This window comes from Saccostrea echinata, unplaced genomic scaffold (genome assembly GCF_033153115.1).
Source record: "Saccostrea echinata isolate AGI-Se365-2 ecotype Australia unplaced genomic scaffold, CSIRO_AGI_Sech_v1 ptg000028l, whole genome shotgun sequence".
NCBI lineage: Eukaryota > Metazoa > Mollusca > Bivalvia > Ostreida > Ostreidae > Saccostrea > Saccostrea echinata.
Window position 1 is genome coordinate 5,862,501 of NW_026889777.1, and position 57,067 is coordinate 5,919,567.

At 33.6% G+C, this 57,067-nt stretch overlaps 2 protein-coding genes, 1 long non-coding RNA gene and 1 pseudogene across 3 annotated transcripts; all 4 read right to left on the minus strand.

Moving 5' to 3' along the window:
* Nucleotides 1–16,739: 16,739 nt before the first annotated feature.
* LOC133193670 (uncharacterized) lies at nt 16,740–18,602 on the minus strand. Its single transcript, XR_009721969.1, has 4 exons — nt 18,125–18,602; nt 17,403–17,478; nt 17,006–17,076; nt 16,740–16,811 (listed from the first exon to the last, which is right to left on the minus strand). It is a non-coding gene; the product is annotated as an uncharacterized LOC133193670 (long non-coding RNA).
* Nucleotides 18,603–20,903: 2,301 nt separating this feature from the next.
* LOC133193671 (cytochrome P450 2J3-like) lies at nt 20,904–23,127 on the minus strand (annotated as a pseudogene).
* Nucleotides 23,128–28,948: 5,821 nt separating this feature from the next.
* Nucleotides 28,949–30,884, minus strand: LOC133193672 (cytochrome P450 2B4-like). The gene is made up of 4 exons (XM_061329624.1): nt 30,542–30,884; nt 29,867–30,382; nt 29,302–29,742; nt 28,949–29,130 (listed from the first exon to the last, which is right to left on the minus strand). The coding sequence occupies exons 1-4, from the start codon at nt 30,882–30,884 to the stop codon at nt 28,949–28,951; spliced, it is 1,482 nt and encodes a 493-aa protein (XP_061185608.1).
* A 5,428-nt stretch (nt 30,885–36,312) lies between these two features.
* On the minus strand, nt 36,313–51,535 carry LOC133194067 (vitamin D3 hydroxylase-associated protein-like). The gene is made up of 15 exons (XM_061330012.1): nt 51,324–51,535; nt 49,655–49,825; nt 47,874–47,963; nt 47,308–47,379; nt 46,621–46,889; nt 44,985–45,025; nt 43,011–43,135; nt 41,857–41,982; nt 40,711–40,805; nt 39,925–40,030; nt 38,916–38,959; nt 38,651–38,690; nt 38,115–38,226; nt 37,460–37,599; nt 36,313–36,663 (listed from the first exon to the last, which is right to left on the minus strand). Exons 1-15 carry the CDS (start codon nt 51,522–51,524, stop codon nt 36,541–36,543), a joined length of 1,755 nt encoding a protein of 584 aa, XP_061185996.1. The 5' UTR covers nt 51,525–51,535; the 3' UTR covers nt 36,313–36,540.
* Nucleotides 51,536–57,067: the final 5,532 nt, after the last annotated feature.

The following is a 57,067-nucleotide window of genomic DNA, read 5'->3' on the forward strand; positions in this document are numbered from 1 at the left end:
ATTTCATGTACAGTAAAACCAGTCTGATCCGACATGAAAACAGTACATTGAAATATTTATGTAAATTTGGTTTATGAAGGAAGAAGTGAATGTATAACATGTATTTTACAATAAAATTAAAGTTTATGGGTGTTATTATGCTGAAGTTGATATACAGGATTGAAGTATACAGAGATCGAAAGGAAAAAAAATCAATTATCCGTGTGATGGGATGTACATGTAAAACGTATTGACATTAATATGAGTATGCTGCTCAGAAAAAAGGGATGTTTCTCTAAATATATCTGTCGAAAAGGACACACATCAACACAATGTTTTAATTAATTTGGCATAAATAATTATCAAGGCGTTGGAAATGCGCTGGAAAGTTTTTGCCAGTTTATAACAGGCATTAAGTGAGTGCATTGACTGGTAGTTTTGTTCAAATCTTTCGATGATACTCCATGAGCGACTTATAAAAATCCAACAATATGAGAAATATATGACTAAAATTTGTTCAGACTATATACAAAAAGCGACATATCAACACATTCAAACACGCAAAGGATTCTTAAAGGAAGAATAATATTCCGTTCACAACTTTTGCATAAACAGCAGCAAAATCATTGTCAAATAACACAAAGATGCAGGGGCGGATCCAATATTACACAAATCACGATCATTGCAGCAACTGCGCAAAGAACATCCCTGAAACATATATTTGCGCATGTTACCAAGGCATTGTTCATAATCGTCCTCTGTTACATACGGGCACTTGTAAGGCGAACACGTTCGAATCACCGAATCAAAATGCGTATTGGAGTCGTTGTGAAACATCTGATAACGCACTTTCTGTAAAATAAAGATAAATAAAGTTTCAATTGAAAAAATGACCTTAACCACTCTCTTTTCTCATTCTGCTTGATAAAAATAAAAGTGACCTAGATCTCTAACAATGGCCCCGTATGAAATCACACACCAGTAATAATACCAATGTTTTGGTACTTCCGTTCATTTGCCTAAGTGGTTGTAATTATACATTGTAAAACTCACATATAGCTTTCCGGTGTCGAGACTTCTCGTGATTTTCTGCGCTGAACAATTTGAGGCGACATGATCGATTTCGTTCAATTGATATTTTTACAACACTTTTAGATATTGCAACAGTACTCAAGTTATGTTTGGTCAAAATGTGGTGATTATTTTATCCATACTAGAAATCTGTGTATGATAGAAGCGACAAAAAGTCTATACCGAGGGGTTTTAAAATGGGCAAGTTACAGTGATATATATGGTCCATAGCATTGCATATTTTGGTAAGCCAAAAAAAAAAAAAAAAAAAAAAAAATGAGAAACATACTTTTTTCTTCCAAGAGTACAATGAATATGAAAATTGCATACTTTAATACCTGCAATCGAAATTAATTTCACTTTAACAACAGAATGAATTGCAAATTTATATAACATAGCTCAAGTTAAGGATAACTTTACTTACTTGTATCAATATTGACTGAAGAAAGCGTATCAGAGAACAATTTTGATTAAGGTTTCACAAAGTATGACATAAAGAGAAAAAGATACAGGTGAAAAGTGATAATATTTGAACTTTTGATGATGATGTGCATTCAAGAAACAAGCGAATTTTTCTTTTATGTAAACAAAATCATTAAACACACATTGAAGGCACAATTAATATTTGCACAAATTCAAACACCAACCACGACTGGGAAACAATAAGCGAAAAAATATCATTTGCGAATTAATAATTAAGCCCTGATACAATATAAGAATAATAACACTTTCTATGTCACAATATTTTTAAACTGAAAGAGGGATTTAAAAGTTTCTTTTTTTCGTTGGCACTTAAATGTACTATCAAGTATAAATGAGGTAATTCGAAAGAAACTACGATATTTTCACTTACCAAACAATGTTCACCAGTTTGACAAGTGATTTTTTCGGCTCTTTGATTATAGTTTGGATCCATGTGACAATCCTTCTGGATACATTTCCAACATTCTAGACCATGAACTACCTCTAAACCTATGAAATATACAAAATAATATATATCTCGTCCCAGTGTTATATTTTAAATTATCTAAAAATTAAACGTTTGTTTGTCTGTTGTTTAACGTCCCTCTCGAGATTTTTTCACTCATATGGAGACGCCACCACTTGCCGGTTGAGGCCTATACTCGGCACTTAATTAGGGCCTTTGAGTAGTGAAGGATCTTTTTCATGCCAGCACCTACTGCGACAAGGGACCTCGGTTTATACGATCTCATCCGAAGGACAGCTAGCAATAATACGAAAAGGCTGTGCTAAAGAATTAGAATTATTTTCTCAGCCATTTAAAAATTATTCACGATTTTTACCATAAAGCATTATCTGTGCTTTTAAAGGTATACACCCTCTATGTGTTTCTATGTAAATGTACTTAACAAATCTCGGTGGAGTGGGGTGGGGAGCCTAGGGTTCAGTGACTGAAAAGACGTATTCAACTTTGATTTATGTACATCCCAACAGTAGACTATGCTGATATCCATTTTTTTCGGGGTTGGATGGTTGGGGGTTGGAGGATTTTAAAGAACATATGGACCATGGGTCAAATGTGACTCTTGACTAATATAAAAGCTTTTTATAAATTAGATTCAAATTTATTATCTAAAATAATAGATCGAGGTTTAAAATGTACCTAAATTTTTCATGCAAACACATGGTTTATTATTTTTTTAAAGAATAGCTTAAGAATATAATTATGTCATACATGTGGATCCTGGAATCAATATGGCCCCACTACAAGTGTGTTCACAGTTTTAATTCATATAGACCAATCAATAACAATGTTACAATTTGTAGTTAAATTACATGCGTTATTGTCTTTTGTATGTTAAATATTTGAAAGCCGGTGCTTAAGGTTAAGGGTCAGACTGAGAGGTTTTATTTAACCATTTATTCATTTGGTGTACAGAGAAAGGAGACTCAGGTGAGCGTTTTGGCCCCGGGGCCTCTTGTTGATGTTGGATTTAATAACAAATTAAAGTCTATATAATTATATTGTCTTACTCTTTTGTCTTAATTACTAATATGTATTTCAGATATTTACAATGCAAAGATTCGTATGCCCGACGAATAAATGAAAGTAAAATTTTAGAACGATAATTAGAAAACATGTTAAATGCATTAACACTTCAGCTTTTTAAAAAGATCTTTATGAATATATTTATGAAATTTTTACTCTTTATTGGTTATCAATAAAGAAGATTAATATTTGTCGTGTCCAATATATTATACTTGTATAAAGATAATTCAGTTTTTTGGAGGGGTTAGTCTACAAAGATATCAATAATAATGTTGTGCATATACAATGCTATGGTGCCTTTCAAGCCTGCAAAAATCTTAAAGAGTGCTAAAATGAAACCTTTAAATTAATAATTAAACAACGACCCACCTTCAACAATGAGGCACAAGACAACTATCCGTAAACGTCCACTCCTCCAATTCATGGATAACAATCGTCCAGTCAATACATGGCACTCTGACCAAGTAATTATTTTACTTCGCTAATGAAGAAGCGCTTTTACGTTCAATTTCCTGTTTTCAGGTCGTTATTGACAAGTTTGGGAAGATTTATTAAAAGACAAAAATAAAAATTCCGAGAGGTTTGCAGCGGGTTTGATTTATGTTCCACTTCCTTAATTAGGTCACACATAAAATGGAGCTATCCATTCTTAAAAGCAGCTTTTTACACCACTAAGGTCTTAGATGTTTTTCTTGAGAATTAATATCGATACTTTCTCAAGACGTAGAAATGATTCGAAAATATCTCATTCCCGTCGAGGGCCTCTTCATGCAATTCCTTTTATAGCCCTGAATATGTCCCTTGTATATTCAGGTGTCACTTGGACAGAAAAGATTCCAGTAGCCTTTGTTTTAATTAAATCCCACACGGCTACATACCCCGTTGGTCGAACGCTATAAAACAGATAATACGGCCTGAAAATGTCCTCAAAAGAAACACATATTGGCATATTTCTTTAAAAAACATTGGCTGTTCTTTTTGTTAGCGGTGTCAGATATTTCTCAATTCTGTAACTTTAAAAACAAGTTCAATGACATTTTTCTTTGATCGTTATAATTACTTTTATAGCTGCGGAAAATTGTTCCCATTGATGGAGTATCTCACAGTAAATATTTCTTAAGACAAGGGGAATCTTGATCGATAATTAAATTTATATTCCCTTTTTATTTTGTAATAACTGAAAATTAATGATCGAAATGTAATTTTTTTAATGAATAATATTTTATGCGACAAAAGTGTTTAATCACGACAATTCTAAAAATAACTTTAAAATCCACTAAAACAGACCGAAATGATCGTGTAAGAGCATCCATATATATATACCTTTAAAAAATGTCTAAAAAGTACACTGTCATTTGGAAACCGATATTAGATCTATACATTGTAAATTCCTGTAATTCTATATGCAGACTCAGTGAAGTGAATCTCTTTACAACCGTGTAGTTTTAATTTTATATGTCAGTTTTCTAATACAATTATGCATGTTGATGTAATATAATAAAAGTCCTTTACAAATATATATATATATATATATATATATATATATATATATATATATATATATATATATATATATATATATATATATATATATATATATATATATATATATATATATACACTGTAAAAAATGTGTTTAGATGATAGACACATTTCTAAACACATTCTTGTCACACTTTTTTTAATGCGTTTAAATTTTAAACATGTTGAATTTCAATACGCGTAATGGAAAGTGTTTTAAACCTAAATACATACATGTTTAGAGTTTAAACACAATTCTAAACACTTAGATTCGCGTTTAGAAGCTAAACACTTCAATGTTTTAAACAGGGATCTGCAAGAAAAACCAAAAATATAACAGGCGTGTCCGTTTCAAGTTTTATTTACTTCTAAATATCATATTAAAATGATAAAAAAGGCCTAACACACAGTAAAGTGTTTTCACGCAGTCACGGAATCATTGTTCGGTGGAATTCCTTTTACTTGTGAATGGTTTCCATTGTTTGTCACAAAGTCTTTTAGAAGTTTTGACATATAAAACTATCTGGCATCTAAAGAGTTAGTAACATCCAAGTTGTTGAATTGTCTGCATTTTGTACCAGTAGCACAATACAAAGTAAATATATATTTAAAATACTCCAGCTATGGTGTGCTTCTTGCTCTGTGATGCAATACGGATCACTATTTCAAATCCGTCGTGATGTAAACAAAGCAGCAGGTTATCTGGATAATCTTGAAGGTATTTTCTACGGCAGTATAATTCACATTCATTACCAGAAATGAATTTTGTTCTTTCTCTCGGCTATCCAATTAAGTTAACCTGTAAGAAAGGACGTACGTTGCATAAGTAACAGTATGTGCTGCTCACTGAACATGCTGAAGTTTTGCATTAATTACTAAGCATATAAAAAAAATGTTTAAATAAATATTATTGCAACTATAGATTCAGTATTTACTCTCATTAATGAATACATGATATGACACCGAAAGACATCCTTGATGTAAAGCGCAATGTTATTTACTTTGCTCATCATGTTTATTTTATATAAAAACAAAAGCATACATACCCTATAGCAATAACAATGAGCCTTTCTCATGTTTTTCACGATTTCTGCGGTGGTTGGCACTCAGATTATCATCAGCTTTCTTAAAAACATCGTTTACTGTTTTGTTGTGATTTTCTTTGTTTCGACAACCGCGCTTATTAACGTTCAAATATGTATCATTTCCGGGAAGATAACTCTGCACTTGACCGAATTTAAAACAAAAAACATGTTCAATATCTAAACGCGTATAGATTTTAAATACATTTAGACATAAGTGTTTTGTTTCTAAACACAATATCAAACACGTTTAGATCTAAACACGTAATGGAAGTGTTTATTTCCTAAGCATATTTTTTACAGTGTGTATATATATATATATATATATATATATATATATATATATATATATATATATATATATATATATATATATATATATACATAGTGTAGGACAGCGCCGCGATAATTCCATCGGCATCGAAAGCAAATTTTTCTTTGACTTGCCTAGATGGCCGAGCGGTCTAGCACGTTGTTTCTGTACTGATAGGAGACAGATTCCGTAGGTCGCGAGTTCAACCACGGGTTTGGGCGGAAGTGGGTATCCATATATAACACAATTTCATGTATAGCCCATGACTTCCATGAACAAGTCAAACAGTTTGCTTCTGTGCTTTTTTATATGTTATATTATTCTTAAAAGATAACCTAACACTTGTAATTTGTATATATGCGGTAACAATCCAATCGGATCGATAGTATGAAAGAGAGACTTGGTATTCTAGATGGGACCGTGGCCTGCTCAAGTTCAACTCAAACCTTATACAGTATTGCAAACGCCCAAAATATCATATTGTAATTTCTGTATTTACTAGCAGTTGTCATATCGAAATTTTTGTATTTAATTCACAAATAACAATATGACAGGAAATCTCATTCATTTGATGTCCCATTTTTTAAAGCTGACAGACACCACTATTTTTTACAAAGCTACGTAATGTTAAATTATAAATATAAAATCTCTCCATTCCCAAGACATCCAAATTCCAAAAGGTTTCTGGTAAAGGAAGGGACCAAATCCAGATGGTAATATTCCAACACGTGTGCAACTGAAGGAAGGTGGCTTTTTACCATGTGGCAATTTATGCAAATGTCCTTTAACATAAATTTTGATATTTTATATGCGCAATTTGTGACATATAAATTCCTGAAACATAATCATCAAATTCAACATTCATTAAGCATAAGAAAACACAAATTTTATTGATTAAATTCACACCAAAAACTTTTACTATTATATTATCTGCATAATCCATACATCATTCTTTTCGTAATCAACGAGTTTCAGAGGGATTAGAGATGATTACTATGATCTAACTTTATTCCTCAGTTTGAAATTAGAGTGAAATTATACATTATGTACATGTAATAACTCCCATATGTCGACGACTGTGCATGGATTTGATCTTATCATGCACTAGATTTTGTCAATAATTTTCGTTATGAGGTATATATCAGATCATTATTATGATTCTGTTAAAGTATAGGTATAGAATTGGGTAAATAATGTGAAATGCTAATGGTTAGGTTATAGTTTAAAAAGGGTCAAAGATCATCGGATGCCACGTCATGCAAGTTATACATTGATGCAAGTCCCTGGGGGTCAATCCCATTCCCTGGATATTGAAACAATCAAATAGCTTTAAATAAAATCGGAAACCCAATAGCCGTCTTTGTAGTATGACAGATTAAATGATATAAGAGGTCATCTCCCGGGTCTCCCTGGCCGCCCCTTGTCCCTGAAATGATAATTAAATGATCATGTAGCTCAAAAATGGTTGAGAACTTTTCCATTTGACCATACATAATTTTGTTTCTTGTGTTATTATGTATCTAATGGTATAAAGGTTATGAACCCCTGGAGGCCATCCCCACCCCCTTGAACTGGAAATGTTCATAATATGAACTGCATCAAATTCAGAAGTGCATCAATGATAAGATTGCTTGACATTCCATTCATGATTTTGGATCAATCCATCCTCCTAGAATTAGGCATGAAAATCATTCAGAGAGATACACCATTAAACTTTATGAACATATTTGTATATTTTTTTTTTTTGTCAAAACAAATTATTGGTTTGCACTTTGCATACATGAACAAACTGGGGTCTGGGAAGTGGGGAAAGGGGAAGGAGTTAACTCGATTTGCATGTCTTAATTGTTCAAAAGTCCTAAAAGTTTGGTGAAATCTTGACCCCGGGAGAGGGGGGGGGGGTAGGGTGAGGCTACATCTATAACAATCATGACACTCGGGGGTAGGGTTGGGTCCCAATAGGGCCATTTTTTAAGAAAAAAAATTGTTTGGATGCCCTCTCCCGACCGACTGGCTACAAATGGTCCGACTCAAAACTTTTTTAACCTCCATGAGACAATTATTTTTTTTATGCATTCCTGAAAACAGATTTCGAAAATTCAGCATTGATATGAATTTTTCTATGAAAAAAAAACAACATTTCATACCTACCTACCGACCCAAAATTTTCATCCTGAGTCGGGAGAGGGCAAAGAAACATTATTTTAAAGTTGGCCTAGGGATAAAAGTTTTACATAGGAATATATAATAGGAAAATTCTGCTGATGAGGAACACTTTAGCCATATTGACTCAGGTGAGCATTGTGGACCATGGGCTTCTTGTTAGTTTTGTATAAGGCTATAAACTTGCGGTATTTTTTCTCTCTCCTTTTCTTTCTCTCTTTCAGACGTCTACTTGGGCCAAAAATTTAAATGGAATAATATAAGAAAAGTTTTTTTTATTAAATTGATCAACTTTTTATGATTTTATATTGTGTAATTCTTACTGCAGCTATAATATTTCTCCCAGATATGTAGAAAAAAATAAGTTTATTCACAATCATGGCTTTGATCTACATCTAATTACAAAAGGACACAGCAAGAAATCTTATTTATCATTTGTTACAAATGTCACATGGAACTCCTTTTACTCAAGAATGCAATACACTCAAATCCCTTAGAAAACACACGCCTTTCTTCAGAGCATACAATGAATTAAATTACCGGTATGTTTAATAATTTGAAAGCAACTCACTGAACCGTCACCTGATTTGTTGAGACAGGTAAACATACCCCCCAGGCATGAGCCTCTACAAAAAGTTTTAACTTGTGTAAAACTTCAATACATAGTGTTAATTCAAGTTGTTCAAATCATGACCTCCATCGGTAGGGTGGGCCACAATATAGGGGATCAAAATTTTACATGGGAATGTATAAGGAAAATTCTTCAAAAACATTTAATTTATGAGAAAACTTTATAACATAACATAGAATTCAATTTGTTCTTTCTAAACTCTACTCCTCCTACAGCTTTGACTCTTGATTTCATTAATACATGGAGCACAAGTAGACTATGTTTAGATACACAATGCTCTTTATCAGTTTTTGATTTCTTTGAAAACTGTTGCCATGGTTAGTAAAATTGTAAAATTCATTCAAACCGCAACTCCTCCTAGAGTTTTGCTTCGATTTCAATACTTTTGTGCACAATCAGCCTTTAATAATGTAAATAATTCAGTGTTTATCAGTTTTTGATTTCAATGAATGATGTTGCCATGGTTACTAAAAGGTAGATTGAAAATGCAGGAAAAAACTTTTTTTGACCCCAATTTGCACTCCAAGGTGAAAATGAAAATTCTGAAAACTTACTGCACATCCATAGGACACCACCAATCATCCTCCAAAATATGATAAGCCTACTTCATAAAATGTAAGGAGAATTCTGGGAATCAGGGCTTTATTGATAAAAAAAAATTCCCCGTCATTTTTCGACCCTCATTTGACCCCCAGGGTGAAAGTGAAAATTCCGAAAATGCACATCTATAGGACACTACCAATTATTTTCCAAAAGATGATTAGGCTGTTGCATAAAATGTAAGGGGAGTTCTGGGAACCAGGGCTTTTTTATATTTAAAAAACGTCATTCTTCGACTCCCATTTGACTCCCTGTGTGAAAATAAAAATTCTGAAACCTTATTGCACATCTATAGGACACCATCAATTATCTTTCAAAAGATGATTAGACTACTGCTTAAAATGTAAGAGAAGTTCTGGGAACCAGGGTATTTTTGTAATTAAAAAAAACGTCATTTTTCGATCCCCATTTGACCCCCAGTGTGAAAATGAAAATTCCAGAACCTTAGTGCACATCTACACGACACCAGCAATCATCTTCCAAAAGATGATTAGGCTACTGCATAAAATGTAAGAGGAGTTTTGGGAACCAGGATGTTTTTGTATAAAAAAACGTCATTCTTCGACCCCCATTTGACCCTCAGGGTGAAAAGAAAATTCCAAAACCTTATTGCACATCCACAGGACACCATCAATCATCTTTCAAAAGATGATTAGGCTACTGCTTAATACGTAAGGGGAGTTCTGGGAACCAGGGTGTTTTTGTATTAAAAACGTCATTTTTTGACCTCCATTTGACCTCCAGGGAGAAAATGAAAATTCCAGAACCGTATTGCACATCCACAGGACACCACCAATCATCTTTCAAAAGATGATTAGGCTACTGCTTAAAATGTAAGGGAAGTTCTGGGAACCAGAATGTCTTTGTATAAAAAAAATGTCATTTTTCGATCCCCATTTGATCCCCAGGGTGAAAGTGAAAATTCCGAAACCTTAGTGCACATCTACACGACACCAGCAATCATCCTTCAAAAGATGATTAGGCTACTGCTTAATGGGTAAGGGGAGTTCTGGGAACCAGGATGTTTTTTTATAAAAAAAAACGTCATTCTTCGACCCCCATTTGACCCTCAGGGTGAAAAGAAAATTCCAAAACCTTATTGCACATCCACAGGACACCATCAATCATCTTTCAAAAGATGATTAGGCTACTGCTTAATACGTAAGGGGAGTTCTAAAAACCAGGGTGTTTTTGTATTAAAAAAACGTCATTTTTTGACCTCCGTTTGACCTCCAGGGACAAAATGAAAATTCCATAATCCTAAGTGCACATCTACACGACACCAGCAATCATCTTCCAAAAGATTATTAGGCTACGGCATAAAATGTAAGGGGAGTTCTGGGAACCAGGATGTTTTTGTATTAAAAAACGTCATTTTTCAATCCCCATTTGACCCCCAGGGTGAAAATGAAAATTCTGAAACCTTACTGCACATCCACAGGACACCATCAATCATCTTTCAAAAGATGATAAGCCTACTGCATAAAATGTAAGGAGAATTCTGGGAACCAGGGCTTTATTGATAAAAAAAAAATTCCCCGTCAATTTTCGACCCTCATTTGACCCCCAGGGTGAAAGTGAAAATTCCGAAAATGCACATCTATAGGACACTACCAATTATTTTCCAAAAGATGATTAGGCTGTTGCATACAATGTAAGGGGAGTTCTGGGAACCAGGGCTTTTTTATATTTAAAAAACGTCATTCTTCGACCCCCATTTGACTCCCTGTGTGAAAATGAAAATTCTGAAACCTTATTGCACATCTATAGGACACCATCAATTATCTTTCAAATGATGATTAGACTACTGCTTAGAATGTAAGAGAAGTTCTGGGAACAAGTGTGTTTTTGTAATAAAAAAACATCATTTTTCGATCCCCATTTGACCCCCAGTGTGAAAGTGAAAATTCCGAAACCTTAGTGCACATCTACACGACACCAGCAATCATCTTCCAAAAGATGATTAGGCTACTGCATAAAATGTAAGAGGAGTTCTGGGAACCAGGATGTTTTTGTATAAAAAACGTCATTCTTCGACCCCCATTTGACCCTCAGGGTGAAAAGAAAATTCCAAAACCTTATTGCACATCCACAGGACACCATCAATCATCTTTCAAAAGATGATTAGGCTACTGCTTAATACGTAAGGGGAGTTCTGGGAACCAGGGTGTTTTTGTATTAAAAACGTCATTTTTTGACCTCCATTTGACCTCCAGGGAGAAAATGAAAATTCCAGAACCGTATTGCACATCCACAGGACACCACCAATCATCCTTCAAAAGATGATTAGGCTACTGCTTAAAATGTAAGGGAAGTTCTGGGAACCAGAATGTCTTTGTATAAAAAAAAATGTCATTTTTCGATCCCCATTTGATCCCCAGGGTGAAAAAGAAAATTCCGAAACCTTATTGCACATCCACAGGACACCATCAATAATCTTTCAAAAGATGATTAGGCTACTGCTTAATAGGTAAGGGAAATCCTGGGAACCAGGGTTTTCTGTATAATAAACGTCATTTTTGACCCCCGTTTGATCCCCAGGGTGAAAAAGAAAATTCCGAAACCTCATTGCACATCTACAGGACACCACCAATCATCTTTCAAAAGATGATTAGGATACTGCTTAATAGGTAAGGGAAATCCTGGGAACCAGGGTTTTCTGTATAATAAACGTCATTTTTGACCCCCGTTTGATCCCCAGGGTGAAAATGAAAATTCCGAAACCTTATTGCACATCTACAGGACATCATCAATCATCTTTCAAAAGATGATATGGCTACTGCATAAAATGTAAAGGGGGTTCTGGGAACCAGGGGGGGGGTGTATAATAAACGTCATTTTTGACCCCCATTTGACCCCCAGGGTGAAAATAAAAATTCCGAAACCTCATTGCACATCTACAGGACACCACAAATCATCTTTCAAAAGATAATTAGGCTACTGCATAAAATGTAAGAGGAGTTCTGGGAACCAGGGTGTTTTTGTATAAAAAAAAACATCATTTTTCGACCCCCATTTGACCCCTAGGATGAAAATGAAAATTCCAGAACCGTAGTGCACATTTACAGGACACCAGCAATCATCTTCAAAAAGATGATTAGGCTGCTATGTAAAATGTAAGAGGAGTTCTGGGAACCAGTGGTTGGTAGAAAAACATAATTTTCGACCCCCATTTGACCACCAAGGTGAAAATGAAAATTCCGAAACCTTATTGCACATCTACAAGACACCACAAATCATCTTCCAAAAGATGATCACTAGGCTACTGCGTAAAATATAGGAGGAGTTCTGGGAACCAGACTTTTGTAGAAAAAACGTCATTTTTTGACTCCCGTTTTGCCCTCAGGGTTAAATTGAAAATTCCGAAACCTTATTGCACATCTACAGGACACCTCCTATCATATTCCAAAAGGTTGATTGAATTCTGCTTAAAATGTAGGTGTAATTAGTTTAAGAAGAAAGTGTGACAGACGGACCAGGGTAACAACAATACACCCGAACTATCTTTAGAAAGTGCGGGTATAATAATTTAATTTTAAAATGCGTCATTTGATTGGATAAAAAATTTAGACTATATCGTATAACCTGGGTTGCCTACGTCACAATTACTTACGTCAAAAACGTATCAATCCTCTTGACGTTACATTTAAAATACGTACAATTTGAATGCATTTTTGAAGGAGATATTGTATTTTCTACACTTAATGATGGAAAATTAAATTATAAGGAATGAATTTATTATAGCTTCCCAAGTTATAGTGGTATAACTTGGGTTGGAACAGTTTACGCTTTTTTTATAAGCCGCTTCGCGGTTTATAAAGAGTAAACTCCCCCAACCCAGGTTATACCAGTATGTCTTGGGAAGCTATTCATTCATCCCTTAAATAATGAAAAAAATATTATCTATTGTACAGTGTACTCATACCTTTGCGAAAGCCTGCTTGGTTTTCTAAAATGCGTTGTACATTATCAGCATATGAGTTAAGTCTTTCATTATTATTTTCCTAGACAACTCAGAGGTGTAATAGGCCTATACTTCTTTATTATTATTATTTATAATATTTATTTTAATGCCCCCTTTATTTTTGTATACTGAGATTATGTTTCCACAATCCCACTGAGTGGGCATCACACCAGAATCATTAATTTTGTTGAATAATTCAATGTATAAATTCAACTTGTAGTCACATGTATTTTTAATATATTCATTAAAGATTCTATCAATCTATATACTGAAACGCAAAAGAAACACAACATCCTAATTTTAGGGGGAAAATAAAATCGAGCTGCAATTGTTGTACATGGCGGACAAACACGCTGTAATTGAATGATCGGAAGGGGGGATGTTTTAAGAGTTACGTGTTATTCAAATTATTGTCATTCAAAAGTGAATACAGTAAGGTAAAAAGTAAATTTACAAACATCAGATATTTGATTTAAACGTTAAATGTTATCTTTAAATCTTAGCAAGTAACATATAACTCTTAATTAAAACATCCCCCCTTCCGACCATTCAATTACAGCGTGCTATTCCGCTATGTACAATTGCAGCTATATTTCTACGATGCATTAGGTTTATCAATCTCTTGGTCTGAGCGAAAGAAATATTCTAAGGCATTTTTAAGTGCCTGTTTTTCAGATACAGAGGTCGAATTTTCTCTAGCCTGGCGTAGTGTAGTAACCCTTGAACTTCCGGTCAAGGAACTGTCATTCATGCTTATGAAACGCATGAGCCTGATGAGTCGTTATGTAGTGCATATTTGCATCTGCAACTCTCCTTTACCTTTATTTTGAGAATTTCCAGCAAGAGCAATGAAAATGGGTGCTTTCAGTCATTTTGAGGAAATATTGGCATCACATCGGGAAAAGAAAGAAGGATCCCCCCCCCCCCCCCCGGAATATTAGTGCAATACTTATGATTAAAAGCTACAAACCCTTGAAAACCCAAATTATTGTCAAAAGTTTATTAAACATGCAATTTTTGATTTCTGTTCAGAGGGCTCAAAATCAACTTCCGGTAATGGAATGAAAATCATTCAACCGTTAAATTACTGAATTGGCAACGCAGTACAGTTAAGGCAACATTTTCTATAAAAAGGCACCAAAAACGAGACACTTAAAGTTCAACCGTCTTCTTTTTTAGCATGAAACTCTATCTGAAATATCTTAATGGCTTTATGAAGAGTTTGTCCATCGCTTTTCACATCGGTATTTTTTGTCATCATGTGACCCTTTAAAGTCACGTGAGCTCCGATTTTAGGTCAAAATATGAAATGTCAAATTTAACCAAAAAGTGCAAGGGCAAGGCAAACAATATTTGAACTGCACAAGGTTTCATCGTGTCCCTTGGTAACTATCCTATCGAAAAACTGATGCTCATTCAGTCAGATTTCTGAGATATTTAAGGTATTCATTGAAAACAAACACCAGTATTCAAAAATAGGGTATTTTTCATCATTTAATCGGAAATTTTAAATTGCCTAATGAATTACAAAGAAATGAGCATCACTTTTTAAAAACTATACAGTAAAATAAAGAATTTTAAATATAAACCTACCTCTTGGGTTGTCGCCTTGCCCTTGCACTTTTTGATTAAAAATTGAAATCTTAACACATTCATTCTAAACATAGTTTTCAAACGCATCATTGACCCAGCATGGGAGATAACTCTGTGGTACTTAGTAGAGTTTGTGTACCTCGCAAATTTTAAACAAATACCTACGGACTGCGCTGGGCTTTATTTCACTAAATCAAATCGGTATGCATAAAAAATCTTTGACTTTACTTTGTTTTGTATATCTTCGTTCTTTTATACGCTACACAAGACGTATTTGACACCTACCGCATTTCCTCCGTTCGCCTAAAATTTGCCGCAACCAGGGACCTATATACTATATAGGTCCCTGCCGCAACATCCATCATGTAAATAAATTGGAAAATGCCCATGGTTAAAAATATTGAAAGATTCAGTCATTTGTAATAAAAATAAAAAATAGACAGCCCCTATCGATGATTAAACATTTATTCTTCCTCAGTAGACACACAGAAAAAATATCTCCAACAGAACTTAGTAGTTTTTTTTTTTTAATATGTGATTATTTCAGTTATCAAACCTTCAACTGTTTATGGATTCTAGACTACGTTAAAAGTTTTAAGAACAGAAGGAAGGGATTGGGGTGCTTACTCCTGTATTTAATAACCTGTTTTCCTTTCTACAGATCTAACCCCCCCCCCCCCCCCCCACCAGTTTACCTCTGGCTCCTTTGATACCATATACTTACTGACATGTTAAAAATAAATTATTAAACAGTGTTTACATCAGGTTTTACTTATTTGGGTATTGTAGCACAAATCATATCGGCGTAGAGGGGGGGGGGGGGGGGGCTTTAGTCTCATGTTTTTGAGTATTTATCAATCAATGCGCAAACAAGATAATCATAGTAAAAACTTTGTAATACAGAAACAGATACTCTGTTAAAGAACAGGTGAACACAATAAACATGCTGAAATTTAGATCTTGTTGTACCCCAAAGCACAGACAGGCGCATACCAGAATGGAAGTGAAATGTACGCAGAGAACGGCTGGGGTCCGCTTTGAGACCCCCAGTGGGTCCAGATGAGGGCTAAGGGGCGAAGTCCCTGGAAGCTCATGGTTTTTACGAAATATTTCATTCAAAATCATGCCATTTCGATTTTCTTTAGAAAATACAAGACATAGTAATATTGTTTTTAACAAAAAGTTAAATACTTCCGTGCAAATTTATTGTACATGTAGAGGCTGAATATTTTTTTAAAAGATATATTGGTATCATCTTTTGGCAACAAATATAATTAAAATAATTTCAATTTTTAACAAAAAAAATATTTCAAATCATATTCTAGTGGATCACAGCATTCAACCGTTGATATTTTCTCAAAGATCTTAAAATAAATTATCAATGTGTTGTAGAAGAATTACAAATTAATGAATGTTTTATTTGGTTTTGGCAATGATTTAATAAAACATTACAATTTTTTTTTATTTTTTTTTTTATAAAGACATGGTAATATAGAATTTGAATTTGAATCGAAACAGTATGAGATAAAATAATTTGAAACACAAATATTTGCTGGATGGTGTTGATATTTTTTCTCTTCTCACAAATCCCCCCCCCCCCATTTTTTTAAATTTGTAAACGATGTGTACGCACCTGCGTATTTGCCTATAAGCAGCTACGCGCCTGTCAGAATACATGCAAGTAAAGATACTCAAATCTTAACAGCCTTCAAACTTTCACACCATTGTACTGTTAAAAATTCAAAGTATTAGTTATCTAAAAAATTTATTTAATTAAAAACAGCCTTTCAAATTCAAAGACAAGCTGTGAAGGGATTTCTGAGCAGGTTCAAAATATTTCAAACAGTCCACAGTTCAAACAGTTCTTCTGGATGAAAGCAATTCTGAAAACAAAATGAAATACCATTATGGAAGGTTCATTGGTGTTTTAAAAAAGTGATACTCAAAACAATGCATTGAGTAATATGGAATTCAAAGCATATACATGACTCTACTGTTTTCATTATCAAAACATTATCAAAACATTTCAATAATCTTGCTAGGAATATGTATGGTTTAGAACTTATATGGAGCATACCTTTTTATTTTATTGGTGGAAACACTTGCTGCCTGAATGAATTGTTCAAATTGTTTGGGAGTACAATGTAGCTACAACACAATATATATGTAATGAGTGAAAAACATAATGATTACTATTGTAGAATGAAATGACATTGCATTGTACAAAACAAACCATGCTGTACTATATTTTCTGAAATTCATAAAATAAATGGAAACAAACTTTTGATACAAAACTTTTCTGGGAAATTGAAACCTTGCAAAAGTAGAATTGGTAGCTATACTTAATTTAAGTAAAAAAAAAATCAATATACTAGAGATAACATTTAATTCTTTCACCTATACAACATTTAAAAAAAAAAAATTAACAATGGCATACTATAAAATTAATGTGAAATGCTTTAGTGTGATCATACCCAGTGGAGAAATTGATGCATCTATTTTGATAGTTCTAGCTGATGTAAATGCTAGTTTTAACCAGTTCTGTGATAGCTACAATGACAAAAGAATTATACATATAAACAGTACATAAATACATGTATATACATATCAGACTGACTAAATGTACATGTAGTCAGACAAATGAAAATTCAAACATTTTATCTTCATTAATGTAGAAATTCTACAAATTTACAGCCTAGTGATATAGATAGTAAAAGTTCTATGATGAATTTAAAATATGAAGCACTGGTAAAAACTAAAATCTTAAAATTCACATATTTTTGATTGCCAGAGGTAAAAATTAAAATTTATAGGGTCTTATACTCTTGTATGTACAGTGCACATACATTGTACACTGTGCAGTTTGACTTCACAAATACACTGTAAGTGTGACTGCATCAAAATTATACTATTTGATATCATGACGTGCTGTGCTTATATTATGTTACATGTTTGTACATGTATGCCAAAGGACAACATCATTGCATATTTAAAAGTGTGCAACTTTCATAATGTGTGTGTTTTTGTGTATGTGTGTGTGTGTGTGTGGGGGGGGGGGGGGGCACATAAGGCACTGCATTGCAGTTTGTGACGGACTGTAACAATACATGTACATCTTATTGTACATGTTCAAGGTTATTTTACATCGATGTAAAGAATAGTATGTCTACATGTTAATACCTATGCACATACACACCTTAATGAACAGAAAGGGGCCTAAGCTAGGGAGGTAGTGCGGATCGTCTCAGTTTTCCATGATTTCCCGAAATAACGTCATCATCTTCTCATCAAAAAGATAAACAAGGCCCAGGTATCTTATTTTATCCCTATTCTCTTTAAAGATTGTCTGATTGTTGCATTTATCCACTGCATATCTCAGCTGCTGTCGCCACGTTTTTAGATGTAAACAACATTCCGTGTCACCGAGTACAAGCGCTTGGCTGAAGCCGAATGCAGCCAAACGACACAATAAAAAGAGAATTATTTCGAAGACGTGTTGTTACTATATAAGAGAAAATCACTAATGTTTATTTATTTAAACATGAAAATACAGACATTCATTACAAATTCTCGCAATCATCATTAAATAGCTTTTTTGAGCTCTATTTCCTTATATGGATCTATCAAGGCGGAGCAACTGTCATGACGTCAAACCTCATTATGACCTCATTACCATATTATCTTCATGTGTAGCCTTAACTGTACTGCGAAAGTTGAAGATGTCCTAACTTTTTAAGAACAAAGTTATAACCTGTACATGTGTATTATTTTCCCCCTAAAATTAGAATGCTGCGTTTCTTTTGCTTTTCAGTATATAAAGAAAATAAAAAAAAAATGTACATATATTCAAAAGTACAAATTATGTATAATTATCAAAAGATTCAAAACAAAGATTATTCGAAAGTTAAGGAGGTTCATAACACTAACATGATCATTTTAACTAAATCTATACTACTATATTAAAATAATAGACTCGAATTTTTGGCCTTTAATACCGATGAATCGGAAGAGTACTCTCTTTTGTTAAATATATTTTAAACATAATTGATACTTGAAGATTACCAATTTGTTTTTATTTTTTCTCAATTAGCCTTCGCTAATTAATAATCAACGAAAATTCCACAAAAAATCCCGGAAATCATCTGGATTTTTTGGATTTTACAATCTTGCGCGTGCGAATTACATTCACGCTAAATCTCGGTGTTCAAATCAGAGAAGACAAAAGAAGTACTAAGTAGATAATTGTATATTTGTTATTTTATAATTTTTCTAATAAGAAATAAGAAATATATATAAGAAATCATAAATATATATGAACAGAATATATAGCAAATTTCCAATGAAAATTTACACGTATTTGTATTATCCATACAAATGTGATATTGTGGCCACGTGGGTAATCATTCGCCATCTCGGAGACACATTTATTATATGTTATTTATGTCTCTGGCCATCTCAACGGGGGCAAAGAGCTCATCATCGTAGGAGCAATATTAATGTAGCTACCCGATTTTATTTTATCCTTCCTTTCTTTTATGCTTTTTTGAGGGGAAGGGGGGGGGGGTTACAACTCCAGCTAGAATCACATCTTAGTGAAGTAAGCATTCTTTTTCCGCCAAAAATTACAAGAACATTATTTTCATTTCTTAACTTTGAAATAAATCGAAGTAATTAAATAACGTCAATATAACCGATATTTTCAATTTGAAATGTATCTAAATGATTGCAACTTGAATTTGTTCGCCATGTTTACTATTACCTTCACTGCTGAAATTTATAACGCGGTAAATATGAAACATAAACTAAGGGCAAAGAAATATTTGATTCCATGCAAAAAATTCACATTATATTTCTTAGAAGTGCAGTGAAATCAATAGCATTATTGTAGGTTTATAGCTTTGTTATGAAAATACATGTAATGACCTCTGACCCTGGTCTGTCAACAATACGGTGAACACCCCCCCTGCAATGCTTGCGCCGTGCATTTCCCACGTGAACCATCAAAGAAAGCATTTTATTGTTTATATCTAAATTCACCTCTAAAAATTTCTTTAACTTTCAAAAAAAAAAGTGGATGAAATATGTAAATTATTGTTATTGATCTTCAGTACGTTATATAGAAGGGACAGCAGCCTGTTCTTCTAAATATGTAAAGGTTGTCATGGTAACTACGCTTTATAGGTATCAGCAGTGCTGAACTCTTTGTTGTTGTCATATTTTCAATGAATATCCATAATTTCTTTTATTAAATTTGTTTGGAAAGGTGAAATTTATGTAAGCTCCGGTGTGATTCTAACTCATGACTTGATTTATAGCTAAGTGGTGGTCAAAGCCATTCTGCGCTACGCCGTTACGCAACAATTTTGCAAAAAAAAAAACAAAAAAACAAAAAAAAACAAAAAAAAAAAAAAAAAACAAACAAACAAACAAACAAACAAAAAAACAAAAACAAAAATCAAAACAAAACAAAAACAAAAAAATCCCAGAATTATATTCACATTCACTGTTTATCTCAAAAGTACCTTACAATATCAATGTGTCGATGTATCTATTTTGTAAATGTCCGATATGCACATGGATGCATTCATAACAATGTCAACCCGTGCACGCACGGGTCAAAGTCTAGTGATAGTTATTTTAATTTAGATTTTTGAGATAAGCGAAAGATAATAGGTTTTAAACTGCTTTGCTTAGGTAGAAACTAGAAGAACATTACACATTATTTAATAACTCCAACATGTCGAACATTGCTACATTTTAATTTGATCTTCAATAGATTTCGATGATAATTTTCGAAGTGAGGCATTTTTCTATTTGAATACTTTCATCCTTACAAATGTACAAGTGAATGAAGAAAATATTAACAATTATTAAAATGTACAAATTATAATGATAAAGAGATTCAAGTCCAACTTATTCTAGATCATATAAAACCATATTTATGATCATTTAAGCTGTAACTGTACAGTCACGTAAATACTTCTAAGTGCGTTCAATGGCGCAGATATTGAAGGGGTGAGGCCCGTGGATTATTCCAAAGAACCCGGTGAGGGACGGGATCTGGTGATTGGGGGATGCCTTCAGCTCAAATCTCTGAACAATGGTTACAAGGAACAGAAATAGTTCCATTCTAGCCAGAGATTCCCCAAAGCACACACGACGTCCTGAAAAATAATCAAAGATCAAATAAAACTTGCATTGCCAGAATTGAAAAAAAAATACCCCCGCCTTTTTTCATTTAAAAATTAATTTAACATTATTTTACATGACTGATGATATTTGCCATCATCTTATAATATAATACCCTTAATTTCCCCTTTATAACTAAATTAATTAAAAATCCTTACCTAATGAGAATGGAATGACTGCCTTATCGTTCCCTTGACGCTTCCCCTGTGAGTTCAGAAACCTTTCTGGTTTGAAGTGTTTGGGATCGGGAAACATATCATCATCATTTAGGACGGAGTCCATCATTGCCACACGGTGGCGCCTTTTGGGATTGTAAAACCATTCCATGTAACATCATACGAAGTTGTGTGGGGAAGGGACAGGGGAGCTATGTTTCCCAGTCTTAACGTTTCTGTAATGACTGCGTCACTATAGGGCAGGTTGTCGCGATCAGTAAGGCTGACTGGACGGGAACCGATGACGTCATCAATTTCTTTTCTCATCTTAGCTTGAGCCTCTGGAAAGTTGACGAGAAAAGTCATCGCCCATTTTAATGTGGTAGTTGTTGTTTCTGAACCAGCGATGAAAAAATCGCGTAGAGTACAGATCAACTGTTCCTCTGTAAAGAATACCCCCAAAAAATATCATTTTACGTCATTTTATTTTCCAAGAATTATTTAACAATCAGTCGTCCAGACGACTCATAATATAATTTAATCTCAATAAAATTTATGTTGACATTTACCAGTGAATGTTGTTTCCTCATTTTGTTGTTGCTTAGCTTGCTCTAGAAGATAAGCATCAATGTAATCCCTGATATTTATCCCGTCGAAGGTCTCTTGGTGTTCTTTCAAAATGCCCTTAACAAAGTTTTGGATTGAATTCTCTAACCTTTCAAGTTTCCTTGCGCCAAAAACATCACCCGGCAATCGTCCCAGTATTGGAAACATGTTTAACAGTGGATTACGAGGCTCGGCAAAGATTTGAGTGACCAGAGTCAACAGATGTTGAAAGTTAGCGTCAGAGTGTTCGTAGCGTTTTCCGAAAGCAATTGAACACATGATATTCGAGATGCTCACGTGGATATACTCGTTTGGATCGAAATGTCCGCCTTTCAGCGCAGCGATTTGGTCGGTGAAACAAGTGGCTTCCTCCATTATTTGGGTTTCAAGACTGCGTTTCCCAAAGCCAAAACTTCGAAGTGTTGTCAAAGCAAATGTTCTGTGTTCTTTCCAATTTTCCCCTGAACTACCCACTACGCCTAAAAGAGAGAAAAAAGTTTTAAATGGGCTCATATTAATAGCGATGACTGCAATATTACTTAGAAAAAAAGTACAATACAGTCTCACTTAATGTTCAGACAAATTAAAGTAACAGTAAATTAGAAACTCGACCATGTTCCTTGAGGATGTATCTCGTTAGGTAGTTGGACGGACGGTCCGAGAATGCGTCGGCCTTTTTGATGAATATCTCTCTTAGGTTTTCAAGGCCATTGATATAAATAAGGTGACGTCCAAACCGTGTTATTCTGAAAACATCTCCGTACTTTGCGCGCATTTCTCTAACGGCATCTCTCATGTTAGGAATCTTTTGAAAATTTATGGCGGATCCAATGATGGGCCATGTTGACGGACCAGGAGGAAGATTTTTGCTTGTCCTGGTCAAGTAAAACAACAAAAGAATTACAGCAATAATAAGTCCTATTGAAACTTCTACACTCTCAATTAAATCCAACATGGTTCTTCTTAATTGTCCATTTAAGTGGTTAAGTACAGTTGATCTTGCAATTAAGTTTTCCCCTCTTTCTTTCAAGGTTACTTTTGTTTACATCAGCCAGCTGTTTTATCGACAGAACAGTCTATTTATATGACCAGTAAGGTGTGTTTGGATCCTCAGAGGATTGGTTTACCGTAAGTAAAGAATGCTATCACCCCTCCATAATAAACTAATCTTGTTTTTGGTGCAGTTTATTAACCAACAACATAGGACAAGGAAAATAAGGCTGTATTGTTTGACAAGTTCTCTTTTTCTCGATAAAGTGAGAGACCTCACGTTATCTGAAACGAATTAATTATAAAATATTAAGCAATTTAAATACTTTCATAAACCTACGTTTCCCACGATATTTCGTGTATTGTAACGATTGATTTTTGACTGTATATTATTAAAATGTGTTTATCTACTTGTGAGCTTAATTTATACCGACCGGAAGATTCATTCATCATTATTATATGTTTAAACTACATTGAAATTTGTTGTACATCATTGTTTTACCTTATTTATCATGTTTATAAGTCATTCCATATTTGTAATTGTACTTTCGTTTCCTATTACTTCCGATCTTGGGAATTTATGAACAGGTTTTACCCGAAATGTGTCGTGATTGGGGTTATGCTACGTCACATTTGGTTATGCTACATGTACGTCACATTAACGTTAACGTTTATTTTTGTAGCCAGTTTTATTTAAGTTTTGGGATTATAGTGAATAGACGTAGAACATGTAGAAAATTAGTTACAGTTACATTTGAAGTCCAGACATGTGGATTTTAATTCAGTTTTAGTCGCTTCCAGACCATCCTTGAAATTTCGAGGTAATACTACAGTGTTTACGGTAGTTCCGGATCAGTTTTCTTTTATACATTGGTAGTGAAAATTAATAACGAGATTAATATAAATATTTACGTACTGTTAAGAGCCCCATTCTCGTACCTTTCATATAAAATGAGATTTGTTAATTTATTACTCTGCTTTCGTAAGTAACTGAAGTGTATTTAACAACTAAAATTACGACAGTTTCGAATCACTTACGACAGTTGCGGATCACGCTAATTACCATTAGGCACTCCCTACCTTGATTGTTTAAAATATATATATTACTATACTATATAGTATAGTAGATATATATTCTAAACAATTAAGCTGGGGAGTGCCTATTCTTATATTACCAGTAACGGGATGTTTCGCACCAGTGCATGGTTTGTACATGATGGTTTGCGCCGATTCTCTTTTGCGCTGATATGGTTCATTCCGAATACATTAATATGCTATTTATGTTGAGTTTATTATAAGATATGTAAATAAATATAAATTTTTTAACATATTTTTTTTTTCACAGAATGGAATAGAAATTAGGAAATTAAACTCTTTATCTAGGCCTTATTTAGAAAGATGAAGAAATAGAAAATAAATTTCAACTGTTATATCAATTTGTTTTTTTTTTATCGGAAATATTTCAATAATTTGTCATTATGTATAATTATGAATATGGATTATGCAGTTAAAGTATGATAATCATTCATCTTTTAGGAAAAAAGTTAAATTAATTTAATATCGAACACCTGATCAGATTCCAACGAACCAGGCATTATTTTAAAGTTTTGAAGCTGGTGATATAAAAAATGATATATATTGGTGGATTTATTATAACAGAAGTAAATGTGATTTAAATCGAAATAAATATCAGACATGCATGTTTTTCGAAAAATAGATAGAAGTATAGATCGAAGCACCCATACAGTAAACTGTTGTAATGAATTAAGATTTAAAAAAAAAATCATTTATTAGTTGAATATCACCAACAATTTACAGTGGATTATAGAGGTTTAAAAAAACAATGTACAAAATGATAGTTACGGAGTTTACTTTTTCTTTAAGATACAAGAAAATTATATAACAATTTTTTCTACATTGCAAATCCTTTTAAATACGCAGTTCTGACATGTACGTGACTGTGTTGTCAGTATTCTGTGATGGAATGAGATTGAATAAAAAAAAAGAAATTAAATATTTTATTTTAATTTTATTTTGATAATATGTTCACTACATAAAAGTGATCATACAAAATAATACAGTTAACGTGATTAAACGATGTTTGAGACAAATGAATCCTTCTTGCGGAGTGAAGTGATCCGGAACAGCAGTAACGGTGGGTTCACAAAGTTTATTTGTTTTAAATATACAGGTTTAATTGATATAAGTTTCTTATATATGGTGAAGTAGAATATATAACAAGTAAACATTTTATGAGGTTCAATCAATTCCTTACTCGTCTTATGTATAACAGAAAGAACAACTCTTCTTAAAAAGCACGTGTAAAACTGTCAAAACACCGATCTTCGTCTTTGGGGCGCTTTATTTCTGACGCAACTAAGTATCGAAATCGTGCATGGTAAAGTTCGATTTTTTATTGGAAGTAGTAATACCCCCTATTCTTCGCGTGTGATATATCGATAATAAATTTTCCTCAACAATTATTTTTTAAAGAATTATTACACAAAAAAGTGATCCGGAACTACCGATGATCCGGAACTACCGTAAGCACTGTAGTACGCAAGTTTCGAGATTGTAGCTCTCCAACGATAGAGGCACAAAAAGTATTTATATCAGCATGGAAGTGGGACAGGTTATCGATGTACACAAACGTGCATATATAATGGACGATGGCTAGAGCTTTAAAATGTATTTAAATAATGTTATGGAAAGACATAATGTCAAATAGTGATGATTTTGATGATTATATTGATCTAATAGTATACTTTACGTGTTTCACAAAATTTACTTTTAATTAAGATACTTGATATCAAAAGAACCCTCATAGTTTTTTGTGAAAAAGACGCTTCTTTGATTACAAACATTTTCCTAAAAAAAAATTATGGATCTTGTGAAATTATTATTATAATAAGGGAATAAGTCGATTTGTCATTCAGATTGCCGACGTGCAATTATCAGATGCGCTTGTATAGGAGATCCATGTCTCTTCCCTCGTCTGATGTCTTAATCCACTGATATTTTCTTTTTAGTTCCGATTTTTTTTTTTAGTAGAAAAACAAATTGATGCCGTTATTAAAATTCGGTTATTTTCGAGTTGATGAGAGCATCCCGATAGACAGTTATGACAGACCGGTATATCGATGATATAACGTATCCAATATAACTGTCCCACCTGCCGGTTTACGCAGACACCCCCCCCCCCCCACGTGACGAAAGAACGCACCAAGGGAAATAATCTCGAAACTTCCGTATTGAAATTTGTATGATTACTGCGGGGTTTTTCCTTTGGAGACCACTGTGTTTTTATTTTTGATACACCATGACTAATTGTGCTCTAACAACCATGCTCTCTCAAGACAGAACACGCCAGGGTAATGATGCAACAACTCCAATGACCCTTGACCTTACATTGATATAGAAAAAGAATATAAACAAAAGTAGCTGACTTAATAAGCAAAATACAAACACATATAAACATAGTGAAGGTATTCCTTTCCTTAGGTCTACATAAAAAAAATCTAAATTTTGCACGTCAATTTTTAAGGGAGCCGACTGGGGTTTTATTGTGTGAAAACTACTACAGAGAAACTCTTTAATTTTATACCATATGTACCTTACATTGACTTCAGTATATATGCCAAGTTTAGTTAAAATCTACCGTCTGGTTATTTTTTAGGGACCATCTCAAAATACAGGTACATTTACTATAGGATTATATAGGAAAATGCCATTTTTTCGCACTTCGGAGCAAATTAGATACAAATGCTACTATAGACTTTTTGATGGGTAACACTATATTGTACATTTTACGAAAGAAACACAAAATTCTACCGTTTGGTTTCCAGATGGGAACATCTCAAAATGTAAAAATTCGTGATATTTTCCTGTTCTTCTGGCGTACAACAAAACATGTCAGATACCACAGATTTACATAAAAAAAATAATAAAAATGATTGCGAGATTCTCAATTTCCTATGTTTAAAATTTCAAGAGCATCTATTTATTCCTTTTCATTTTATGACATAATTAATTACCCCGCTTAAGGAATCTCGGTTATTCATGACGTCAAAAACACACTATTACGACGTCTATCTACCCATCATTTGAAAAATCGTTTAAAAAATCAGTTATTTAAAAATGTAATTAGATTTTTTAACCTGATATTCCTAAATTTGTTAATTTTTATAAATTATGTCAAAAAAAGTTGCTTTAAAATAGTTAATACGCTTTATTTTACTATGCTGCGCGAAGTATTGCGCAATGAAAACCCCAGTCGGCCCCCTCAAATCCAAAATGGAATTCACACAAGCACAATTTTTTTTTTTTTTTTTTATAAATGAATGTTTTCGTCGATCTCATAAACTTGAAGCGTAACAAACCACACACGATGTAGTAACAGGAAGCGATGTGGATATTCCTTGTTTTCTAATTCCAACACAAATCGCTGCTTCCAGGAATCGCTGTTCATCTAGGTCAAAAGTGGACATTTTCCCGTGTCGCACGCCTCTCCTTGATTGACCTGAAGGTTTAAATTGCCATTTGATATTTTTACGAGTGTTGGGATTTTTTTTTTTTTGGAGAGTCTATCAAACGCTGAATTTCATGATCGGACACTTGTATAAACCTTTCATTTATCGTCTTCGTCTCGACCTCGGGATTGGTGAACTTAGTCCCCATCATGTCTAAAATATCACCTATATCGAAACCCATAATAGGTTCAATTTTTAGTTCCGGTAGATCAAACGTCATACTTCCCAAAGAATATTCAACCCGTATCTGGTTTCCTTAATGATCTAAGGAATTTTCTTTCAGAATTTCAGTTTCCGTGTCTAAGAAATGCGAAAGCATAAAATCACAACCGTCATCCATGGCGTTCAGAATTGAATGGACGAGGTAGAAAGTTCAAGAAATACAGCGCGCTTATACTTTTCGAATCACGTGCTCCTTTTTCATTGGTCATATAAAATGGTACGATGAAGTTTTGATAGATCATGGATAACTCAGTGCAAGAGAATATAGTTGAATCACGTGCTATAAACGTGAAATTGATAGATCTTGGGTAGCTCAATACCTGAGAACAATGATACAAAACATAGAGAGTACCTTTTAACTCGTGCATCTTCAAATATCATGATCAGACTCAGGGGACAAGTCCCCTCGTCTGATATCTGAAGATACACTCGTTAAAAGGTACTATATATATTATTTATTTATTATTTATGAAATTGGATATTAGAAATTAACTAGTAAACTTTATCCGAACTTCGGGGGTCCTGTAAATCTAACAAATGGCGTTGTGCGAGCATATATAAATATATATTGTTGTTGATTTTGTTATCTATAATAAATTTTTGAATATCAGAATATAATTTTTGAAAACTTTTATTATCTTGTTGTTGATTTCTTTTTGTAAAAAACCGCTTTTCATAATTTCATAATTATATTCGCTACCAGAAATTAAGAGACCGCATCTTAGCCGCAACCAGGCTTAACCAAACCATATTTAGTAACTATTTTATTTATCCTACCTTACGAACTCATCAGGGCGAAACGTTACATATTATATAACTAGCTACTGTTTCTTTAAAACTTATAAAAAATAAAATGAACATTACTCAAAAGTACAAATTACAGGTGTATATATAATCATCAAAAAATTCAAAACAAGATTGTTCAAAAGTTAACGGCGCTCATCACACTCATAAATCTCGCATGATCATTTTATCTAAATGATATTTAGATTTTTAAGATAAGCAGATGATAAAAGGTTACAAAATTCTTTCCTCAACTTGAAATTAGAATAACATTATACATTATGTAATAACTCTTACATGTCGAACATTGCTACATTTTAATTTGATCTTCAATAGAATGATTTCGTTGATAATTTCATATTGAGGCATTTTTTGACTCTTTGAACAGTTTTATCCTCAGGCTTATAAATATACACAAGAATGAAGAAAACGTAGAAAGATGTACAAATTATACGTGTTATAATGATCAAAAGATTCAAGTCGTACTGATCATATAAAAATTATCTTTTAAGATCATTTAAGTTGTAATGTTACATGTAGAGACTTCTAAGTGCGTTCAATGGCACAGATATTGTACGGATGAGGCCCGTGGACGGTTCCAAAGAACCCGTTGAGGGACGGGATCCGGTGATTTGGGGATGCCTTCAGCTCAAATCTCTGTACAATGGTTACAAGGAACAGGAAAAGTTCCATTCTAGCCAGAGACTCCCCAAGGCACACACGACGTCCTGAAAAATGATCAAAAATCAAATCAAACTTGCATTGCAAAAATTGAAAAAAAAAACGCCCTTTTTTATTCAAAAAATTATTTGAACATTATTTTACATGACTGATGGTATTTGACATCATCTTATAATACCCTTAATTTCCCCTTTATAACTTATTAATTAAAAACTTACCTAATGAGAATGGAATGACTGCCTTATCGTGCCCTTGACGCTTCCCCTCTGAGTTCAGAAACCTTTCTGGTTTGAAGTGTTCGGGATCAGGAAACAGATCATCATCATTTAGGACGGAGTCCAGACATGGCCACACGGTGGCGCCTTTTGGGATTGTAAAACCGTTCCATGTAACGTCATATGAAGTGGTGTGGGGAAGGGACATGGGAACTATGTCTCCCAGTCTTAACGTTTCTGTAATGACTGCGTCACAATAAGGCAGGTTGTCGCGGTCAGTAAGGCTGACTGGACGGGAACCGATGACGTCATCAATTTCTGTTCTCATCTTAGTTTGAACCTCTGGAAAGTTGACGAGAAACGTCATCGCCCATTTTAATGTAGTAGTTGTTGTTTCTGATCCAGCGATGAAAAAATCGCGGAGAGTGCAAATCAATTGTTCCTCTGTAAATAATAAAAAAAAGTCATATTTTACATCATTTTACTTTCCAAGAATTATTTAACGTTTCTCTTCAGACGACTCATCATAATATGATTTAATCGCAATAAAATTAATATTGACATTTACCAGTGAATGTTGTTTCCTCATTTTGTTGTTGCTTAGCTTGCTCTAGAAGATAAGCATCAATGTAATCCCTGATATTTATCCCGTCGAAGGTCTCTTGGTGTTCTTTCAAAATGCCCTTAGCAAAGTTTTGGATTGAATTCTCTAACCTTTCAAGTTTCCTTGCGCCAAAAACATCACCCGGCAAAAGCCCCAGTATTGGAAACATGTCTAACAGTGGATTTCGAGGCTCAGCAGCGAGTTGAGTAACAAGAGTCAACAGATGTTGAAAGTTAGTGTCAGAGTGTTCGTAGCGTTTACCAAAAGCAATAGAACACATGATATTGGAGATACTCACGTGGATGTATTCGTTTGGATCGAAATGTCCGCCTTTCAGCGCAGCGATTTGGTCGGTGAAACAAGTGGCTTCCTCCATTATTTGGGTTTCAAGACTGCGTTTCCCAAAGCCAAAACTTCGAAGTGTTGTCAAAGCAAATGTTCTGTGTTCTTTCCAATTTTCTCCTGAACTAGCCAGTACGCCTAAAGAAAGACAAAAGTATGAAATGAACTCAAAAGTCACTTAAAATATTAATAGCAATGACTGCAATATTACGTAGAAAAAGTACAATATATGTAAATTGACCATGTTGACATCATTTAATGTTTATAGACAAAATAACAGTAAATAAGAAACTCGACCATGTCCCTTGAGGATGTATCTCGTGTGATAGTTAGACGGACGGTCCGAAAAGGCGTCCGCCTTTTTGATGAAAATTTCTCTTAGGTTTTCAAGGCCGTTGATATAAATAACATGGCGTCCAAACCGTGTTATCCTAAAAACATCTCCGTACTTTGCGCGCATTTCTCTAACGGCATCTCTCATGTTAGGAATCTTTTGAAAATTTATGGCGGATCCAATGATGGGCCATGTTGGCGGACCAGGAGGAAGATTTTTGCTTGTCCTGGTCAAGTAAAACAACAAAAGAATTATAGCAATGATAAGTCCTATAGAAACTTCCACACTCTCAATTAAGTCCAACATGATTCTCCTTAATTATTAATTGTCCATTTAAGTACAGTTGATCTTGCAAGTTTCACCCCTCTTTCTTTCAAGCTAGGTTACTTTTGTTTACCATGTTTACAACAGTCAGCTGTTTTATCGACGGAACAGTCTATTTATCTGTCCAGTAAGGGGTGTTTGGATGCTCCGAGCATTGGTTTATTGTAAGTAAAGAATGCTATCACCCCTCCATATAATAAACTAATCTTGTTTTTGTACACTCAGTTTATTGACCAACAACATAGGACAAGGAAAATAAGGCTGTGTTGTTTGTTCTCTTTTCCTTGACAAAGTGAGACCTCACCTTATCTGAAAGAATTAATTATAAAATAATTAACAGTCTAATTGCCTTCATAAAACTACATTTCCCAACATATTTATTGATGTATTTAAAAACCGTTAAACGCTTTCAAATCTTTTAGTTGTTATTGAAAAGAAAAAAATCTTACCAAACGTTCAACTTGTTCAAAGGTTGTTACACATATATTCACCATAATTTAATAAAGAGGACGAAATAATTATAATGTTAAACAGTATACTCTTCAATATACATCAATTAAACACTTCAATTTAACATCGACGTATTGGTGCATCTCCGACATCCATTAGTTTTATTCTTTTGACCACAGGTGTAACAAGAACCGTAGATTTCTAAACAATCGGACTGATGCGGTCATTTATTAACCTAGTTTTTCCGACCCAGTAATTTCGGGTTATGTAATAGCACGATAACCATCGCTGACCACTGGAGCCAATCGATCACCTGTTTTGGCACTCGGCACACCTCGGCCGATTCGTACCTCATCTAACCTCGATGAAGGTACGGAATATCAGCCGAGGTTAAAAATTTGCCGAATGCTGTTTTGGATGTCAACAAATAAAGGTCTTTTAATTACTCAGTAAATGTGTAGACTATAACAGTGTATGAAAGAATTCTACAAACTGGGAATTTAAGTCAAAAGTTAATTCTCACAAAAGATGCATTACAATCAAATAACGTATTTCACGTTTCATACTACATGTACAATATAAATATAGATAATAATATATGGATAAAAATGCATTTGATATACATGTATTCATTTATATTTGAATCAAATAATAAGAAAAAAACATTTTTTTAAAAAAATTAAAAACATAAATGCGTGTTATAATCAAATCTATAATTACATACATATAATACTCACTTGACGAGTTAATTTTTTTTATTTATTAATTAAAATAATTGAAATTTATTTACTTATCTAGCTATATTAAGTACGTTATGGTCTGAAACTTTGCCTTTTATTTTAGAAGAAAATCTGTCACACAGGTAATATTTGAAATGTCTTCTTAGCTAGAGACTTAATGAATTTTAAAAAGAAAAAAAAATACAAGATCCATAAACCAAATTAAAATTCAGAACTTTGGATCTTTCTCCTCCCTCACGAAAACCACATCCTCTGTTGGATCTGATAAGTTTATATCTAATATTTTTATCAATGTTTTTAGGTATTCCAAAATCCCCTTATTATTTTACATGACGTGATTGTATAATTTATGATCATAAATTTTAGATCCATTGACATCTTTATTAACAATACCTTTTGAATAAGACCTACAATATTTGCTGCCCTGACAATGTGATACATACAATTAACATGTCCTGTATCAGAATGTTAGAATCTCTTATTTTCCATTCTTGTGGGGAAAAAAAACTTACTTCAAAGTAATACATGTAAAAAGCATCCTTATCACAATCTTGAGTTAAACATTAAAAGAAAAGGCTCTGGTAATTATGATTTTTTTTTTTATTAGAACACCAATTAATCAATCCCTTTACAACTTTATTGTAAGGGTACAACAAAATCAACAAGCTTGATATTAATAAATTCATGAGTATATGACATGCTTGAGTAGAGATATATAAATTAATAACAAAAATCAGGCAGAGACATAATAATCAAATAAATATTCCCTGAATTATGAATCTGAATTATCATATTGCTATTCCATTCAATACACTTTTGTAGATAAACACAAACACAAGTATGCACTCCACTCCCTTTTAAAATAAACATAAACATCTTAAAAAAACATTAAAAAAAAGAATCGAAGATTACCAAACTCACCTCTACAACTGTTATATATTGGAAAGCTAAGGCAAACCTTACATCAAATTTTTTTTTTAGTTACATGTAGTTTCCATCCTGAGATCAATATCCATTCATTTTAAGTAGGATCTATAGTTACTGGGGAATGGACCTGCTCCAAAAACATTAACCTGTTTACTCATCCAGAAAATGTAGGCCATATCCAGCATCCGAAGCAGGTCTGGTAGTGTCTATCCCTATATGCATCATCCATGCAAGTTTGGTCCAGGTAGAACTTAAAGTTACTTGGGAATGGACCTTTTCCAAAAACTTTAACCAGCTCACTCATCTGGAAAATGTAGGTCAGGTCCAGCATCTGAAGCAAGTCTGGTAGTATCAAACTATCCATCCCTAGCTGCATCATCCACACAAGTTTAATCATAACAACCATAGCAGCCATTTGCATAGTAACAAAGCTACTCCAAAAACTTTAACCAAAGCAAATTTGGTAGTATAGTGTCCATCCCTAGATGCATCATCCATGCAAATTAACTATAACAGCCATATATATATTTACAGATCGAGCTACATGTACTCCATAAACTTTAACCTGATCACTCATACAACCTTAAAGGTTGTATATGCCCTATTGCCCCTATATTCTAAAAATAAAATGGACAGCAAACTACTTAAACACTATTTATAGAAATTAGATAAGTTATATTCCAAGAATAATTTTTTTTCAAAATGTCATTGGTGCATAGGGATCTATTTCTGTTAAATTACACAGTAAGAATGATTTGAGGAGGTGGGGCCCTTATTTTTCAGTGGATTAAAAACAGGTCCCAGGAGGTGCTCATGGGGGCAGTGCATGGTCTCAATAGGGCAAATACATGTGTATGGTATGCTCCCTTTTTTTAAAGGGGAGGCATGAAAATAGTTTTTATATGCCATTGGCAATTTACATGTAAAAATTTATTTTGGCATATACACAGCTACAAACTTTTTTAAGTGTATTATAAATAGCTAGACTATACAATAAATAATAGCATATGGCACAATCAAAATTTGTCTTTAATCAAATATGTCAATTTTCTTTCAATTTCAAATCAATGATATAAATTAATGAAAAAATATGAATAGATCATGCTTAAAGTTCATCACCCTCTGTTTATTCATATAAAATTTTGTTTTAAGTTAGCGTTCATGATTTAAAAAAAACATAGGTAATCAAAGATTACGAAGCTCACCTCGACGAATGTTATCTACATGTAAAGCAAATTTCACATCATATTTTTTATCTAGTTAGGGTACATCCCAAGATCAATATCCATGCAAGTTTGATTTAATTATAGACCTGCTCAAAAAACTTTTGACCTGTTTAGTAATCAAGAAAATTTTGGTCAGTTCCAACATCCAAAGTAAGTCTGGAAGTTTTCATCCTTAGATGCACCATCTATGCAAGTTTAATCATAAAAGGCCATAATATTATATAGCTACTCAAAAAAAATTACCCTGGTCACTCATCTGGAAAATGTACGTCAGATTCAGAATCCAAAGCAAGTCTGGAAGTGTCCATCCCTAGATACAACATCCATGCTAATTTGGTTAAAATATGGCTAAAATTCACTCATGTGGAAAATCTAGGTCAGATCCAGCATTCGAAGCAGGTTGGTTAGTGTACATCCCTAGATGCATCATCCATGAAAGTTTGGTCGAGGTAGAGCTTATAGTTACTTGGGAATGGGACTACTCCTAAATCTATACCTGGTCTCACATGTGGAAAATGTAGGTCAGATCCAGCATTCGAAGCAAGTTTGGTAGTGTCCATCCCTAGATGCATCATCCATGCAAATTTGATCAAGGTAGGGCTTATAGTTACTTGGGAATGGACCTGCTCCTAAAACTTTAATTTGGTCACTCATCTGGAAAATCTAGGTCTGATCCAGCATCCGAAGCAAGTTTGGTCGTGTCCATCCCTAGATGCATCATCCATGCAAGTTTGGTCCAGGTAGGGCTTATAGTTACTTGGGAATGGACCTGCTCCTAAAACTTTAACCTGGTCACTCATCTGGAAAATCTAGGTCAGATCCAGCATCCAAGCAAGTGTAGTAGTGTCCATCCCTACATGCATCATCCATGCAATTTTAATCCAGGTAGGGCTTATAGTTACTTGGGAATGGACCTGCTCCTAAAACTTTAACCTGATCACTCATCTGGAAAATCTAGGTCAGATCCAGCATCCGAAGCATGTGTGGTAGTGTCCATCCCTAGATGCATCATCCATGCAAGTTTGGTCCAGGTAGGGCTTATAGTTACTTGTGAATGGACCTGCTCCTAAAACTTTAACCTGGTCACTCATCCGGAAAATCTAGGTCAGATCCAGCATCCGAAGCAAGTGTGGTAGTGTCCATCCCTAGATGCATCATCCATGCAATTTTAATCCAGGTAGGGCTTATAGTTACTTAGGAATGGACCTGCTCCTAAAACTTTAACTTGGTCACTCATCTGGAAAATCTAGGTCAGATCCAGCATCCGAAGCAAGTTCGGTAGTGTCCATCCCTAGATGCATCATCCATGCAAGTTTGGTCCAGGTAGGGCTTATAGTTACTTGGGAATGGACCTGCTCCTAAAACTTTAACCTGGTCACTCATCTGGAAAATCTAGGTCAGATCCAGCATCCAAGCAAGTGTAGTAGTGTCCATCCCTACATGCATCATCCATGCAAGTTTGGTCCAGGTAGGGCTTATAGTTACTTGGGAATGGACCTGCTCCTAAAACTTTAACCTGGTCACTCATCCGGAAAATCTAGGTCAGATCCAGCATCCGAAGCAAGTGTGGTAGTGTCCATCCCTAGATGCATCATCCATGCAATTTTAATCCAGGTAGGGCTTATAGTTACTTAGGAATGGACCTGCTCCTAAAACTTTAACCTGGTCACTCATCTGGAAAATCTAGGTCAGATCCAGCATCCGAAGCAAGTTCGGTAGTGTCCATCCCTAGATGCATCATCCATGCAAGTTTGGTCCAGGTAGGGCTTATAGTTACTTCGTCGAGGTGAGCTAAAAATTATAATTAAAATACCCACAATTTCAGCATCCACTGCGGGGCAAAATTTGATAGAAAAAGTTAATTCATTAAATTGACAGTTTTATAAAGGAGTATTACTCATATATCCTAGTGAGTTATCTCTCTTTTATCATAGGATTAATGCACCTTAAAACCTATAAAGAGTACAATGTCATTGCATTCATGTTAATCATGTTTTATCAAAATTTTCAAAATAAATTTTAAAATATCATTATTAATTGAATTGAGTCATAATTAAAATCTATTAAGAAATGAGACAGTGATCAATTAACAAGGAAAAGACTAGCAATTGCATTATTTTTTTTCCAACCTGCAGTTAAAATGCATCAAGCTTGAGGTATGGTGATTATTAAATAACATTTAGTAACTAAATTTCTTATTCCACTCTTCATAATTAGTTAATTCTGTCTCATTCAATTTAATTATAATCATATTTAATATATCCATAAATATAATTAAATATTTAACAATATTCCTCAGTTGTCTCCCTTGAGTCCTTCCTCGATTTCTTTCATCAGGCGTAGAACCAATTCCTCCCGATACGGTAGTGCCACACACTGCACCCCACAGGACAGGCCCACTGTCCCTCCCAACATCATCTAGTATGAAAATTTATAACAGTAAGTGTTGACCAGATACAGAGTTTAACCAAGAAATACAGCAATTTTTCACTACTGCAAACCAAATTATCTAAGGAAACTTTTTTTCTGGATTCATTAGTTTGAAATCCATCCGCAGAGCTCTGTTAATTAATTTTCATGACTGATGAAACATTCAACTTTAATAATTCTTGAAACTATTCTTCATACTTTTCAAATGCCACTCGTACAATCACATGCAATTACAATGTAAATGGCTTGTGTGGCGATATTTATTGCACACAAATGAAAATTAGTTTACAGCATATTTTAATTCTGAATCAGTAGAAATTCACACTTGCACGAGTTATTTCCCTTTGTTCACATAATGGCCATTTTTCTCACTATATCTTCTGTAATTTACCTGTAAAAATTTTAAACATTGAAATGTCTTGGGACATTACAATTTTATACATTTCCTATCTTGGCATAGTATAACATGGGTTAAAAAAAGGAAACATATAGACCATACAGAGAGATTTCATTTGTCAGACAATAACCTGTAAGGTTTGTATAGAGAGGAAACAGTACCTTATGCCAGTTGACCCCTGATTGACCCAGCAAAAAAGGAAATAACTCTTGTAAATGTGAAATTTGTCTTTTATTCCTTTATACATTAATTTTATACTCACCATTTAATTTTTTAGGGAATTTTTTTGTTTTCCACTAAATTTAAGATTTATAATGGTGGATGTACCAAATTAAGCTGCAGTATGCAAAAAGAGAGAGAAAAAAAACCCCCCAAACCTTAATTTACCTTTTTAATATTTTTCTCAAACATTGTTTTTTGGGGGTAATTTGCCATATCCTTAACATCCTGTTCTGTAACCTTGGTAACAGGAACAACACCAGCTGGATAGTTCAGTAAGTTGTACATAGATGAGTATGATGTCCCACCTGCAATTTTTTTTTGCTTTACATATATACTGTAATTAAAACCATTTTATATTACAAGTGAAAAACATAACTCTTTGGATTCAGCTACGTAAACCAAAACGCATATTAAAATCTGTGAGAAAAAGTGATGTGAAGAATAAAATTGATAGTCTGCCATTCAGTCTATGACATAATACATAAATAAAGTCACTTGTATATAAAAAAAAACAATAGTACAATACAGTATGGAAAGCCGAACTATATATATTCATTTTGAAAAATAAAATAGCTAGATCTGCTGTTATAAGATTTTTTTTTAAAAGCTACATTGTGTATGTACTTAAATTAAAAACAAAGGGCCATACGTGCACATACATGTACATCATGACATATGTGGTGTAAACTGTTTTCGTTCTCCAGATAAGACTGATATGAGCCTTTTGTCTTCATCCTCAGGTGGTTGACAGCTAGAACCCTATTTCTCTACTAACAGTCAATAAATTAATGAGTCTGCTTTTCCCCTGCATTTCACTCACCAACTAAGTCTCCAAAGGAATTGTGTGGTATAGCTGGAAAAGCAAAACCTGGACAGATAACAGCATCGATTCCCTGGGATCTCCATAAGGCCAAGGTTTCATCTTTATATTCCTGTTAAGACAGAGAAATAGACTAGACCTCTAGGAACAGGGTCATGTATACTGAATTGCATGGAATACAGAATTATTTTATTTTTGTTTGTTTGACAGAAAACCTCTTATAAAATTTTATAATTAATTTGAATGGCAAAGGAAATATATTTCTCTAACTCATTGAGAAAACTGCATAAACACCAATATTTTGAAAATTTTCTTGTGCAAATTAAAATTACTCTATCCACTTGCTAAGGAAGTAAGTCCCAACCCTCTACCAAATCTCAAAATATTACAAAACATATGTAATAACAAGAAAATACTGTTTGTCCTCATTCTACCTTTGATTATAAAATTGATAATTTTTTTTCCTTGTAAAATTTTTAAAATATTATGGACACAGAAAATGCTTAGATTTACATAAAAACAAAATCTTAACTTACTTCAATGTCAAGTGCATGATTCCAATAATCATAAACAGACCTGAAAAAAATCCAAATAAAATGAAACAGAGTATTAATAAAGGTAATTGCATGTAATCTAATCTGCCACATAGGTACAGTAATTTGTTGGGTGAAACATTACTTACAATTATAAATGAAGTTTACTTGCATTTTGATGTACATGGGTCCTACGGCTATCATTTTCGATCAATATAATCAGATGAAGGTCTTAATTTTCTTTAAAATCAATAGTTAGATCACTTACCCTATTCCTGATAAAGCTTTAATCATGTAACCTGGCATATCATCCTACAACAGAAATTAGAAATAAAACATTCAAAATTTTTGCTATGAGAACCTAATGAAGAAGTGTTTACATGTAGTGTAGCAACACTTAATAATGATGTAATGAAAGCTATCGAGTGGTCATCCGAAAATCTAAAGATAGTATATATGGTTTATAGATCAAATGTGAACATTTTTGGATGTCCAGGTCACAAAGTAATCAGTATACTTCCACTGTTGTTTGGAAAGAACTTAATTATGACAAAATATAAACATGCATACATCACAACCCCTTCTAATCTGGTTCAAACAATTTAAAACCAAAAAGTAGATATCAAAGAACTCTGAACTTCTGAAATATTTTAAATGGCACTTTTTAGACTCTGTCCCGGATAAGCTGAATTATGTGATGAGGTAGTCTAGATTGGATTCATGCACAGATCTAGAAGGTCCCCCCTTCTACATTTTCCGAGTTATTTAATTTATATACCAGGTAGTAACATGGCCCAAAAATGACCTTGGAATCCCCCCACCTCTTAAAAAACATAGATCCCTTGTAAAAAATGGTAAGGAAAGTCATATATGTAGAAAAGCAACTTGTTCTCCCCCCTCCTCCACCCCCAACCTTTCTTTTGTTTAGAAAATTCTTTCCAATTTTTTCTTTTTGTATGTTTTTTTTTCTTCTTGTCAAAAATTTATGACTCAGATTTTATTTAAGTGATTGTAACCCCCCCCCCCCCCAAAAAAAAATTTCTGGATCCATGCATGGGTTGAAGAGGCAAATCTAAGTTTAAAGTATATAATTTATTCAAAGGTTTTTGATGGTATCCAGTAAAAAACATATAACTCACTGTGTTTGCACATGCAAAAGTATTACAATCCATTTACCGCTAAGCTAACAAAACATCAACTTATGAGCATATTTCATAATTCTCGCTCATCCCTATACCAGAAATAATCACTTGGCCAGTGAGAATGGAATTACTCACCCTAGCAATGGCAGCCATTACCCATCCTATGACTTTCTTTACAGCACCTGGAAGAGTGGAGGTGAAGAAAAACTGGCGAACGGTGGAATCATAGATATCGTCCTCCCTGGAATATGGCAGAAAAAATGTTTTTTTTAATCTTTTAATAAACATGCATGAAATGCATAAACTGAGATGTGGAAAACACATGCATATAAATTACTGTATACATGATAAATTTGGCCCCGTTTTATTTTTGCCCCTTTCATCTTCATCACAAGTTGGCAAATTTAAAATTTGCAAATTCAAAGAAAACAGAATTATTTCTTTGACACACCCTTGTCTGGGCGGATTTAAAACTGGAAAAAACCGTTTGCAAGTGTGATTGGTCAAAAATACATTATGTAACACAGGGTGACAATAATCCTGCATACTGTATATGTATGTGGCAATCAAGAGGAACATGCCTCCGTTTCATTTTCATCCCTTTAGCCCTACACACAAGTGGGTTAATTTAAGACGGGGCAAATTCAAAGAAGTCATTACAATTTCTTAAACAGAACTGTGACAGGGCGAATTTAAAACATGGCAAAATTGTTTGCAAGTGTGACAGGGTGAAAATAACACGGGGTGAAAATATACAGTATATTCCTTACACATATGCTGGGACAAATTTCCGTGGAAAATTTTTGACTGTGTACATAGATTAATTAGTACCACACAGAAAAATAAACTTCTACGTATATTACTGGAGTTAGTTAACACTAGATACAAAGTTTTAATTCACGTGAGTTATAATTAACATACATGCAGACTCGGTAGGTTTTGGTGCCATCAGCTCCCACTGTGTCCAGAAACAGTTTAAACATTCGCCTAGCATCCAGTGGCTGCATTTGAATCATCTAAAGGAATAAAAATCTGATAATCAGACAAGAGCTTTAATCTTTAGCACAATTCTTAAATGAAGCACTTGAACAATAACTTGGAAGAAAATGTGGTGCCAAAAAGACATATTGCTGGTTGCAGGGTACATCTCCCAATGGAAAGTGAGTTAGGAAGACAGACAGGGCAAGGTAACTGACAGACAGCTGTGATGGTTTGGGCCGTGGATATCAGGCCAAGTAGCTCAGTCGGTAGAGCACCTGACTAAAGATGCAGGGGTCCCCGGTTCAATTCCCAATCCAGAACAACAAGCATATAGACAATTAGTCAGATGTAGGGACTTACACAATACTGTTGGAAGTAACATGTTTTGTAATCAGAATATTTCTAACACTTACATATACAATAATGTACCTCCAAGTCCATACCAAACTTCCTTCCAGGGGAGCCTTCAAAAATGCAGCAGCTAAGTAGCCCTACATGCCCCTAATTTGTTTTTGAACAATCTGTAAGTTTAGTTCATAAGGGAAAACTAGCAGAAATATTTGATGCTGCATGTAGATACCAAATTCAAATTGGCAACCTTAGTTATTACATGTACTACTTTGCAGAATAATTAATATCCATATAATCTAGGGTTACTTTTCATCTCTAGGTACTAAATATATATTAAGCAAATGTTTCAATTTGAACTTCTTTCTGAATAATGAAATACAGTTGAACTTCTGTATCTCAAACACTGATATCTCAAATACCATGGATATGTCAAAGTGATTTGGAAGTCCCAACCTCTTATTCATTAAGTAATTTACCCTGGATATCTTGAATCCTTGGATATCTCGAAGTTTTTTCTTGGTCTCATCGAGTTCGAAATAACGAGATTTGACTGTATCTTTAACCAAATTCTGACAAAGACTAGTTGTAATGAGCAGACCATTGAAGAATGTAGCATTTCAGGCTAAGGTAGCTCTATGATCATGAATATCTAGAAATGCTTGCTACATAGAAGATCAATACCCTTGCAAGAATCTACATGACTGATAGGTGATCTTCATCACTGACAATACTGACCTTATGACCCTGAGTTTCCAGTATGACCTTGGCTTTCTCCACAGCTCGGTGCATTGAGGGCACTGAGGGAATGTAGCCATCATCCAGGTAGAATCCAATCCGGAGTGGAGCCTTATCACTGTATATCTACAGAATATAACCAAAAGATTCAATAAAACATGCTTATAATGAATATGCATAAAGTGAATATCTGCTCATAATGAAGTCATTTTTTCACCAAGAATTTCAAACTTAGAAAAATACCAACAGTAGCAAATTACTGATATATTGATTCAGAAACAATTTTGATTATTATATGATTGAATAATTCCCATCTCTCTGATTGGCTGAGATCCAACAATGTTAGAAAAATACTGCCTTATATTGACCTGCACGTGACCTTCCAGGTCAATTAAAGGAATTATTTATTCTACATTGGACCAAAAATAAATAAGGAAATTCCAAATTGATGCAAATAGTTTTGGAAAGTTATTTCACTTGCACCTGACTTCCACTCATATGAACATAACATTAAGGCACACCTTTTGAGAATGTAAAGTTTTAATTTAAATTTTAAGGATAAGAAAGGATAAGTTTATGGACCTTTACATCCCACTAAATTGAGTTGGGAGAATTCTTTTCCTTTTTTTTGGGGGGGGGGGGGGGGGGGGGGGGGGTTCAAAGATTTGTTTTCAAGTAAGTTAATTATCACTTTTTTCCTTTTAATGCCCCCTTTACCCTTCTGGCTCGGTAAATATTGTACTCCTCATGTGTCTAAATCATCGTATTGGCCTCAAAAACCAGCAATAATTGTATAATGTTCTTTGCATTTAGCTACAGTTGAACTTCGGTATCTCCAACACTGATATCTTAAATATCATGGATATGTCAAAGTGATTTGGAAGTCCCAACCACTTATTCTTTAAGTATTTTACCCCTGATATCTCAAATCCTCGGATATCTTGAAGTTTTTTCTCAGTCCTATCGAGTTCTAGATAAAAAAGTTTTGTCCGTTTTGACCGTATATATCCATGCGATATTTAACATGCATAAAGCAGATACATGTATGTGGTCAGATAAAAGAACAAATATATATTATGCATGCATATCATTTTGAATTTAATGTTTATAGACAAAATATATTACTGTTATAATAAGGTTACAACCATTCTCACCTCCTCTCTGAACTGTATTGGAGGAACTGTGGGGTCAAGGTCAAACATATACTGACATAAAAGAGCTCTCATTGCTATGACAACACCATCAACATCTCTGGCCAGCACTCCAGCAGCTGATCTTACTGTTCAATCAAAAACAAATTCTCAATGAAATATCACTGTTCTGTTACTGTGTGTGCTGTTTGTTTTTAAGCACTATACATGTATCGGGACATATGTATATAGGCTTTTAAATGTCTTTTATTGTTTTTATACTTAATATATATATATATATTTTTTTTATCAAACTATCAAATTGTGTAGCAAAAAGGTATACAATGTATGTAGTCAAAAAACAAGGTAGGGTTTCAATACAAATCTGGTCCTGTATTTTATATGGAAATGATTTAAGATATTAAAACCCATCCTTTCTGAATCATTGAAATTCCATGCAGTAAGAACATACTACACACATGTACTTGAATTTCTCATATGACCTCCTAAATGCTAATTGGGATGTCATGAACTTATGCATTTTCCCTATTTTCTTAAAAAGTTGCAGATGACATCAATTTTCAGTGGAATTTTCTTTCAGATAATACAGAGCACACGCATTGCCAACAAAGATTTTGAGAAATGTGATTTTTCAAAGGATTTTACGCAACATATCTGAAAATTGAAGTGGGCGATGGCTTTGGACACAGTTGTTTTCTTAAGGGAAAGTACCCCCCGAAATGAGTCATTTTGAGGCTTTTTCAGTTTAAAACTTCGAACTGTACCAAATTTATGACATCATATTTCCAGAATAGTCCTCCTTCATGCCATATTCTTTCCTGATTTATCACATTCATATACTCAACTCATAACTAAGCCAATTTCATAACTTAATTTTTGAAAACATAAAATTTTAAGGGCTCAGTAAAGCCCAAACCGTACCTTCATCTTTCATATCTTTAAAATATGGTAGGACATTTTAAAACTTGTATGAGGGTTCAAGATATATGAAAACTGAGTTTTGAATATTGTTGGAATGCTAACTCATTTCAACATACATTTGTATCCCTGTTAAGTCTGATGACAAAAGTGAGGGGTTATTCATAACCAGAAGTCTCTGATGAGACTGTAGCTCTACTGGTGTGTACTTTGTGCATCTTGGTATATAGTGTACTTACTGAAATTCGACTCAAACTGTAGGAGGAGTAGTGTTTTAGCATTTCACAGAAATTTCTACTTTTATTAGTAACCATGGTAACATTTGTTGAAATCATAATCAAATATATATAGAATTATGTATTTTATTACATTTATATTGTAGTTGTGTATCAAGTCTTGTTGAAACTGGACCAAAACTGTAGGAGGAGAAGCATTTAGAATGAACTTCACAGAAATTTCTATTTTTAATAACCATGGCAAAATCCTTTGTGGAAATTAAAAAAAACAGATGAATAGAAATATGCATCTTTAAATAGTGTACTTGTGTACCAAGTCATATTGAAACTGGACTTAAAAACTTAAAGTAATAGTGTTTTGAAAGAACTTCTGCAAAATTTTCTATTTTTAGTAACCATGGCAACATTTTTTGTTTAAATCAAAAACAAATTAACAGAATTATGTATCTTAATTAGTATCATGAGTATAGTGTACTTGTGTACCAAGTGTTATTAAAATTGAACTAAAACTGTATGAGGAGTAGCATTTACAGACAGATGGACAGCTAGGCAGATGATTGACACCTTACTATATACCATAAGCTCTTCTGGTCTCTGACCAGTAGAGCTAAAAATGAGAATTTAAAATATTAATTTTTTTTTGCAGGCTTGAATACACCTCTTTTCAATGTACATGCAATTTTGAACATACCGGTACAAGCTGATTTAAAAAAAAACAGAACAAAACACAGCTATATATACAGACTGAAATACAGCTTACTGTATTTTTTCATGAAATAAAAATTTGAATCTAATATTGTTAATGAAATAATTGTTAGCCTACCTAAGGTTTGGCCTTTTGTTAGTTTATGAGTACCATTTGAACTGCAAATAAAACAGAAAATGTATGTACATAGATTTAAGATCATTCATGCAAACCAAAACTGAAAGCTAAAAAGCAAATTTGTACAACTGTGTATACATGTATATTTTCAATTTATTTGAGGTATGAAATTTTCATATTCCTTTCACAACTGGACACTTTAGAAATAAATACTTGATTATTGAATATGGAGGTTTTTTCAAACAAAATTTCTCAATGTTAGCAATCCTAGAGTTCCAGTTTTTATTCTGCTTCACCTAAATGTGTGCACATTCCAACAGAGAGAGGAAGGTAAGATATCTAAGGGATGTGTATAAGGAAATTTTATTAACAAGAGGCCCATGGGCCACATCGCTCACCTGATAAATAAGTTTAGTATTGAAAAGTTTCCGGGGGGGGGGGGGGGGGGGGGGGGGTTGATATCAAATGGCTTTGCTGTTCTTGAGCAGCAGATTTTTCCCCATACATTTATTTGTAAAACTTTGATCCCCCATTGTGGCCCCACCCTACCTCTGGGGGCCCTCATATGAACAAATTTCATTCTACACTCCCAAGGATGCCTCCATATTAATTTGACTAATCATGACTTTTTCTGTTCTTGAGAAAAAGATTTTTTCCTATATAATCCTCTGTAAACTTTGATCCCCCATCCTATCGGGGGGGGGGGGGGGGGGGGGGAGGGGTCATGACTTGAACAAACTTGAATCTACACTACCTGAGGATGCTTCCATATAAATATCACCAATCATGGCTTTGCTGTTCTTAACAAGAAGATTTTTAAAGATATTTTCCTATAAATTTCTATGTAAAACTTTGATCCCCCACTGTGGCCCCACCCTATCCCCGGGGGTCATGATTTGAACAAACTTGAATCTACACTACCTGAGGATGCTTCCAAATAAATATGACCAATCATGGCTTTGTTCTTAAGAAGAAGATTTTTAAAGATATTTTCCTATATATTTCTATGTAAAACTTTGATCCCCCATTGTGGCCACACCCTTCCCCCGGGGGTCATGATTTGAACAAACTTGAATCTACACTACCTGAGGATATTTCCACATAAGTTTCATCTTTCCTGGCCCAGTGGTTCTTGAGAAGAAGATTTTTTAAATGATGCCATTATTTTTTCACTAATTCTTAATTATCTCCCCTTGAAAGAGGGCTAGGCCCTCCATTTGAAGAAACTTGAATCCCCTTTACTCAAGGATGATTCATGGCAAGTTTGGTTGAAATTGGCCCAGTGGTTCTGGAGAAGAAGTCAAAAATGTGAAAAGTTTACAGACGGACAGACAGACAGACAGACGGACGATGGATAAAATGTGATCAGAAAAGCTCACTTGAGCTTTCAGCTCAGTTGAGCTAAAAAGTGGATTTTTTGTGGGAGGAAAATTTTGTAATATCCATATAACAAAGCTTTGTATGCTTTTTTTGCTGAGGTTACAGAATTTACAAACACATGCATAAAGTGCACTGTAGTACCTCTTTTTCAAACCATTCCACTGGTGAGTGATAAATGTTGAAAAACTGTATTTATCACAAAATTTTCAACCCCCTCCCCCAAAGATTTCCATGTTTACATAAATGCTTGCCCTACCTCAATCTTCCTACAGTTGGTTTCAGACCACAGATTCCACACATGTTAGCAGGTATCCTGATGCTTCCCCCAATATCAGTACCAATCCCTAAAATGGATCCTCCTGCAGCTATGAGGGCCCCCTCCCCACCAGATGACCCCCCAGGGCCTCGGTCTTCATCATGGGGATTTAGAGTCCTGCCATATATTGGATTAGAACACTCAAATGTCATCATGGTTTGAGGGACATTGGTACGAACAAAAGGCACTGCTCCCTGCTTCTTGAGAACCTGAGAGGAAATATAAAATTTGGATAAAAATAATGCATCTCAGTGCAGTAAGTACTGGTACATGATCAAATTTTATTTCACAATACTGAGTCTAATTAATTCATTTTGCTGTAATTTTCAAGAAGGAAGATACACCCAAAGAAAAGCTGGTTGTTTTTGAGATAATAGTTCCAATGAAATACTGTAGAAGCACAAATTTTCGTGTGGATAAAATTTCGTTGATTTGTCATCTAAAAAGGTTTCATTGGCATTAAATTTTGTTGTTTCGAATGTTACTCTACACAATTTATAGTCATATAAAAAATTCGTGTGGGATTTAATTTCATTGATAATTGTAAACAACGAAATAAACGAAATTTAATTCCCAACGAATATTTCTGCTTTTACAGTATGTACATGCAATAAACAGATACCAAACCTTGACAATAACAGCATCTTCTGACACTGGTTCTCCTATACATTTCTGCATACCAGCTGTGCAGTCATAGCCCTGTTACATACAAATGCATGTACAATACTTGCAGGAACATTTGTATATGTATAGGTAAATATGAAATTTATCAATTCTGTCAATTGAAAATGTATATTGTCTACATTGTCAAATACTTTATGTATACATCTATATGTTAAAGCTTAGATATGTTTTACCTCAGTAATAAAAACATGAAAAATATCTAAAATTAACACATTAAAAATGATTTTTGGATGATGGGCTTGCTTTTGCAATATTTAACTACATGTACAAATATATCACGTAAAACAAAAATGTCATTGGGATGGTTGGAAACACTGCAGTCAAAAGTACTTTCTCGGTAATTCAATACAATTACCTGCAACTTTCACAAACAAGCCAGCATCTTTTTTATGTCTATGCTTTATATAGTTAAATAATAATTCTAAATTTAGAAATCTTTGGTACACCTGTATGACACCAGATATATGTACACCTGTATGACACCTGATACATGTGCACCTGTGTTATACCTTGATATAGTAATTTTCTTTGATACTGACAGGAACACCGTGTAGTGGCCCCTTTGTCCCTGACCTTTGATCCCTTTCTATGGCCATTTCCTGCATTTAAACAATTTAAAATATATTAAAGTCATCCAGAAAAAAAATCATTTGAGACTTTTTCTACAGATAGATTTTTTTCCCATGCATTTAATATACATGTACATGTATGTCAGATGTAGACCATAATCAGGTATTAAAGCTTATCAAATTTCTTTAAATAAAGAACCTTTTAAAAAATAAAATTCTCTTTTAAGCAGAAATTTTCTCTTTAATATATGCAAATAATATTCCTAATTGTGCTGCCTCCACATATAAAGTACTGGGTATTCAAATTGAAAGAAAATCTACTAGACCTGTTTTACAATACAGACATGTATGCACCTAACTGGGTGACTTTATATCATGTTTACATGTAAAGATTAAATAAATGTACAGCTGTAGGTGATACAGTAATTCAATACAACTTGGAAATACATTTATATTAAGTATAGGCCTCTACCCAAACCAGACATATTTTTCACAAAGCTTCTCAACTTGACTGAAGGATCTGTTAAATTCAGATAAATTAGTAATTAATAAATGTTAATTAAGAATTGGTGACATCACACACACTGCACACACACAGTAGACAGAGGGAACCCACTTCCTTAATTACAATGTACATAATAGGTAAACATTAAAAGTTAGTAACTGTTTTTTTTTTCACTGCAATGGATTTGAGGGTTAATTTTTTTTTTAATTGTTTAAATACTTTTTTAATATACTACCATCAAACATTTCTACACATGTGTTAAAATTCTGGAAAAGAAAGGTAAAATCTTCGTGAAAACATTAAAAAAAACATGACAATCAGGTACCTTTTTAAAATTCCAGGCAAGCTTAATAAATTCAGGCTATTAAAAGAATTATTGTTATATTTTTAATTTTTTTGAAAATATAACAAGCTTATTCACAGGCACTTGGGGTATGGACCTCCCCCCCCCCCTTTTTTCCATTTTTTTTTCTTTTTAAATCTGGGGTCCAGTCACCTTTTCCCTATTTTTGTATTCTAATATGCACTATATATTATCAATAATGCAACTCTTTTATTTCTATCAGCTGCTTTTAAATATATCGTTTTCGACTGCTCTCTTTTTATGTATCAGTCAAAAACGATATATTTAAAAACAGCTGATAGAAACAAAAGAGTTGCATTATTGATAATATATAGTGCATATTAGAATACAAAAATAGGGAAAAGGTGACTGGACCCCAGATTTTAAAAGAAAAAAAAATGGAAAAGGGGGGGGGGGGGGAGGTCCATACCCCAAGTGCCTGTGAGCTTATTAACTCAATTCACTCAAGTATTTCACACAAAAGGGAAAAGGTTTAACAAAAACATTTAAAAGATTAAAAGATCTGATAAAAAAAGCATTCAAATACGTAAAGCTAAATGAAAATATAACATATCAGCAGTTTTAATGAAAATAACATTCAACAACAGAACACCATTAATAATGATTAATTGATATTTCTGTCAAGAAATTTATTTCGTTAACCTATCAATCAAGCTTTATTATTTTTCTCTAATATTCTATCCAGAATTGAAAAGAAATAAAAAGCAGATCAAGCCTCTAAGAGTTCTCTCCCTTACACATTTTAAGCTTGAAGTTCATATTTAATAGATGCACTAAACGTGAAAAGCAACTAAAGCTAAGTTACACTAATTACATAGATCATGATTAGAGAGACGGTCTAATGCTCCTTACCTCTGCCTCCCAGATTGGCTCCACCACACAGTTAAGACGGCGATTGACCTCGAGGGCTGCGGCTTGATAACACTCGTACACGTCCACTGCCTTCAGCTCCCCTGATTGGAGCTTCTCTATGAGCTCTGTGATTGACAGCCTCGTTATGGCATCCTTCTTTTCTTGAGTAATCTGTAGAGACAAAAATCCTTTAACTTATTTTGACCTTTTTTCAATGTTTCCGCACACATAATTATAAAGAATTAACTCTTAAGACTTTGATTCAATCGTGTGTTTTTCCTTCATTTCCTTCAAATTATTCTTAATTATGTCTGATATGGATGCAAGTTTCATCTTTAATACATGTATTTATTAGTAGAGTAATTGTAGTGATCAAGTGATAGATGTGCTTAATATGAAAAAATTGAATAAATTTAAATAGTAATTAAAGTGAAATATTTGAATTGGTGATAAATTAACTCTTGTTTATAATTTATAAATTGGTGAGAAATATTGAATGATTCTTCAAAGACATGATCAATAAAATTGAATATACTTTTGGACCTGATATTTCAATAATATGATTCATTTCTTGTAGAATTTTACACATAATTTTATATAATTTCTTTCTGTTCTTGGTTATGCATATATACTGTACAAAATAAATCATCCATGTGAAAAGAAATTAAGATAAGAGTTTGGTATCATACATACACTACAAGAATGTAACCAGTCCTGTTTCATGAAAAATTTTCTTTTATTAAATATTAAAAAAAAACAACAAGATGCCCATGGGCCACATTGCTCATCTGAGCACTTTGGTTAGAGACAAGCAGAAATCAGTTCAATATTGAAAAGTTTAAATATAAAAGTGGTCCCACCCTAACCCCAGGGAGTGATGATTCATATAAAATTGCTTCCATATTAATATTACTAATCATGGCTTTGATGTTCTTGAGAAGAAGATAATTCCCTATATATTCTTATGTAAAACTTTGATTGCCCATAGTGGCCCCACCCTACCTCAGGGGGTCATGATTTGAACTGATTTGAATCTACACTACCTGAGGATGCTTCTATATGAATATGACTTATCATGCTTTTCTGTTCTTGAGAAGAAGATTTTAAAAGATATTTCCTTTATATATTCCTATGCATAACTTTGATCCCCTGTTGTGGCCCTACCCTACCTTTGGGGATCATGTTTTGAATAAACTGTAATCTACACTATGCAATAAAGCTTTAACATAAGCAAGATAAGTTTCAACTCTTCTGGTCCAGAGAAAAAGATTTTTGAAAAATGCCATTAATTTTTCACTAATTCTTAATTATCTCCCCTTGAAAGAGGGTGTAGCTATTAGTTCACTAGAGCAAATTTGAATCCCCTACACCCAAGGATGCTTTGTGGAAAGTTTGGTTGAAACTGGTCCAGTGGTTCTGGAGAAGAAGATGAAAATGTGAAAAATTTACAATGACAAAGACAAAGGACAAATTTTGATTAGAAAAGCTCACTTGAGCCTTCCACTCAGGTGAGCTAAAAATTGAAAGACTGCATGTAATTCAAAGTTGGTTTGATATTTCATAAACAGTTTCCATAATCTTTAAATAACATACCTTCCATAAGAATTGGACCAGCTAGGCTACAAAGAACCTCTTCTAGGAGAAAAAAAAAGAAATAAAAAATGCATACCCCTTTTTTATTTAAATGTTCTGCTAACTTCTCACAAGCAGCTAGGCATTCTTCTCTCTTGGCTTTGACCTTTGACTTTGCCCTATAATATTTATAGATGGAGTGGGAAGCTTTCACGGTCACAAGACTCAGAAAAACAACAGAGACATTTCTCGGAGTCATCCATTCCATGTTCACATCCAATTTTTTCAATCTATCCATGACTCAGCTTCCTGCAAAAATAAATTGGAGACATATAGTTACGGTACATACTTACCTCCCTTTTTTTATTCATAGGAACTTAATTTTTACTTAATTACACAAAATTGTCTGCTTTGCAAAAATGTCATTCTCAAGTATCTCTTTGGGCTCAGTGAAAACTTTAGTCCTCTGTCTGAGATGGCTAAATCATATTTTTCAAAAAATTGCAATATCTATTTCTATTTACATGACGTGTACTTACATCACATTATCAAATTATGCAAAATTACATATCTACACGTAATCATACATTTAGGTGTGCAATTTTGCATAATTGAACTTTGGTACTTTGAACACTGATATCTTGAATATCATGAATATGTCGAACTGAGTTGGAAGTCCCATTCACTCATTATTTTTCTTTAAGTATTTTAACCTCAATATCCTGAACCCTAGGATATTTTGAAGTTTTGAGTTCAAGATAATGAGGTTTGACTGTAGTGGAATATCTTAGGGCATACAGTAAAACTTGGATATAGCAGAGACCTGGGGATTTGTGAATTTACTCACATAAGGTGTAGACATGTTACATACATTTCATGAACATAATTTCCTGCACCAGGTGACATATGCATGTGTTGAAAAGTGTATGGACATTGCTGAATCCACTTTAAAAAAATCTCTTACCTCAGGGGCAATTTTTACAAAAGAACTTATGAAAAAGACCTAAAACTGAACTCAATTGTAAAATCTTACAAAACTGATGTTTCTCTAAAAATTTGCTTGTATATCATATATATATATATTGTGCTTTTTATATTAATATTTCTTCACTTAGGGCAGTTATATCAGTTTAAGAGTTGTTGTAAAATGTGCTTTATAAATAAAAATTAATTTCATTACAACGTGTATTGGTAACAATCCTCTAATAAAACTAATGTCCAAATAACTGTATCTCGCTTCCATTCTCAATGACCATGTAGTGTAGAGCAACGCCGCGAGAATTCCATCGGCATCGAAAGCAAGTTTTTTGACTTGCCTAGATAGCCGAGCGGTCTAGCGCGCTGTTCCTGTACTGCTAGGAGAGAGATTCCGTAGGTCGAGAGTTCAACCCCGGGCTGGGGCGGAAGTGGGTATCCTTGTAAAAAGTGAATTTTTTTTGTGCTTTATATATATATATATATATAGTCTTTTAAAAATATTAAAACCATTTTTCAAATTAATGTAAAAAAAAAAAAAAGAAAAGAAAAGAATGTTACTCATCTAATAACATTTTGGTTTTAATCGTAAGTCCTTTTGTGAAACGTGTTCCTGCGGTAGACCGTTAGAAAACTTATTTTTATTACACTGCACTTACAAACCATAATTTGCTGTTCTTGAGAAGGGTGCTAGTCACTGCGCCCCAAAACCAGAACGCCCCATGCATGAGCGCCCCAAACATTTTTACCGGCGCCCAAGTACAAATATGAGCGCCCCAAACTTAATTCACGAGCGCCCCAAATCAGCATTTCGATCGCCCCAAGGCTCATTAACTAGTAAAGAAATAAATTATTGGCTTTTTTTTTTTTTTTTTAACATTTCGATGTTAAAAATATATTGATATGAACAATTCACGAGCGCCCCAAATTATATCTATCATAAGTGCACCAGATTTTAAGTATAACGAACGCCCCAAGATTTGTAAACTAGGATTATGAAATAATTATGAGATTATAATTGAGCGGGCTCCTTTATGTGGGATAACAGCGGTGCTCAGACTTTGAAACTATCGTTTTTAATTACACAAATATTTAAAAGTTGATAATATAAAAGAATATTACACAAGTGTTCTTTGAAGAAGGAAAGTCAAACAAAAGAATATTTTGTACAGTTGTATGCAACTAAACATAAGTCAATTTCAACATAGATTCAAGTGAAATATTCCAAAAATAAAATATAACTGATGAAGTACTTATATGTATAAAATTACCACATAACGAGAGCACCTACAGATACCTGTGTTAGATCGGACGATGTTGTTTGGGGCGCTCGAAATGCTAATTTGGGGCGCCCGTGGAATAAGTTTGGGGCGCTCATATTTGTACTTGGGCGCCGGTAAAAATATTTGGGGCGCTCATGCATGGGGCGTTCTGGTTTTGGGGCGAAATGACAGTAACCCCTTGAGAAAAATCAAACGCGCCGAATATCACAGAAAACGATTTGCACACCCCTTCCCCATAATCTTCAAGTGCAACTGTGAGATTAAAATACAAAGATATATTGAACTGTTGAACGTTAAGGAGATATGATATTTATTCATTTAGTGGGTCATCAAAAGTGAAAGTACAGAAGGTACAAGGTCTGCATTATTTTCACTAATGAAAATTGTAATGCAATAAAAGTCAAATAGCTAAATTCAATAGCTCAGAAAATATATACTTACGTGCACATTCATATGTGAGACAAATCAACCCTATAAGACGCCCCATCGTTATAAATACGTACTAATAAATAACATACTTGTTATCGGAACAGGAAAAGAAAGTACAAAGTAAAATTAGAATCCTCTCAATCACTCCTTCTATATACCTACGTCCCGGAAACGAGCTACTCAATGACCAGCATGCTTGACAAAGTGTTGTTTCTTTTATTGATTATGTGACATATGTGTGTATGTCGTGAAAAGGGACGTTTTTCATTGATAAACACCCTTTTAAGGATGGAATATTATGTTGACATCAGCATTAGCTAAGAGGAAATTTAGTGTTATATAACACTTAATATACATGATATAGGCTTTGTGTTATAAGATGTAGAGTGACAACAATTTTAATACACCACCCTGGTCACATTTACATATGAAGAAGTAAATTATTTATTTTAGAACTAGTGAGGTGTATTGTTACCATGCGCGGATCTTAACAGCGGGGAGGGGGATCCAGGGATTTTTGGAGAAAAAAATTGAAAAAGTTTGAAAAATTGATATTTTTAGCTACTTTGAATCTTTTATTGAGCCTCAATAAAGACTATAAGAAAAACAAACAAACCGGCCATTCTCACAAAAACATGACACATTGTTGCCACTTATGCTACATGTAGATAGAGACTAAATTTAGAATGTATCTCTAATTACATGTAAGTAAGTACAGTATATGGCCATAAGTGAGTCAATTACATTTTCACACTATATATTTCATTGAAAAACCAATTTTTATAAGATCCTATTGTGAGGTCATTTGCCCAATTCCATGATTTTTTCAATGAATCAATGAATTGTTCAATTTTTCCTGTATTAAAACTCTACACAAAATGATGCACTAATCAATATTGAGAAAAAATTATGAAACCGTCGAGACAAAAATTTCTAACCTCAGATTACTATGATATCTTAACAAATAAGAGTCTTAAAATTTTTATTTAGCATTTGACAGGTGATATCACCACAATACCTAAAGATAAAATTATTTTGAAATTATGTGAAAAAACTGCAAAGAATTCTACATTTTATGGTGTTTTAGTCGTATAAAATAAGCAACAGATAACAGCGCAATATTTCCCCAAAATGAATTTTTCAATGAAATATATATAGCGGAAAAATAAAATTATGACTCACTTATGGCCAGGTACTGTAGTAGCTGAGGGTACATTTGAAATGCATTTTAAATGCTGAAAAATATTGAAAAACGCTCAATTTTCACTTATGATAGGTGTTGTATGATCAAACTCAATCAACAACTCAAGAAAAACAATAAAAGACATATTTTACCTTTAGTAATTAGGTATTGACAATATTATTCTAAAAATAGCTTTCATGGTTGCCATGGTTTAGCCAAACAAAATTTGTTAAGTTTTGATTAATACTAGTTTTTGAGAAAAAAAACATGGAAATTCAAGACTGGCAAATATACGGTCGATATGCTTTTCTGTGAAGTGGATATATCTACATGTATGGATCGACCTCATGAAAGGGATATATATACATATATATATATATATATATATATATATATATATATATATATATATATATATATATATATATATAGAGAGAGAGAGAGAGAGAGAGAGAGAGAGAGAGAGAGAGAGAGAGATTATCCAAAGTTGATAGTCAGGTTAGTTGTTCATAAATATCAATCATAAAAAATTTGGGAACTACATGTACAAGGGTATCTATTTAAGGAAAAAAAATTCTTCTGCTTTTTATACATTTTTTCCTCTAATTTCCATAACTTCCCAGCGCTCTATTTAAACAATTTAATTTGAATTTTTTGAAATGTTAAAATTAGAACCACACATATGCCTTAAAAATGATCACCAGTTTTACAGACATGTGCTTTTTATAATTTTTTAAAATCACGAACCTTTTTAGATATGATTTGAGTTGTATATAAAACCTTTAGGTCTGAAAAACTTCCTCTATCCCGGAAGGTTTTCTGTACACTAAAACTTCAAACCTGGTGATTTACAACATACCTCACTTATTTATAGAAAATCTTTTTCCTGGTAAGATTACTTATAAAAAATATCCTTTTGAAATAAATTTTAATCATTAAATTTATAAAGACCTTGTATATATATACATGTAGTATAATACTTGCAATTGGAATGGGATTTACGCTATAGATGTATCTTATATAACGCTTATGTTTCTTTCTTTTAAATTTTGTTGTAAATCTTAAGTTGCCATCTTTTTCCAAATCTTCACTCTACAGTTTCCTTCATTTTGTCAACTATACACGTACATGGCATGAACAAATAACGAGCAACTTATGATTGTTGGACTATTTTCTGCGGAACATTGATGTATGTAAGATGACTGTTCAATCTGATACGCGGAATACTTCCACAAAACAGCCTGTTTATCATGTTTTGCTTCAGTACTTACTTAGATGGGTTTTATTGGAGATAGTTTAAAGGCACTGCATACACTAAAACTCTGCTTTTATTGTAGGTACCTTTTTCTAAAAAATGGTTTTGGTGGAGGCATCTGTTTATTTAGCACTTCAATTAAACATTTATTTATGAAGACAAATACAAGAACTCGATCGTGTAATACTTTTATTAAAAAAAATCTATTGATATGGCAAATTATAAGATGTATGTAGATTAAAAAATTGACTGTGATTAATGTTATAAAATGGGAAACACTCATATTTTGGTACTTGAGGAGTAGTCGCCCGCTTGCCGCAGTGGTTAGAGTGTTTCCTTTAGAGTCGCAGAGTAAGGAGTTGATCCTGACGTCGAGCGTTTGAATCTTACTGCGGGACGTGGAGACCGGGTTCTGCGGATGAGACCGTATAAACTGAGGTCCAGTGTCTCAGCAGAGGCTGGCACGAAAAAGATTCTTCACTGCTCAAAGGTCGTAATTGCCGAGTACAGGTCTAAATTTGCTACCCTCCACAGGCAAGTGGCAGCGTCTCAATATGAGTGAAAAAATTCTTAAAAAAAACAAACTGGACGAATAAGATTGATAGGTTAATTCAGTTAAAGATGATGAGTGAGCTAATGAAACCCAGTTGTTATACTGACATGCAATTTTAATCTATTCCACATTCTTTTTTTTTTTAATTGATGACATATATTCC

Bases quoted from the DNA above. Each gene is read 5' to 3' on its own strand.
- LOC133193672 (XM_061329624.1), bottom strand. From the start codon at position 30,884: ATGTTGGACTTAATTGAGAGTGTGGAAGTTTCTATAGGACTTATCATT. The intron at 30,383-30,541 runs GTCGAGTTTCTT...GTCTTTCTTTAG, and splicing joins ATACATCCTCAAGGGACATG to GCGTACTGGCTAGTTCAGGA. The intron at 29,743-29,866 runs GTAAATGTCAAT...TATTATTTACAG, and splicing joins TGAGGAAACAACATTCACTG to AGGAACAATTGATTTGCACT.
- LOC133194067 (XM_061330012.1), bottom strand. From the start codon at position 51,524: ATGGATAGATTGAAAAAATTGGATGTGAACATGGAATGGATGACTCCG. The intron at 41,983-43,010 runs GTGAGAATGGTT...TATATTCTGTAG, and splicing joins CAATACAGTTCAGAGAGGAG to ATATACAGTGATAAGGCTCC. The intron at 40,031-40,710 runs GTATGTTAATTA...GCCATATTCCAG, and splicing joins AAAACCTACCGAGTCTGCAT to GGAGGACGATATCTATGATT.